The sequence below is a fragment of the Delphinapterus leucas genome, chromosome 8 (genome assembly GCF_059928025.1).
Source record: "Delphinapterus leucas isolate spDelLeu-1000000601 "Yukka" chromosome 8, BTC_Dleu_Yukka2, whole genome shotgun sequence".
Lineage (NCBI taxonomy): Eukaryota > Metazoa > Chordata > Mammalia > Artiodactyla > Monodontidae > Delphinapterus > Delphinapterus leucas.
In genome coordinates this window covers 15,621,125-15,682,072 of record NC_143136.1, presented here as the reverse complement: position 1 = coordinate 15,682,072, position 60,948 = coordinate 15,621,125, and the positions used below count along the sequence as shown (strand labels likewise).

The 60,948-nt window shown below is 41.2% G+C and overlaps 1 protein-coding gene and 2 pseudogenes across 1 annotated transcript; all 3 read left to right on the top strand.

Annotated features, from left to right (window-relative positions):
• The first annotated feature begins 14,469 nt into the window (after nucleotides 1-14,469).
• On the top strand, nucleotides 14,470-16,282 carry LOC111172100 (glycerol kinase pseudogene; annotated as a pseudogene).
• Nucleotides 16,283-17,294: 1,012 nt separating this feature from the next.
• Nucleotides 17,295-49,758, top strand: MOGAT1 (monoacylglycerol O-acyltransferase 1). The gene is made up of 6 exons (XM_022568318.2): nucleotides 17,295-17,795; nucleotides 34,431-34,609; nucleotides 34,960-35,164; nucleotides 37,380-37,554; nucleotides 38,110-38,309; nucleotides 45,720-49,758. The coding sequence occupies exons 1-6, from the start codon at nucleotides 17,450-17,452 to the stop codon at nucleotides 45,872-45,874; spliced, it is 1,260 nt and encodes a 419-aa protein (XP_022424026.1). The 5' UTR covers nucleotides 17,295-17,449; the 3' UTR covers nucleotides 45,875-49,758.
• LOC111172102 (oligosaccharyltransferase complex subunit OSTC pseudogene) lies at nucleotides 29,185-31,495 on the top strand (annotated as a pseudogene).
• Nucleotides 49,759-60,948: the final 11,190 nt, after the last annotated feature.

Genomic DNA, 60,948 nt, shown 5'->3' with positions numbered 1-60,948 from the left:
TTCTGCTTTATCTAGTATACCTTTAAGGAAGTTAAGATGAAGATTGAGGAACAAGAGATAAATGTGGCCCTCTTTTTGCGGGGTGAAGGAGACAAACGCTTGGTGGCCTATACCTGAGTAGAAACACAATCGGAACACTTCACATTTGATTTTAAGTTTGTTTTTTTCAGAAGGGGCATTTTTAAGAGTTTTATTTAAATTAGAGTCTAATTTATGATTATTTTTCTTTATAGATTCTGGGTTTTATGTTATGTTTTAATAGGTCTTTCACCACGCCAAGTTATTATTTTTTTAAATCACATATACTTCTTAGAGGACTTGAATGGATTCTTTTTTTTCTCTCCATTTAACTCTCAGATCATTCTGAAATTTGTTTTGGTTTTGAAAGATGGTGAATTAACCAGCTTTATTTTGTTTTCAAACAGCTCTCTAGTGAGCCCAACAAAATTTATAAAATAAACTTCTTTTTCCCCAGAGCTTTGAAATACCTTCTTTAGCACATATTAAATTTCCATATATATTTGGGTATATTGCTGAACTATCTATTCCATTGATAGTACAAAGCTATTTTAATTATTATAGCTTTATAATACATTTTAATATTTGAAAGTGTTCAATGCTTTTTTTCAAAAATTTCCTGACTATTCTCTCATGTTACTTTTTCTACATGAGCTTTGAATTCTGTCAAGTTCTGCAAAACATTCTTTTGATGTTTTACTAGGAATCAAATGTAATTTATGGGTTAATTTAGGAATTTTTCTATCCAAGATCCGCGGCCTCCATGCAAGTTTTTGAACATGTCAGGCAGTGGTCCACCTTAGATCCAGCAGTTTCCTCTGTTACAATGTTTTTGCCCCCAGAGTCCTGCAGGGCCAGCTCCAACAAGTCTTCTCAGAAAGAAGTATCCCTGACTATACTATTCATTATGGTTATTAGATATAAATGTCTTTCCCTGATAAAACATAAATTTCATGGAGCAGAGACTTTTGTGTACTAATATACGCCAAGAGCCTTAAACAGTGACTGGCACAGAGCAGACCCTAGATAAATATTTGAAGTTTTCTTTTAATGATAGGAATATCATATATTTATATAATTAATAATATATTATTATATATTATATCTACTGTATTATCTTTTCTTTTTTAAAATAGATACTTCAATAGAAAAAAATGGGCAAAGAATAGTAACAAACAATTCAACCAATAGAAACAAAAAACAAAAAGTGAGGAGGGGAGGAGAAATGCAAATTAAAACAACAGTGAAAGCAGGGATATTTTCTCCAAGGAGACTGGCAAAGATTAAAGAAATAAATGATCCGCCCTCGTGCTGGCAAAGATTTGGAAAGCTGCCACTCATAGGCACACCTGTCAGGAATATAAACAGTAGCTTGACAATAAGAATCAAACTTTTAGATATTTATCCTCTTTGATCCTGAAATTCCACTCTTGGGATTATTCTAAGGAAGTAATCAAGGAAGTATTCTGTTTGTAATACAGAAAATTTGGAAACAACCTAAATGTACAACAATGTGATACCTCCATACAATAGAATACCATGCCAAATTAAAAATGATACTAAAATTTTTAACATGAAGAAACGTCTACAACATATTACATGAAAATCAGTTACTAAACAATATACTTAAAATGATTTTTTAAATGCATGTATGTATGTGAGTGTGAAAAAAACTAAAACGGCTAGTATGGTATACACCAAAGTGCTAAGTGGTTATCTTTGGGTGGTGAGATAATTTTTGTCATTGTACCTTCTGTATTTTACAGAATTGTGACTAACAGGATTATTTCTATTGTGAGGAAAAACCAATCGTGTTTGGTTCTTCTCCTTGCCTAATCAAACGTTGGTAGACAACCTCACTCTTTCATCACCACATAGGTTGTGTAGACCTGTGGGATCATGTTTGCTTTTGTCTGTAAAACATGTAACACAGAGAAAGTTTCTGAAATGATTGGGCCTCTTTCCTGTAATGCTTGTGGGTTAGGCAACAGTTGAGAAAGAGATATTGTCAGATCTGAAATTCTTCCTACATAGATCCGGAAAATACAATGCTGTGTTTGATGACATCTCACACTAGAGCAACAGATAGTGGCAGCCTGGTCCATCAACAGATGAATGGATAAAGAAGATGTGAGATTGAGATACACACACACACATACACACACACACAATGGAATACTACTCAGCCATTAAAGCAATGAAATTTTGCCATTTGCAACAACACAGATGAACTTGGAAGGTATTATGCTGTCAGACAAAGACTGTATATCACTTATATGTGGAATCTAAAAATTAAAACAAGTGGGTAGACCTTCAAAATGGCGGGAGTAAGACATGTAGATCACATTCCTCCCCACAAATACATCAGAAATACATCTACATGTGGCACAACTCCTACAAAACACGTACTGAATGCTGGCAGAAGACCTCAGGCCTCCCAAAAGTCTAGAAACTCCCCACGTACCTGGGTAGGGCAAAAGAAAAAAGAAAAAAACAGAGACAAAAGAGTAGGGACGGGACTTGCACCAGTGGGAGGGAGCCGTGAAGGAGGAAAGGTTTCCACACACTAGGAGCCCCTTTGCGGGCGGAGACTGCGGGTGGCGGAGAGGGGAAAGCTTCGGAGCCACGGAGGACAGCACAGCAACAGGGGTGCGGAGGGCAAGGCGGAGAGATTCCCGCACAGAGGATCGCTGCCGACCGGCACTCACCAGCCCGAGAGGCTTGTCTGCGCACCCGGGGCTGGGGGTTGAGGCTCGGGCTTCACTCAGAGCGCAGGGAGAGAACTGGGGTTGGCGGCGTGAACACAGCCTGCAGGGGGTTAGTGCGCCACGGCTAGCCGGGAGGGAGTCCGGGAAAAGTCTCACCTGCCGAAGAGGCAAGAGACTTTGTCTTCCCTCTTTGTTTCCTGGTGCGCGAGGAGAGGGGATTAAGAGTGCTGCTTAAAGGAGCTCCAGAGACGGGCGCAAGCCGCGGCTAAAAGCGCGGACCCCAGAGACGGGCATGAGACGCTAAGGCTGCTGCTGCCGCCACCAAGAAGCCTGTGTGCGAGCACAGGTCACTATCCACACCCCCTTCCGGGGAGCCTGTGCAGCCCGCCACTGCCAGGGTCCCGGGATCCAGGGACAACTTCCCCGGGAGAACGCACGGCGCGCCTCAGGCTGGTGCAACCTCACGCTGGCCTCTGCCGCCGCTGGCTCGCCCCGCACTCCGTGCCCCGCCCTCCCCCCGGCCTGAGTGAGCCAGAGCCCCCGAATCAGCGGCTCCTTTAACCCCGTCCTGTCTGAGCGAAGAACAGACGCCCTCCGGTGACCTACACGCAGAGGCGGGGCCAAATCCAAAGCTGAGCCCCTGGGAGCTGTGAGAACAAAGAAGAGAAAGGGAAATCTCCCCCAGCAGCCTCAGGAGCAGCGGATTAAATCTCCACAATCCACTTGAGGTACCCAGCATCTCTGGAATACCTGAATAGACAACAAAGCATCCCAGAACTGAGGAGGTGGACTTTGGGAGAAAAGATATATTAATATTTTCCTTTTTCTCTTTTTGTGAGTGTATGCTTCTTTGTGAGATTTTATCTGTATAGCTTTGCTTTTTACCACTTGTCCCAGGGTCCTGTCTGTTTTTTTTGTTTTTTTGTTTTTTGGTGGTTTTGTTTTTTTGTATAGTTTGTAGCGCTTGTTATCATAGGCGGATTTGTTTGTTTTTTGGTTTGTTTACTCTCTTCTTTCTTTTTAAATAACTTTTCAATTTTTAAAAATTTATTACATATTTTTTATTTTAATAACTTTATTTTATATTATTTTATTTTACTTATTTTTTCTCCCTTTTCTTATGAGCCGTGTGGCTGACAGGGTCTTGGTGGTCCAGTCGGGTGTCAGGCCTGTGCCTCTGAGGTGGAAGAACCCAGTTCAGGACATTGGTCCACCAGAGACCACCCAGCCCCACGTAATATCAAACAGCGAAAGCTCTCCCAGAGATTGCCATCTTAACGCTAAGACCCAGCTCCACCCAATGACCAGCAAGCTACAGTGCTGGACACCCCCTGACAAACAACTAGCAAGACAGGAAGGAACACAGCCCCACCCGTTAGCAGAGAGGCTGCCTAAAATCATAATAAGGTTATAGACACCCCAAAACACACCACCGGACGTGGTCCTACCCACCAGAAACACAAGATCCAGCCTCATCCACCAGAACACAGGCACTAGTCCTCTCCACCAGGAAGCCTACACAACCCACTGAACCAACCTTAGCCACTAGGGGCAGACACCAAAAACAATGGGAACTGTGAACCTGCAGCCTGCGAAAAGGAGACCCCAAACACAGTAAGTTAAGCAAAATGAGAAGACACAGAAACACACAGCAGATGAAGGAGCAAGGTAAAAATGCACCAGACCAAACAAATGAAGAGGAAATAGGCAGTCTACCTGAAAAAGAATTCAGAGTAATGATAGTAAAGATGATCTGAAATCTTGGAAATTGAATGCAGAACATACAAGAATTGTTTAACAAGGACCTAGAAGAACTAAAGAGCAAACAAACAATGATGAACAACACAATAAATGAAATTAAAAATTCTCTAGAAGGAATCAATAGCAGAATAACTGAGACAGAAGAACGGATAAGTGACGTGGAAGATAAAAGAGTGGAAATAACTACCGCAGAGCAGAATAAAGAAAAAAGAATGAAAAGAATTGAGGACAGTCTCAAAGACCTCTGGGACAACATTAAAATTATAATTATAATTCGAATTATAGGGGTCCCAGAAGAAGAAGAGAAAAAAAAGGACTGAGAAAATATTTGAAGAGATTATAGTTGAAAACTTCCCTTACATGGGAAAGGAAAGAGTCAATCAAGTCCAGGAAGCACAGAGAGTCCCATACAGGATAAATCCAAGCAGAAACACGCCAAGACACATATTAACCAAACTATCAAAAATTAAATACAAAGAAAAAATATTAAAAGCAGCAAGGGAAAAGCAACAACTAACATACAAGGGAATCCCCATAAGGTTAACAGCTGATCATTCAGCAGAAGCTCTGCAAGCCAGAAGGGAGTGTCAGGACATATTTAAAGTAATGAAAGGGAAAAACCTACAACCACGATTACTCTACCCAGCAAGGATCTCATTCAGATTCGATGGAGAAATTAAAACTCTTACAGACAAGCAAAAGCTAAGAGAATTCAGCAGGACCAAACCAGCTTTACAACAAATGCTAAAGGAACTTCTCTAGGCAGGAAACACAAGAGAAGGAAAAGACCTACAATAACAAACCCAAAACAATTAAGAAAATGGTAAGAGGAACCTTCATATCAATAATTACCTTAAATGTAAATGGATTAAATGCTCCAACCAAAAGACATAGACTGACTGAATGGATACAAAAGCAAGACCCATATATATGCTGTCTACAAGAGACCCACTTCAGACCTAGGGACACGTACAGACTGAAAGTGAGGGAATGGAAAAAGATATTCCATGCAAATGGGAATCAAAAGAAAGCTGGAATAGCAATTCTCATATCAGATAAAATAGACTTTAAAATAAAGACTATTACAAGAGACAAAGAGGACACTACATAATGATCAAGGGATCAATCCAAGAAGAAGATATAACAATGGTAAATAATTATGCACCCAACATGGGAGCACCTAAATACATAAGGCAAATACTAACAGCCATAAAAGGGGAAATCGACAGTAACACAATCATAGTACGGGACTTTAACACTCCACTTTCACCAATGGACAGATCATCCAAAATAAAAATAAATAAGGAAACGCAAGCTTTAAATGATACATTAAGCAAGATGGACTTAATTGATATTTATAGGACATTCCATCCAAAAACAACAAAATATACTTTCTTCTCAAGTGCTCATGGAACATCCTCCAGGACAGATCATATCTTGGGTCACAAATCAACCCTTAGTAAATTTAAGAAAATTGAAATCATATCAAGTATCTTTTCCAAGCACAACACTATAAGACTAGATATAAGTTACAGGAAAATGTGTAAAAAATTCAAACACATGGAAGCTAAACAATACAATACTTAACCAAGAGATCACTGAAGAAATCAAAGAGGAAATCAAATAATATCTATAAACAAATGATAATGAAAACACAATGAACCAAAACCTATGGGATGCAGCAAAATACGTTCTAAGAGGGAAGTTTATAGCTATACAAACCTACCTCAAGAAATAAGAAACATATCCAATAAACAACCTCACCTTACACCTAAAACAATTAGAGAAAGAAGAACAAAAAAACCCCAAAGTTAGCAGAAGGAAAGAAATCATAAAGATCAGATCAGAAACAAATGAGAAAGAAATGAAGGAAACAATAGCAAAGATCAATAAAACTAAAAGCTGGTTCTTTGAGAAGATAAACAAAATTGACAAACCATTAGCCAGACTCATCAAGAGAAAAAGGGAGAAGACTCAAATCAATAGAATTAGAAATGAAAAAGGAGAAGTAACAACTGACACTGCAGAAATATAAAGGATCATGAGAGATTACTACAAGCAACTATATGCCAATAAAATGGACAACCTGGAAGAAATGGACAAATTCTTAGAAAAGCACAACCTTCTGAGAATGAACCAGGAAAAAATAGAAGATATAAACAGACGAATCACAAGCACTGAAAAGGAAGGATTAAAAACCTTCCAACAAACAAAAGCCCAGGGCCAGATGGCTTCACAGGAGAATTCTATCAAACATTTAGAGAAGAGCTAACACCTATCCTTCTCAAACTCTTCCAAAATATAGCAGAGGGAGGAACACTCCCAAACTCGTTCTGCGACACCACCATCACCCTGATACCAAAACCAGGCAAAGATGTCACAAAGAAAGAAAACTACAGGCCAATATCACTGATGAACATAGATGCAAAAATCCTCAACAAAATAGTAGCAAACAGAATCCACCAGCACATTAAAAGGATCCTACACCATGATCAAGTGGGATTTATCCCAGGAATGCAAGGATTCTTCAATATACACAAATCAATCAATGTGATACACTGTATTAACAAACTGAAGAAGAAAAACCATATGATCATCTCAAAAGATGCAGAAAAAGCTTTTGACAAATTCAGCACCCATTTATGATAAAAACCCTCCAGAAAGTAGGCATAGAGGGAACATACCTCAACATAATAAAGGCCATGTGTGACAAACCCACAGCCAACATTGTTCTCAATGGTGAAAAACTGAAACCATTTCCACTAAGATCAGGAACAAGACAAGGTTGCCCACTCTCAACACTAGTATTCAACATAGTTTTGGAAGTTTTAGCCACAGCAATCAGAGAAGAAAAAGAAATAAAAGGAATCCAAATCGGAAAAGAAGAAGTAAAGCTGTCACTGTTTGCAGATGACATGATACTATACATAGAGAATCCTAAAGATGCTACCAGAAAACTACTAGAGCTAATCAATGAATTTGGTAAAGTAGTGGGATACAAAATTAATACACAGAAATCTCTTGCATTCCTACACACTAATCATGAAAAATCTGAAAGAGTAATTAAGGAAACACTCCCATTTACCACTGCAACAAAAAGAATAAAATACCTAGGAATAAACCTACCTAAGGAGACAAAAGACCTGTATGCAGAAAACTATAGGACACTGATGAAAGAAATTAAAGATGATACAAACAGATGGATAGATATACCATGTTCTTGGATTGGAAGAATCAACATTGTGAAAACGTCTATACTACCCAAAGCAATCTACATATTCAATGCAATCCCTATCCAACTACCAATGGCATTTTTCACAGAACTAGAACAAAAAATTTCACAATTTGTATGGAAACACAAAAGACCCCGAATAGGCAAAGCAATCTTGAGAAAGAAAAACGCAGCTGGAAGAATCAGGCTCCCAGACTTCAGACTATCATACAAAGCTACAGTAATCAAGACAGTATGGTACAGGCACAAAAACAGAAATACAGATCAATGGAACAGGATAGAAAGCCCAGAGATAAACCCACTCACATATGGTCACCTTATTTATTTTTTTGTTGTTGTTGCTTGTTTTTTTGCGGTACACGGGCTGCTCACTGTTGTGGCCTCTCCCGTTGCGGAGCACAGGCTCCGGACGCGCAGGCTCAGCGGCCATGGCTCACGGGCCCAGCTGCTCCGCGGCATGTGGGATCCTCCTGGACCGGGACACGAACCCGTGTCCCCTGCATCGGCAGGCGGACTCTCAACCATTGTGCCACCAGGGAAGCCCTGGTCACCTTATTTTTGATAAAGGAAGCAAGAATATACAATGGAGAAAAGACAGCCTCTTCAATAAGTGGTGCTTGGAAAACTGGACAGCTACATGTAAAAGAATGAAATTAGAACACTCCCTAACACCGTACACAAAAATAAATTTAAACTGGATTACAGACCTAAATGTAAGGCAAGATACTTTAAAACTCTTAGAGGAAAACATAGGCAGAACAGTCTAGACAAATCACAGCAAGATCCTTCTTGACCCACATACTAGAGAAATGGAAATAAAAACAAAAGTAAACAAATGGGACCTAATGAAACTTAAAAGCTTTTGCACAACAAAGGAAACCATAAACAAGATGAAAAGACAACCCTCAGAATGGGAGAAAATATTTGCAAATGAAGCAACTGACAAAGGATTAATCTCCAAAATTTATAAGCAGCTCAATAACAAAAAAACAAACAACCCAATCCAAAAATGGTCAGAAGGCCTAAATAGATTTCTCCAAAGAAGATATACTGATTGACAACAAACACATGAAAGAATGCTCAACATCACTAATCATTAGAGAAATGCACATCAAAACTACAATGAGGTATCACCTCACGCCAGTCAGAATGGCCATCATCAAAATATCTACAAACAATAGGTGCTGGTCTAGAGGGTGTGTAGAAAAGGGAACTCTCTTGCACTGTTGGTGGGAATGTAAATTGATACAGTCACTATGGAGAATAGTATGGACGTTCCTTAGAAAACTAAAAATAGAACTACCATACGACACAGCAATCCCACTACTGGGCATATACCCTGAGAAAACCATAATTCAAAAAGAGTCATGTACCACAATGTTCATTGCAGCACTATTTACAATCGCCAGGACATGGAAGCAACCTAAGTGTCCATCGACAGAAGAATGGATAAAGAAGATGTAGCATGTATATACAATGGAATATTACTCAGTCATAAAATAAACGAAATTGAGTTATTTGTAGTGAGGTGGATGGACCCAGAGACTGTCATACAGAGTGAAGTAAGTCAGAAAGAGCAAAACAGATACCATATGCTAACACATATATATGGAATCTAAAAAAAAAAAGTTATAAAGAATCTAGGGGCAGGACAGGAATAAAGACGTAGACATAGAGAATGGGCTTGAGGACATGGGGAGGGGGAAGGGTAAGCTGGTACGAAGTGAGAGAGTGGCATGGACTTATGTATACTACGAAATGTAGAATAGATACCTAGTGGGAAGCAGCCTCATAGCACAGGGAGATCAGCTCGGTGCTTTGTAACCACCTAGAGGGGTGAGATAGGGAGGGTGGGAGGGAGGTGCAAGAGGGAGGAGATATGGGAACATATGTATATGTATAACTGATTCACTTTGTTATAAAGCAGAAACTAACACACCATTGTAAAACAATTATACTCCAATAAAGCTGTTAAATAAATAAATAAAATAAAATGAGTGACTATAACAAAAAAGAGACAAACTCACAGACATAGAAAACAAATTAGCGGTTACCAGTGGGGAAGAGGGAACGGGGGGGCAACATAGGGGTAGGGAGTTAAGAGGTACAAACTATTATGTATAAAATAAATAAGCTACAAAGATATATTGTACAGCACAAGGAATATAGCCAATATTTTATAATAACTATAAATGGAGTATAACCTTTAAAAATTGTGAATCGCTATGTTGTACATTGGAAACTTATATAACATTGTACATCAACTATACCTCGATAAAAATAGAAACATATGGGCTTCCCTGGTGGTGCAGTGGTTGAGAGTCCGCCTGCCGATGCAGGGGACACAGGTTCGTGCCCCGGTCCGGGAAGATCCCACATGCCGTGGAGTGGCTGGGCCCGTGAGCCATGGCCGCTGAGCCTGCGCGTCTGGAGCCTGTGCTCCGCAACGGGAGAGGCCACAACAGTGAGAGGCCCGCATACTGCAAAAAAAAAAAAAAAAAGAAACATATGCAAAAATTCTGATTAGGGAAAAACTAATAAAGTGGTAAGCTTTTATGTCTGTAATTTCTTCTCCTAAAACAAACATTGTCCACTTCCTCATCCACAAAGTGAGGGTAGGACCTCTCCAGATGGTTTGGGGATAAAGTATGTGGAAACAATTTGAAACACGCTAAGTACTTTTGAATATTAGACATTTATATTCCAGGTAACAATCCAAGTGATCGGAGACTATTAATTCGCTCTGGTATTAAGCTTAGTAAAAGTGGGGTTGCTGTTGCAAACTGAGGTGATAGATGGTACAATTTACAATAACTGACTTTTTTGTAATTGCTATGTATCCAAAACGAGTTCTGTTCTGGCTGAAATCTTTTATGCGTTTCCTGTAAGTCTCCTGGGGCATTCTAATCCCTTTGTAGATTACTCTGAAATTTTTAGGACTACATTAGAGTTTGGACTTTATCTTAAAAAAGATTTTAAGCAGAGAAATGACATGATTGATTTGGTATTTTGGAAAGGTCACTTTGGGTACATTGTGGAGAAGGGATTAGGGGTGGTAGTTCAAGGGGCAAAACTCAAGGCACAGAAATCACTTAGGAGGTTGCAATAATCCAGAGGAGAAATGATAGCAGCCAGGCTGGGGCAATGGCATGTGTTGGGGAAAAAAGTAATAATAATAGATCCGAGGAATCAACAGGTCATATACCAAGTAACCATAAACAACCAGAAAGATACAAACATGAGTGAAAGCCCATCCATTGGATTGGACCTTCTTGGAAACTGGAAGTAAATGATGGAGCCTGCTTTGCCATGCCTCCAAGGACACTGCTGTTTGAGTTGCTGAGTGCTTCATTCAAGAGCCTGTCCTGGACCCAGGTTGGTTGCAGTAGGCATTCCCAGTCACTTTCTCCTAGTTTTTCCCTTGTTTGGGTGGCTGGGGCCCCAGGTAGGTCCCCAGGCTGGGTGCAAACAAAAGGGGAGAGAGGTTCATGGGAAGAGAAAGGACATTTCATAAATATTAGTGATTACCGTAATAATTTCTCAGAGTAATTGTTCATAGTATTATAATTGTTTAAAAGAGCAGCTATGGAAGCACCTGTTTTGTAGAGTAAATAACAAATATTAACATTAACTAATGGAAAGGTAAAAATTGAACCTATATCAGTGGAGCTTTCAAAGAAGAATGTGAAAAGAAAGCATAGTATATAGAGTCTGAGAACTTGTATGTGCCTATAGCAACAAGAAAACACAGAGGAAAGGTAAACTTCGGACCATTATCATGGTGGCTACAAAGTCTCACCCTCTTGGGAAAGACTCCTGAAACTTTGCCCAGAACAAACATACTCCAGCCCTGTCAGATTGATAACATAGTTCATTGAGAAGAAAGTAAGAAAACAGAGGGGCCTGGGCAAATTTCTTGAACTTTGTTCAGAAGAGCCTTGAGAACAGAATTTCGTGAAGGACATTCCATCAAAATTACCATAGTGATGGTCCTCTATTTGACTTTAACCCGAGCCAGTCACTCTCAATGAATTATGGTAACTGTGATGGTTGGGTTCACAGTTTATGTGGTGTGTGTGTGAATGAGAGAGAAATATTATCTTTATGACTAATGCATCTTATGAAAACCAGAACAGTGACCTTTGTCCTAAACTGTCCCCTTTAAGGCCTCTCAATCTAGAGAGAATGCTGTTTCCTTTTAAACTTAACGATAGGAACATTTTAACTTAAACTACAGTAAAATAGAAAAACGTCATCTTCTTGTTAGTAGAAGTTAGCTATGGTAAAATGCACAGGAAACAAAATAAAAAGAGGAAGTGATTTTTAGTTATTCATTTCCAAGGATAGGCTTTTGTAATCTATAAGGCAATCTAAACTATCACCTTCTCATTCCTTAATTAGAGCTGAGAAGTGGAAAGAGGAACCACACTCGATCGCCGGAATCTCAGATCTTCAAGCCGGACAGTGTTGATTTCCTATCACCATGGCCACTTCAGGACTTAACCACGGCAGAGGTGATTTATAAATTTTTGTTGAATTATTGAAAAGTTATGCATGTTTTATTCACTCATATGTACCCAAAGCCAAGCACATAGTATATGACTGGTAAATATCAATATTTGTTGACTGAATGAATAACTAACCCCAACGCAAACCATGACAAAGTTGGTCCTCTGCATTCTTCTACCAGAGGTTCAGTGACCGGTTCCTCTGTTTCAACATCCCCTTCCTCCCTCGTGGTATCATTTGAGGAAGAGCTTAGTACGGCAGTTACTTGCTCAGGGTCTAGAAACAGACAAGCCCATTTTTAAAAAACAGAAACTTAGTTTTACTACCTACTAGGTGAACAATTAACTTGACCTCTAGCCTCACTATCTTTACTGGTAAAGGAATAATAGTACCTACCCTGGAGAGTTGCTGTAAGGCTTAAATCAAACACAGCACAGAAAGCATGTAGCCCAGTACCTGGTAGATGGTAAGCACTGAGTAAAGCGTATATATCACATATAGTTTTTTAACTGCAACCCTGTTTAAACTTTGTATTTCTCCAAATATTAGCCTACCCACCACCACCAAAAAAAAAAAAAAAAAAAGTGGTTTCCAACCTGGGTTTTGCTGATCCCTCAGAGGTTCTGTAACTGTTTGATATCAGTTTCACTTTGCTAAAGATACACCTTGGGAAGGAGGAAGATACTGAGAAGGTGGGAGTCAGGATCCCCATTCATTTCCAACAAGAGCAGTTTCACTTTGATTTCTTTTATAAATTGGAGTTATTTGAAGATTTAAAAAAAATCCCCCCGCTAAAGTCAAAGTTTGAAACCATGATCCTACACGACATTGCTTCTGCTCATCTGTTTTAGTAGAGTTGTAAAGAGATCTAGGTCTACTCCTTGCCAGTAACTGGCTGGGGTACCTTGGACAAATCCCTCATCTTCTCTGCTGTAAGCTCCCTATTCCACAAAATGTGTAGTTTGGAAAGAAAACGTGTAAGGTTCATGTTTTCCTATTAGTTTTATTTCTAGAGATCAACAAAACTCCTACAGAAAAGTTGTTTTGAATAGCTTGTTGAATTAAAATTTTCTCACCATTTAACTCCAATAACCTGGTATACAAGTAAACATATGTTGACTGTTAAACAAATGAGTGAATGATTTAGTTGTTCATTAAAATGGTGATGGACCCTCATGGGTCCCTGCTTTGCTTAAAGGAGCTATGATGGGGTATGACAGGTCTTTTCTACCTGCTGAGGGCCCGGGGAAGATGACAAGAGCATGAATCAGACGAGTTAGCTCCAAGTGACTAGGAGAAGGAGCTCCGGGTATGCTGCTCTTCTTATCTCCTAATAGATTGTGAACCCAATTAATCAATCAGTCCTGCCATTCACATCTCCCAGGCTTATGTCAAATCCATCTCTATTCTCCTTTGCTAACACAGTAGACCAAGCCACCATCCTCTACTCTCACCCTACAACAGCCTCCTTAGGGTCTCCCCACTTCCACTCTTGTTACCTCCAATGTCTTCTAATTAGGTGCTCATTCTCTATCACTGGAACTTGCATGTTTCTTTCGGGGCACTAGCACACATTTGGTTTATTTTCTGTTTCTCTCACTAGACCGTGAACCCCATGAGGACAGAGACCTTTCTTACTCATCCCATCTTATTCAGCCCATCTCCACTCCTCACCTAGTGCTTAGCACATACCAGCCTTTCCATAAATAATCAATGAATGAATGCGTGGGAATTCTCAAAGGCTCAGAGACCCCGTCTTAATTCACCTTTGTGCTATCGGCACGCAGGGCAATGCCCGGTGCAAAGCAGGCATTCCCTACATACTTGTTCCACGTGTGGGTCAACTGATGAAGGGATGACTCCTTTCCAGGTTTTAGACGACAAAACCGTATTTGAATCTTCACTCTGCCAGCTGTGTGACTTTGAGCCTGGCCTTCATTAACTGCCGAATGAGCTAACAGTTATTTCGCGGGGTTGCTCCAGGATAAGCTCAGGCTGGTGAAGGGCTCTGCACAATGTCTGACACGGTGTGTACTCAACGCATCCCCACTACCAGTGGGGTAAGGTGCAGGGAAGAAATCTAGAAGAATCTAGAAGAGAAGAGGGAGGGGCGGGGCGAGAAGCTCCTTGCCGATACTGCGTTCTACGGCCGCGCGCTGGCTGGCCCTCCCGGCTCGCCGTCCGCCCCTCCCCCTCCCGCCGCCGTCACCCGGGAAACGGGACGCTATCGCCCGCCCGCCGACCTAAGCGAGTTTCATGGCAGCCACGAAGAAAGCAGTTTTGGGGCAGTTGGTGGGAGCAGTGGACCAGGGCACAAGCTCGACGCGCTTTTTGGTTTTCAATCCCAAAACAGCCGAACTACTTAGTCATCATCAAGTGGAAATAAAACAAGAGTTTCCAAAAGAAGGATGGGTAGAACAAGACCCTAAGGAAATCCTGCAGTCCGTCTGTGAGTGTATAGAGAAAACGTGTGAGAAACTTGGACAGCTCAATATTTCCAACATAAAAGCTATTGGTATCAGTAACCAGAGGGAGACCACTGTGGTCTGGGACAAGTTAACTGGAGACCCTCTTTACAATGCTGTGGTGTGGCTTGATCTAAGAACCCAATCTACCGTTGAGAGTCTTCGTAAAAGCATTCCAGTAAATAATAACTTTGTCAAGACCAAGACAGGCCTTCCACTTAGCACTTACTTCAGTGCAGTGAAACTTCGTTGGCTCCTTGCCAACGTGAGAAAAGTTCAAAAGGCAGTTGAAGAAGATAGAGCCCTTTTTGGGACCATTGATTCATGGCTTATTTGGAGCTTGACAGGAGGAGCCAGTGGAGGCGTCCATTGTACGGATGTAACAAATGCAAGCAGGACGATGCTTTTCAACATTCATTCTTTGGAATGGGATAAAGAGCTCTGTGAATTTTTTCAAGTTCCAATGAAAATTCTTCCAAATGTCCGGAGTTCTTCTGAGATCTATGGCCTAATGAAAGCTGGGGCCTTGGAAGGTGTGCCAATATCTGGGTGTTTGGGGGACCAATCTGCTGCATTGGTGGGACAACTGTGCTTCCAGGATGGACAAGCCAAAAACACGTATGGAACAGGCTGTTTCTTACTATGTAATACAGGCCATAAGTGTATATTTTCTGAACATGGCCTTCTGACCACAGTGGCTTACAAACTCGGAAGAGACAAACCAGTACATTATGCATTAGAAGGTTCGGTAGCTATAGCCGGTGCTGCTGTTCGCTGGCTCAGAGACAATCTTGGAATTATAAAGACCTCAGAGGAAATTGAAAAACTTGCTAAAGAAGTAGGTTCCTCTTATGGCTGCTATTTTGTCCCAGCCTTTTCAGGGCTATATGCACCTTATTGGGAGCCCAGTGCCAGAGGGATCATCTGTGGGCTCACCCAATTCACCAATAAATGCCATATTGCTTTTGCTTCATTAGAAGCTGTTTGTTTCCAAACCCGAGAGATTTTGGATGCCATGAACCAAGACTGTGGAATTGCACTCAGCCATTTGCAGGTAGACGGAGGAATGACCAACAACAAAATTCTTATGCAGCTACAAGCAGACATTCTGTATATCCCAGTAGTGAAGCCCTTGATACCTGAAACAACTGCCCTGGGAGCTGCCATGGCAGCCGGGGCTGCAGAAGGGGTTGGCGTTTGGAGTCTCGAGCCTGAGGATTTGTCAGCTGTCACGATGGAGCGGTTTGAACCTCAGATCAACGCCAAGGAAAGTGAAATTCGTTATTCTACATGGAAGAAAGCTGTGATGAAGTCCATGGGTTGGGTTAGCACTCAGTCTTCGGAAAATGGTGACCCTAGCATCTTCAGTAGTTTACCCTTGGGCTTTTTTATAGTGAGTAGCATGGTAATGTTAATCGGAGCAAGGTACCTCTCAGGTGTGCCATAAATAATACCAAGTCATGGATTCCAAAGATGTGAGCTCTTTACCTAACAAGAAAATTCAGTGATTCTGTCTTTTAATGTGCTGACACTATTCATAGACTCTGATTTTATTTATAAGCCACTTGCTGCATGACCCTCCAAGTAGACCTGTGGCTTGAAATAAAGAAAATGCGGCACACACAAAAAAGTGATTTCTCAATTAGGAACCAAAAAAAAACAACCGCAAGTTTTGCATACAAAAAGTCACAAACAACTCCCCTGAACTACCCAGTGGTTGTTATTTTTATCTAACTTTCTATTAAAACGTTGAAGGAGAAAGGGGCATGGTGGGGGGATGGGTAGTCAACTCCCATCTAGCAATGACTTGACAGCTACCTGCCACTTGGTGTTGGTCAACTATACAGGAAGATTTACAAAGAAAATGTAGTGGGCACTCACAGCATGAGGCACAATTTAGAATCCATCCATTTATTTAACACATAATTGAAACCCTTCACTGGCAAATCTTAGGGTAAAAACTTGAACCCTAAACACAGCCTGCAAGGATCTGGTCCTTGGCTACCATTTTTGACTCATTTCACTCCATTCTCCTCCTTGTTCCCTGAGCTCCCACTATTTTGGTCTTCTTTGACTTTCAGCCACAGGACCTTTGCACATGTGCTTCCCTTTGCTTGAATTAGATTCACCGTTATAATTAAAGTCAAGGTCACTTCTTCCGAGACTGACCTTCCAGTCTAAGTCCTAGAACCTTCTCATTCACTCATAGTAGCATTTCACTTTGCAATTACCCAACTGTGTGGTTGTTTTCCTTATGTTCCCCCCCCCCATAATTTGTACCCTCTGGGAATCGATGAATGACTTGGTTACTGAGTGTATCCCCAGCGCCCAGAATGGTTCCCGGCACGTGGGAGGTATTCAATAAATGTCCTTTGAATGAATAAGCGAAAGTTTTCCAGGATTCGTATAGGAATCTGAGACACAAAGATGAGGAGGCCCCAGAGTTTGGGGGTGGTGTGGGGAACACAGACCAACAAACAGATGGGTACCAAGCTCCAGAGAACCTAACACCTGCGCCTTCCTCCAGCTGGTGGGAGATCCTAACCCTTTCCCAGCTGCAGACACCCTCGGAGGAAGAGGTGGGTTTAAAGGCGGATGCTGAAGCCTAGCGCACAGTAATCCACCAGTTAAATCAACCAGCCCGGTGGAGATCCCAGGTCTTGGGCGAAGTTGCAGGAGCCCGCGTCGCCGAGCTCTGGCAGGCTGCCAGGTGACCCCTCTCGTCCACCCTTGTGCCCAATGCGGCGCGCCAGCCAATGCGCCCCGGGCGCCAAAGCTGCTCCCGAGCCCGGGCGCGTGATTGGCAGCCGGCAGCCTCCAGCCTCAGCCCCGGCGCGCCCTCCCACCCAAGACTAAGTCCAGTCCGCGCCCACTCCGGGGCGGTCGCCGCCTCCTCTGCGCCGGGGTGCCGGGCGCTGGGCCGGCAGGCAGCGCACACCCGGCAGGCGCCGCGGAGCAGCGAGGTCCCAGGCGGCAGCGCTCGGCGCAGTCCTCGCTCCGGCCGGGCCATGAAGGTCGAGTTTGCGCCGCTCAACATCCCGCTGGCGCGGCGGCTGCAGACGGCGGCGGTGCTGCAGTGGGTCCTGTCCTTCCTTCTGCTCGGTAAGGACTCCCGGCCGCGCAAGATCCGGGCGAAACACCGCGGTGCCTGGGGCTCCGTCTCCCCCACTCCCGGACATCACTACTTCCCTTATAAGCCAGAGCAGGCAGGTCACAGAGGGCATTTGTAGCTAATTTAGGACTCCCCTCTTTGATTCATCTTTCCACGTGAACCTTGTAGCAAGCCACTGATTGGCAACTTTATTTTCCCCTGTGCTGTTTTTAAAACTCGAGGTGTACTTTACCCACAGTAAAAGGCACAGATTTTAACTCGGTGAGTTTTGACAAATGTATACAGCCAAGTGTAACCACGACCCAATCGAGCTATCGGACATTGCACTTAAGCCCCTCAAAAGTAGATAAACTCGTTTCTTGAATTATCGATTCATAAATGGAAAAACAATGCCCAAGGATTTGAAACCTGATTTCTTCCTTATTCCCCCCCCCCCCCCCCCCCCCCGCATAACAGATATCTGCGTTAGCTTTCCCGTGTTTAAGATTTTCCGGATGCAGAAAGCTACCTTGCTGCAAAGAAGACTGCACCACACGTTAGGTTGGGTTGGATGGCCTCTCTCTGTAAATAATTCGACCCAGGAGAGTGTGTTCTAGCCAGTTCCCAAATTAAGCCCAGGTAGAAATGCGCTGGAGCCAGTCACTAGATGGGGCGGGGGGCTTATCTGGGAGCTTTTTCTCTGGATGTTTGTTCTGCTCTTGAGGGGGGTGGGAGCATGGGGAGGGTCAGGGAAAAGGAGGGGGTGTAAGAGGACAGGAATTACTGGGAACTTAAACTCTTCAGAAGGCTCAAGTCATTTGTGTGCTGTAAGATCATGGGTTGTACACTGTCCAGGCCACAGTAATAATAAATTCATTACACTGTAGAGGTTTACAATTTTGAAACCATTTTGCGTTTTGAATGCCTGGATCAGTGGTTCTCAACCCTGGCTTCACATTAAGATCACTGGAGGAATTTCTAAAAAATAAGATGCCCAGGCTCTATCCCTAGAATTTTGAATTCATTTGTTTCAGAAAGGAACCTGCACATCAGGATTTTTTTTTTTTAAATAAACTCTCCAAGTACAGCTAGAGTTTACTAAAAAAGGAAATTCAAATAATTAACTCATTAAGTCCTCCTAGGCCAAACTGTTGAGACAGCATTACACTTTGTTTTGCTCTAGGCCAAAGTACCATTGAGGTAACAGCTACACTTAGCGCGGGCCTTGTGTGTTCTGCCAGCTACAGCTTGGCACTTGCCATCTACCTCTACAGTTCTAAGCACCATACACTATTAACCATGTAATCTTCACAACAGCCCTGTGAGGTAAGGACTGTGTCTTCCTGTGCTCTTTGTACGGCTGAGGGAACTAAGAGGTGAAGTGAACTGTTCAAGGTCACACAGTTAGTAGGAGGTGGAGGGGCTGGGTGCAAACCCAAATATTCTACCCAGAGTTCCTGCTTTAACCACTGTGCTGTCCAATTTAATGCCTTGAAACTGGAGACTGACTTTCTTGCTCATCAGCCAGCACATCTCTGATAGCCCACTGTCTTTTCCTTCCATGGCCCTTATCATTGCTTGTATTTGTGTATGTCTGTGGTTACTTGAGAAAGGTCTCTATGGCCATCTGTAGGAGAGCAGAATTTGCCAGCCCCAAGTATGTTTCTTTGGTATATTAATTATTTTAAGCTGGTTATTTTCTAAGAAGCAGCAGACATGGGAAAAACTCTGAAAACCTAGTGGGAGTTACCCTTTTGTAAGAAACATTTACATTTATAAGGGAAATCTCCATTTGTAAGGGTGTCTCCCTTGCTGTACCAGGAAGAGCGTGATGACCAAATCTCTAGAAACCTACCAATGAAGAAGGCAGGGACTTAAATCTGCATAAAACCTTACCCTTCCTTACTGTGCTTTTCCTCATAACCTCCCATAACTGACTTAACCCACCTTCAATATCCTTTTTTGTCTTTAGGTGAGGATGGTTTTTTTTTTTTTTTGCGGTACGCGGGCCTCTCCCATTGCAGAGCACGGGCTCCAGACGCGCAGGCTCAGTGGCCATGGGTCACAGGCCCAGCCGCTCCGCGGCATGTGGGATCTTCCCGGACTGGGGCATGAACCGGCGTCCCACGCATCGGCAGGCGGACTCCCAACCACTGCGCCACTAGGGAAGCCCTGAGGATGGTATTTAAGGGGAGGGTTTTGGCCATTTTGGCAAGTTACTCAGTTTTCCTGGGTCTCCCCCAGGCATACATATTATTAAAATTTTGTTTGATTTTCTCCCATTAATCTGTCTCACGTCAATTTAATTCTTAGATCAGCCAGAGGAACGTAGGAGGGTAGAGGAAAATTTCTTCCTCCCTGATACATCCTAGTTCACAGTCTCAGTGAGGGAGTACCCAGCCCGTGCCTGGCCCATGGGAGGCACACAATAAGTACTGGTTGAATGTCTTCACTCTGTCACCCAAAAGGGAAGTGGTCCACCCCACATGTTGCTATTTGTATCAACTCATGTATGTAAATCCCCACAGTGACCCTAGAGGTAGGGGCTAACCCCTGTACTCATTTTCCAAAGATAGAGCTTGGAGGTGTAGTAACTGCTCAAGGTCACAAGGTGGGTGGTAGAGCCTTATGTGTCACATGTGAATGTACTAATAACTTAGACATGGCCCACCAGTCCTAATTTGAATCAAACTACAGTGGCTTGACAGACAATTCATTTAAATGCTCTTATTGCATACATTTGACATTCGTGTTACTAGGAGCATATTATTTTGTATTATCATATATTTTGGAAATTTTATTATGAAAAATTCCAAACATACAGAAAAGTAGAGAAGGGTATAAACTCCCATATACCCATTACTTGGATTTATAATTATTTTAACAATTTGCTATATTAGTTTTACCTATTTTGCAAAAACATTTTAAAGCAAATCACATTGCATTTTAATCCCAAGTACTTTAGTATGCCTATTATAAAATTGTTTTACAAAATTATGGTAACATTGTCCCATGTAGCATAATTAACATTAATTGCTTAAAATCATCTAAACCAAGTCAATATTCATATTTCCTAAAATTGAGCCCCAAATACACTTTTATGTGTGACTTACTTGAATCAGGATCCAAAAAAGCCCCCTGGGTTGCATTTAGTTTTTAATTTAGAACAGTTTTTCCCCCCATTTGTTTTCTTGTCAATGAAGCATTGAAGAAGCCGGGTTATCTGTCCTGCAAGATGTGTCTTCAGAAGTTCTCTGATTGCTATTTTGTAGGGTTAACATGTTCCTCAATTCCCTGTATTTCTTCTAAAATGGAAGTTGGAGCTAAAGGTTTGATTAGATTTAGGTGAAACCTTTTTGCAAGTCCTTTGCCGAGGTGCTGCTGTGTGCTCATGTTGCCTTATGTCAGAATGCACAGTGCCTAGCTGTCCCTTATGAGAGTGGTCAGTGGGTACAGGTAGGAAGTAATGTGAGGGGTGGTAATTGACATGCTGCAAATAAAAGTTCCCTATTGACCGTTGACCTTTCACCTAGTCTCCGTTAATGATCCTTGACCAAATTAACTTTTATTTGGGACTACAAAATGGTAATTTTCATATTCGATCATTCATTCTTCACATATTAACTAGAATTTATGCCAGGAATAATTTTTCCTCATCATCTAGGGCCATTGATTACCCTACAATTCAATTCTTACGGTAAAGGCAGTATAAACGCTTACCTATTTCTTTCCATTTTAATTATTTTAAAGTAAGGAGTTCATGTAGTATCTCCTTCCAATGGTGATAAGAGAAGTTTTATTAACTATGTATTTTAAAGTCTCTAAATCAAAATCTTGGAATGCATTTTTCTTTCCACCATCAGGAAATGAGTTTAAGCTATTAGCACTTGGGATATATTTTTTTTTTTTAAAAAAAAGCAAAATGTTTCATTTAGTCATGAAATCAAATACTGTTTCCTTGAGATAAATGTTAAGTGCCAGTCTTCCAGTCTTATAACATTGTATTATTTTTAGGTGTGCAACATAATAATTTGATATATGTCTATTGCAAAATGAGTTCCACAGTAAGTTTAGTTAAAATCCATTACCACACATTTTTTTTCTCTTATGTTGAGATCTTTAAGATTTACTCTCAGCAACTTTCAAATATGCAATACAGTATTGTTAACTGTAGTCACCATGCTGTACATTACATGCCCAGGACTTATTTATCTTATAAGTGAAAGTTTTTACGTTTTGATCAATTTTACTCATTTTACCTCCACCGGCCCCCCGCATACCTCCACCTTTGGCAACCACCAATCTGTTCTCTGTATCTATGAGCTTGTTCTTTTGTTTTGTTTGTTTGTCCACACATGTAAGATTATGTATTTGTCCTTCTCTGCCTCACTGATTCCACTTAGCATAAAGGTCTATCCATGTTGTCACTAATGGCAGGATTTCCTTTCCATGGCTGAATAATATTCTATTTCATATATGTAGTATATATCACATTTTCTGTATCCATTCGTCTGTTGATGGACACTAGTTGTTTCCACATCTTGACTATTGTAAATAATGCTGCTGTGAACATGACGGGGTGCAGATATCTTTTCCAGATAGTGATTTCATTTCCTTCAGTAAATGCTGGGAAGTGGAATTGCTGGATCACCTATCTTCCAATCTTAATATTCAAGAAACTGAAACATTACTTACTAGCTTGTGTGCTACCAACCTGCTAACTGAAAAGTGGAAAACTGAAAAAGAGAGAGCCAACATTTATTGACCATCTTCTATCTACAACTCCTTGTGGCAGGGATTATTAGATTTATTTTTTTTAGGTGAGAAAACTGAAGCTCAAGAGGTATGTATCTTACCTAAGACCATGTGGTGAGACTGTGATCTTTTACTGAATGGGTCTATTTATTTACTTATTTATTTAAGCAGCCTTATTGTGACACTGTCAAACAGTTAACTGCACGTATTTATTTTATTTTATTTTTTGACTGTGCCGTGCAGCCTGTGGGATCTTAGACCCCCAACCAGGGATTGAACAAGGGCCTTTGGCAGTGAAAGCTCAGAGTCCTAACCACTGGGCTGTCAGGGAATTCCCACTGCACATATTTAATGTGTACAGTTTAAGTTGTCACATATGCACACCTGAAAAAAATATTGCCACAATTAAGATAGTAAATATAGCCATCATCCCCAAAGGTTTCTCGTATCCATTTTGTAACCCCTCCTTCTCCCATCTACAAGCATCCACTTAATGTGGTTGCTGTCATTCATAATACTAGTTTGCATTTTCTAGTGTTTTATATAAATGGAGACACAGCATATGTACTCTTCTTTTTTTTTTTTGGTCTGGCTTCTTTCACTGAATATAATTATTTTGAGATTCATTCTTTTTGTATGTTATTAAGTAGTTCATAGCTTTTTTGTTTCAGAGTGGTATTCTAGTGAGTGAATATGTTGCAATTTGTTTGTTCATTCATGTATTCATGAATATTTGGGTTGTAGCTATTATCAGTAATACTGCCGTGAACTTCTACCTACAAGTCTTTTTTTTTTCTTTTTTTTTTGCGGTACGCGGACCTCTCACTGTTGTGGCCTCTCCCTTGGCGGAGCACAGGCTCCGGACGCGCAGGCTCAGCGGCCATGGCTCACGGGCCCAGCCACTCCGCGGCATGTGGGATCTTCCCGGACCGGGGCACGAACCCGCGTCCCCTCATCAGCAGGCGGACTGTCAACCACTGCGCCACCAGGGAAGCCCTACCTACAAGTCTTAACGAATGTATACTTTATTTATTCTTGGGTAAACCTAGGAATGGAATGGTTGATCATGTTATGGTAGGAGCAGGTTTAACTTTTTAAGAAATCGCCAAACTTTCTTCCCGAGTTGTTGTACCAGTTTACATTCCCACCAGCACCGTATGAGAGTTCCAGTTGCTCCATATCCTTGCCATCATTTGATATAGGCAGTCCTTTTAATCTTTGCAACTTTAACAGGTGTGTAGTGGTGTCTCTCATTGTAGCTTTCGTTCACATTTCCCTGATGTCTAATGATGTTGAACATCTTTTCATGTGCTTGTTTGCCATTTGTATGTTTTCTTTTTTTAAATAATCTTTTAATTTAGTCTTATTTCATTTTTTTAATATAAATTTATTTGTTTTATTTATTTATTTTTGGCTGTGTTGGGTCTTCGTTGCTGCGCACGGCATTTCTCTAGTTGTGGTGAACGGGGGCTACTCTTTGTTGTGGTGTGCAGGCTTCTCATTGCGGTGGCTTCTCTTGTTGCGGAGCATGGCCTCTAGGCAGGCAGGCTTCAGTAGTTGTGGCACACGGGCTCAGGAGTTGTGGCTCATGGGCTTAGTTGCTCTGCAGCATGTAGGATCTTGCCAGACCAGGGCTCGAACCCGTGTCCCCTGCATTGGCAGGCAGATTCCTAACCACTGTGCCACCAGGGAAGTCCCTGTATGTTTTCTTGGTTGAAGTACCTGTTTAAATCTTTTGCGCATTTTTGATTGGGTTGCTTGCTTTCCTATTATTGAGTTTCGAGAGTTTGTGTTCTTCGGGATACACGTCCTTTATCAGGCATACACTTTGCATGGATTTTTTTTCTTCCAGTCTATGGGTTATCTTTTGTGTATCTGAAGAGCAGAAATTTTAAATTTTGGTGAAGTCTAACGTATCCATATTTTCTCTATGGATTGTGTTTTTGGTGTTATATCTAAGAAATCTTTGCTTAATCCCAGTTCACAAAGATTTTCTATGTTTTCTTCAAGTTTTATAGTTTTAGGTTTTACATATAGATCTATGATCCATTTTGGGTTCATTTTTGTATATAGTACAAGGTCCAAGTTCATTTTTTTGGCATATGTTTAATTGTTGCAGCTCTGTTGTTCAAAAGAAAAAAATAAGCTGTTTTTTCTTTACTGCATTGGGCTTGTGCTTTTGTCAAAAATCAGTTGTCCATATATGTGTGGATTTATTTCTGGATTATTCTGTACTATTAATCTGTTTATCTATCTTGATGCCATTACCATGTTGTTTTGATTACTGTGACTTTATAATAATTCATGAAATCAGGTAGTGTTAGCCCTCGAGCTTTGTTCTTTTCTTCAGAGTTGTTTTGACTCTTATAGGTTCTTTACATTTTCATATGCATTTTAGAATTGGTTTGTCAGTTTATACGAAAAAGCCTGCTGGGGTTTTCATTGGAATTGCTTTTTGATTGAGATTAGTTTATAGTTTAATTTGGAGAAAATTGACGTCAAAAAATGCTGTCTTCCACTGTTGACTTTATTTATATCAGAAGTTTTCAACTTTAGAGTATATCTAAGAATCACCTGGGGACTTGTTAAAATGCAAATTCCCCAGAGATTTTGGTTCTGTAGGTGTCAGGGAGGGCCCTTAAAATTGTTTTCACTTTTTATTTTGAAGTAACTTCAAAAATAATAACTGTAAATTTTTTGGTAATTTTCTATATTTCTTCATCAAATTCCCCGAATGTTAACATTTTACCATGTTTCCTTTATCTTTCTCTCTCACCCACGTATATCATCACCATCATCATCTGAACTCTTGAAGAGTAAGTTGCAGACATGGTCTGCCTTTATCCTTAAGCACTTCCGCACATATTTCCTAATATATATCTCTTACATAACCACAGTACAATTATCCACATCAGAAAAATAACAGTGTTGCTGAACTATGACCTAATCCAGAGGCCCTATTCATATTTCAGCGATTGTCCCGCTGATGTCCTTTATAGCAAAGGAATCCACATGTTGTATGTAGTTACGTCTTTTTAGTCTCCCTTAATCTGGAAAATTTTGAGGGAGCACATTGTAACATTCACTCTGGTGATTCATACTAGATTCCTGGACTTGCATAAACACTACTGTACCTCTTTAATCATGGATTATTTATGTGGTTTTCAGTTTGTAGGTCTACAAAGTAGCTGTGCTTCTTTTGTCCTTCAGCTTGTAAAGCTTTCTGAAATAGTATGAAAATGGGACTGGTTTCAACTGGATCCTTGTTATAATTTATTTGACTTCATTAGGCAAAGAAATAGGTCCAATAATGAATTCACTTTTAAACAAGAAAAATGAAGATCCTTGTATGGCAATAATTTTTAAAGGCGATATGGAGCAGACCCACATATGAGGGATACTAGGCTGAAAAATTCTGCGAAGTGTTCTGAGATTTGTCTTTTAGCCCCATCCTCATCCTGAGAAACTCTGGAAGGCAAGTTTTCTTAAAGCAGGAATTTTAAAACTTAGAGGAATGTTAGACTTACATTCTCATACTCAGCAGAGGACACCGATTGATGTTTTGAAATACAATGCCTCAGGAATAAAAAGGAAAAGAATGTGACGTGCTAAAGGATTTTGCTTGCCTCTCAGTTGTTTTCTTTCTCCATACTATGTTAAATGGCTAAAATAAGTATAGAAACAGTTTTCCTAGGGGGAAAAATGAAAACTTCTTGGATACAAGTGGAAAGGATACACATACAAGTTAAATATTTTAAATTATGTCTTAATTGGTCACTGGTCGCTACTTAACGCAAGTAAGTAAACTTCCACTAGTTTTCACAATGTTTTTCTGATGGAGTTTGCTCATCAGATTTAATAGAATCATGTTAAAGATGAGAATATTCTTACATAAGTAGATTTGTTCTGCAGTGTTTAGTTTCTTTTTTTTCTCTTTAGTGGAACCATTTTATTTATCTTTTTAAAATAAATTTTGATTATAAGGTAGTTCATGCTAGTTATTAGAAAAGTTGGAAACTGTAGAAGAGCTTTTAGCAGAGACTAGAAAAAAGTCCATATTCCCATCCAGAGATAACTATTGTAAATGTTTTGGCATATTCCTTTCCTCTTGTTTACCTATTTAAAAAAATTATTAAAATAATATATGCGCTAGAAAATAATACATTGGGTTGAGCCATATGAAACTGGTGTTTTCAAAGGTCTCAAGCAGTCAGTGGTGGCTGATAGCTAACATTTATTGAGAGTTTCCTGTATGCCATTGTTACCAAACCGAGGTTCAGCTGCTCGCTGCTCATAAGCCAATAATTCAAGAGGCAAGTGTCAGTAGAAAGGAAAGGTGTTTTTATCAGAAAAGCCGGCAATCTGGGGAGAAGGTGGACTCATGTCCAGAGACCAGCTCTGAAGATTCTGCTCAGCCATTATAGTCTTTAAAAGGAAAAATGGGGGGGGGAGGGAGGAGGAATCTCAGTGAATCATCAAGGCAGGAGGTTGGGTTCTGCATCATTCTCCATTGAGTGCAGATGGGCTGACTCTCTTCAGATGTTATCTTGCCTGTGTGATCTGTCTGCAGGATTGCTTAGGGGGGCTGTTGGGGGTAGAGAGCTAGTCATTTTTTAACTGCTTAATTCTTCATTTTTACTTCTTTTTATCTAGGAAAACAATCAGCAGGTTGGGCAAAGCATGGTATGCATTCAGGAGAGCAAAAGTCAGGAGTTAGTTTCAATTGCTTAGTGATCTCATTCCTATAATTAGGTTCTTGTAAGGTTAGAAGGGAACAGAAATGGGCAAACAGGAAACGAGCAGAAGAGCTGCTTCCACCGTCATACCATCATTGTTTTTGTTTTTGTTTTTAAGTGTTCTCCTTTTATTTATTTATTTGGCCACACTGCGTGGCTGGCGGGATCGAACTTGAGCCCTCGGCAGTGAAAGCGTGGAGTCCCAACCACTGGACTGCCAGGGAATTCCTGCACCATCATTGTTCTAATGGCTTTCTGTGTGTTATTTTATTTAAGTTTCACTAACCAATTATTTTTCCATATTATAAATAATACTTTATTAAATTAAAAAAACTGATAAAGAAGGGAAGCTAAAACCTAGAACTTAAAAGAAAATTTCAACTTATATACATCAGGTCTTTGAAGAAATGCCAAAGGCAAAGTGTGTTGTTAGGATTCATTTACTTTTCAAATTCTGCTATCATCTATGGAGCATTTGCCATGGGTCAAACACTACAATACATTTTCATTTGTATTCTCTTGTATTTTAAGTATCCAGGTTGAATCCCTTGAAGCCAGAACGGATGGAGGCAGCAGAGGTAGGAAAAGTCCACGTAAGCACTGAAGGACTTTCCACCACCCAAAAGCTGTCGACCTGGCCACCACTCCTTGCCAAGAGTCTTTAGTTCATGAAAAAAGGAAATGTATATTCCTGATTTTGCTGGAACACTTCTTTCTATAAAGCTAGGGATACCTGAACACAGCTTTGAAGCTAAAAGTGGGTCATTGGATCGATCATTTCCTCTGTATGTATGAGATTGGAGATGAAGACTTTGCTGCAGATGTAGGGCTCTCTGTGAGGTCCCAACTTGTTCCCAGTCAAATAGCAGTGCTTCACTTATTATGCATTATTATCAATTACATGTATAATTCATACACTTACCCATCTTTTTTTTCTTTATTTTATTTTTTAAAATATATTTAATTTATTTTTTGGCTGCATTGGGTCTTCGTTCCTGCGCATGGGCTTTCTCTAGTTGCAGCGAGCGGGGGCTACTCTTCGTTACAGTGCACGGGCTTCTCATTGCGGTGGCTTCTCTTGTTGTGGAGCATGGGCTCTAGGCGCGTGGGCTTCAGTAGTTGTGGCACGCAGGCTCTACAGCGCAGGCTCAGTAGTTGTGGCACGTGGGCTTAGTAGTTGCGGTGCACGGGCTTAGTTGCTCCACGGCATGTGGGATCTTCCCGGACCAGGGATCGTACCCATGTCCCCTGCATTGGCAGGGGGATTCTTAACCACTGGGCCACCAGGGAAGCCCCCTCCCCTGTCTTTTAATTTTGGAAATTTAGAAGTATTTAAAGAATAGCTCAGTATACATTCTTTTTACCTCGATTCACCAACTCTTAGGATTTTTCAGTGTTTGTTTTCTCTGTTTCTGTAGACACACACACAGTTTGTTGTTACTGTTGTTTTTTTTTTTTTTGCAGTACGCGGGCCTCTCATTGTTGTGGCCTCTCCCGTTGCGGAGCACAGGCTCCGGACGCGCAGGCCCAGTGGCCATGGCTCACGGGCCCAGCCGCTCTGCGGCATGTGGGATCTTCCCGGACCGGGGCACGAACCCGTGTCCCCTGCATCGGCAGGCGGACTCTCAACCACTGCACCACCAGGGAAGCCCTGTTACTGTTGCTTTTGAACCATTTGAAAGTAAGAAATTAAGTTGTAAAAATCATTGCACTTCATTCCTCAATACTGTAGAATGTGTTTCCTGAAAACAAGGATTTTGTGCATAATTGCAATTCCATTATCACACCCAAGAAATGTATCATTGAAACAATAATCTTATTTAACACATGGCTCATATTCAAATTTCCCTAATTGTCTTCAAATTTTCCTTTAAAACTAGACCTGTTCCTATACTTTTTATTTGTTTTTTTATCTTTTATGACACTGATATTTTTAAAACAGCCCCAGCTAATTATCTTGTAGGATGTCCCCTAGTCTGGACTTGCCTAAATATGTTCTCATGATTAGAGTCAGGATAGACATTTTTGACAACAAGGTCACAAAGGTGATGGGGTGTATTTCCCATTTGATCATAAGAAGAGGCAAATGTCACTTTGTCCCTTTACTGTTGATGGTAAACTTAGTGACGGTGCATAAACTTTAGCTGAGCCTTTCTGGCTTTCAGTACTGTTAAAGCAGTGGGGCATTGCTGCGCTATTCACAGTAGCCAAAAGGTGGAGACAACCCACATGTGCATCAACAGATAAACAAATGGATAAACAAGTTGTGATCTATCCATACATGGGAATATTGTTCAGCCATAAAAAGGCATGAAGTACTGATACATGTTACAGCATGGCTGAATCTCAAAAACTTGATGGTGAGTGAAAGCCTACAAGAGGTTACATATTGAATCATTGCATTTATATGAAATATCTAGACTAGGTAAATCCGTCAAAAAAGAATGCAGATTGGTGCTTGCCAGGGACAGGGGAAAGGGAAATAGGGAGTAACTGTTTAATGCGTTCAGAGTTTTATTTCAGAATGATCCAAGTGTTTAGGACCTAGATAAAAGTGGGAGTTGCACAACGATGTCAATGTACTAAATGCAACTGGATTGTTTTCTTTAAAATGGCTAATTTATGTTATGTGAATTTCACCTCAAAAAAAAAAAATAGCGGGAGGCAGCTTCCTCAGTGATGTAGAGGAAGTAGAATCTATGGCAGTTAAGTAAAAATAGAGTATAAGTGATTGGGGGCTGACTTGTGGTTTCTTATCCAGAATGTACCCAAGTCAAGGAAGCTGAAATTTAGGGGAATTCCCTGGCGGTCCAGTGGCGAGGACTCTGCGCTTCCACTGCAGGGGGCGCAGTTCCATCCCCAGTCGGGGAACTAAGATTCCCACATGCTGTGATGCAGCCAAAGAAAGAAAAAAAAGGAGAGCTGTTCCTGGGTGGTGCGTGGGGCCGGCGGCCGACAGCTGCCCCTGCCGCCACCAACATGGAGAGTTTGTACCGCGTCGTGTTCTTAGTGCTCGAATGTCCCAACCTGAAGCTGAAGAAGCCGCCCTGGGTGCACATGCCGTCGGCCATGACGATGTGCGCTCTGGTGGTGGTGTCTTACTTCCTCATCGCCGGAGGAATCGTTTATGATGTTACTGTCGGACCTCCAAGTGTGGGCTCCTTGATTGATGAACGTGGGCATCAGAGAACGTGGCCTACAGAGTAAATGGACAAGATATTATGGAAGGACTCCCATCCAGCTTCTTGTTTACAATGGGAGGTTTAGGTTTCATAATCCTGGACCGATCCAATGCATCAAACATTCCCAGACTCAGTAGATTTCTCCTTCTATTCATTGGATTCGTCTGTGTCCTATTGAGTTTTTTCATGGCTAGAGTATTCATGAGAATGGAACTGCCGGGCTATCTGATGGGTTAGAGTGCCTTTTGAGAAGAAATCGGTGGATACTGAATTTGCTCCTGTTAATGAAGTTTTCAAGGCTGTACCAGTCCTCTGATATGAAATATGGAAAAGGATGAAAAGCAGCAGAAAAGAAACATCTAGTGAAAATACAGGAAGCGTATTATAGCTTGGACTAGAATGCGTTCTTGGTATCAAAGAGACAAGCTTATCAGCATTTTTTCCTGCTGGCCTGTACTGACACACCAACGATGTTAAGTGGCATTTTCTTCTTTTTTTAATTTCTTAAAGAAAATATACTTCATTTCTACAACTATAATATTGAATAAAATGATTATTTTTTACAAACCCCTTGACATTTTTTGGAGATGACATTTCTGACCTTCAGAAATTAATGTAAAATCAGGAAGTGAGATCCCATAAACTGAGAACTCTGGACAGCTGATCAGCTTTACCTGTGGTGCTTTGCCTTTAAACAGAGTGTGTGACAGTACATCATTTCAGATATGTATGTAAGACTGTTTCCTGAACAATAAGATGTATGAAAGGAAAAGAAAGAAATAATTTTTCTAATAAAAGAAAAAAGGCAGCTGAAATTTCGACCTTCAGTGCAACTTGGTTTGTGAATCTAAACAATTTTTTTTAAAGTATCAACATTAGTTTTGAGAGCTGTACAATGTTTTGGAGTAAATCTTTTTAACTTTCTCTTCTGTTTGACCTCCAGTTTAGGAGAATCGTGTTACCTTGGATTGCCTAGTGGGATAAAAATAGAAAGTAGAGGTGATCTAGTCACCTAGTTTTTATAGTGTTTTCTGCTTTCAATCCAATTTAGGATTAAGGGATTAAAAAACTATTTTGGTGCTGTTTATGATATGAAATAGAATCTCTATGCAAGATTATGTTATTAGAGAAAAGTTGTTAGAAGCCCAAATATTCAAAAACAAAAGAATTTGAATTAGTACTGACAACCAATGGAATGTTGCGCAGTCATTAAAAATAACACTTATGGAGAGGTTTTAATGCCAAATTTATAATACCGAGCAGCTAAGATGAGATAATCGTAAGTGATCAAATACAGAATAAAAAATATGTGCGATCAACTGTGTTAAAAAAACATAACCTGTTTGACGGAGAAAAAAAAAAAGACGGGAAAATTTAACAGTAGTTTTTGTTGGGTGACAGGAATATGAGTTATCTTGTCTGCTTCTACTTTTTGCATTCTCCAAATGTATCCTAGTAAACACAGTTATTATAAAAATGGCTTCCATTTGTCAAGCGCTTCCTCTGTGCCAGGCAGTGTAACATCTCTCTGTTTATTCCCCCAACAGTCCTTGGAGAGTGGTGCTGTTATTAGCCCAATTTCACAGGTTAAGGAATCGAGGCTTAAGAAGTAAAAGACCTCACCCCAGGTCAGGAAGCTGGTTGGTGGCACATTCCAACATAAGGAGTCCAATTTCCCATCCATGTCTTAACCACTGTACGTGCAAAACACATAATGAATGTTAGAGATATGCAGTGTGTATTCATCTAGAGGAATGCGGTTGGGTGAGTGGACCATTGAATTAGTAGCCGGGGGACTTTGTTTCTGGACCTACTCTTGACTCACTCTGTGATTGAAATTAAGTCAATTTGCTTTTGCTCTTAGTTTCTCCACCTTTATAGTAAAGAAAATAAAACCTTTCATGTGCCTGATTCTTTATGCTTATGAACCTGCTTATGTACTTGTAATAAACACATGTTTATGGTGTTATGACCATTAGCTGGGGATAGTTTGGTTTTCTTAAAAAAAATAAAAATAAAAAGTGCCTGGGTTTAAGGATTATGCAGATCCAGGTTCAAGTCCTTTGGACACTCAAACTCCCTGAGCCTCAGTTTCCACAACTGCAAAATGGGGACAGAACTCTGTACCTTGAGGGTTGCAAGGAGGTGTAAATAAGGTTGCCCGTGCGAGACAGTTACTACTCAGTACCTATGCCCTCCCTCCTTTGCTCCATCATAGCTCACCTGATCCAGCTTGGGGTAGAGAATAATGAGACCTATTTATGTTTCTTGTAAATGTTTTGCACATTTTAATACAATGAAATTAACAGGGGTACATTGTCAGCACACAGACCTGGGTAGAGGGAAGCAGGTAAACCAAAATAGAGTGATCTTGGTAGGAATGAGGGCAGAGGACACTCTTTTGGTCTCACTTCTAGACTCGTGGAAACTTCCAGAATGCAAGAAAACACCCCGCTGAACGGTGGAGGGCACATGCTTCCTTAACCTTTCACACACTTTTAACCTTTAACCCACCCTGGAGAGAGCAAGTCAGTCCTCTGATGGGTTCAATTCAGTATTTGGGTGAAATCTGTACTGGGAAATTTATTGATTTATATATTTCTAGAAATATAAACATGTGTTCTGTTTTTGCCAAAAAAACCCCAAATCTATACCTACATCTATAACTATAAAACAATAATAGATCAAAGGTGCTCATGTCAGATACCGTGACGGATTGTTTGGGGACAAAGCTCTTTTTAGTAAAGTTGAGAATGGATAGGAGCTTGGGGGACCAAAGTTAGTTCTAGATTAGAGACTGTAGCACATAATAAAGAAGAAAGAGGTAATGGCACTCCTTAAACCAACAGCAATAGCTGGCATTTGTTGAGCACTTACTCTGTGCCAGGCTTTAAGTCTTTTTTTTTTTTTTGCGGTACGCGGGCCTCTCACTGTTGCGGTCTCTCCCGTTGCGGAGCACAGGCTCCGGACGCGCAGGCTCAGTGGCCATGGCTCACGGGCCCAGCCGCTCCGCGGCATGTGGGATCTTTCCGGACCGGGGCACGAACCCGCGTCCCCTGCATCGGCAGGCGGACTCTCAACCACTGCGCCACCGGGGAAGCCGCAGGCTTTAAGTCTTTGTGCTCCTCCCCATTGATATATTTTTCTTTTCATAAATATTTTTTAGTGTAACCGTAGCACAGACATACAAAGAAAATGTCTAGCTTAGCTTAATGCATTACTTTAAGGCAAATATTCTTGTCCCTACTGCCCAGGTCAAGTTTTATCAATTCCTGCTTCATCTATTTGAAGCTACAGCATTAGGTGCACAAACAATTAGGATTGCTCTGTCGTTATGAAATGTCAAGAGAAGTGGTAGGTGAGCTAAGGCGTAGAGTCCCTCCTGTGCCATATCTATCTCTGGCAATAGACTTCCGGGAAATGAAGTTTGTCATTGGAATGTGCCCTCTTCATGGGCACATGCGTAATGGCTGCTCAATCAAGGTGAACACTTGTAGTAGGAATTCCTCTGCATTCCTCCTGTCAGCATCAGTTCCTCCATGTATCATGTCGGGGAGATGGTGTAGGGCCATGGGCTTTGAGAATGGACCTTGAATTTAGACAGGTCAGCCACTTACGTCTCCGTGTAGTTTGGGCAATTCACTTAACCTCCCTAAGCTGCTATCTTCCCTCTTATAAAAAGAATGTTAGGAGTGCTAGGGCTGCATCACTGATGCTGTGGCTATACGAGGATTAAATTTAAAAATATTTCGGTGGAATCCACAATACAGTACTTGGTATATACTAAACATCCAAGAAATGTTAGGTAATACTGTACCATTGCTGTCTTGTTAACATCACCTCACTTGAACCAAGGTTCAGTTGAACACACTTTGTATATATTAGATCCCCCCTACCTTGGGCCAATGATTGTACAGTACAGTGAGTAGATGCTAATTGACCCTGATTCCTGAGGTCTTCCCCTTTCTTACAGCACAGGTGTGCCTTGGAGTCATTGTGTTCCTGATCATATACAACTACTGGTTCCTCTACATCCCTTATTTGACATGGCTTTACTTTGACTGGCAAACCCCAGAGCAAGGAGGCAGGAGATCCGACTGGGTCAGAAGCTGGACCATTTGGAGGTACTTTAAGGACTATTTTCCAATTCATGTGAGTAGAATTGTTTTATATAGTATGGTTTTAAGCTGGGAAAAAAATTCAAATGTGTTTTTATCACATATTTTTCAAGCTTTTCCCTTTTTAGAGGGAGAGAGCCTGCAGTTCAGCCCAAGTTACTAAACGGAGTCTAACCTAAATTGACAAAAGTTAGAAGGCTGTGTATGAGGGGCTCTGGGTTCAGGAAACAGTTTAAAAATTTGGAAATAGCTCTACCCCAGGAAACGAAAATGAGTCGTGTTCTTCATTTCCTCTTGAACATAGAACTAATTCTGAGTCCTTCTGTTTCTTATTGGAAACTAATCATGGAACATTTTATTTATGTCAATATAAATGCACTGTAGCTCATCAAAACTTGGGATTTGAATCCAAGTCACAACTACATATTTGGGTTTCACCCCCATGGAGTGCTTGTTGCTGGAGCCTTTGGAAACTTTTGTACAAATTATTCAAACTTCAAGGAGCTGTTTCCTGGCCTTACTGCGTATCTTCACGTGCTTCCATTTTGGTTCCGGTGTCCGCTCTTCCGAGAATATCTGATGAGTAGTGGTAAGTGAAGGCAGATCACTGTTTCTCTAGGGTTCTGGGTGGGCAGGACCACATAGAATGTCCCCTCCCAAACCAGCTGTGTTTACAATTTCTTAGAGTAAAACTCTAAGGAGATGGATTTGGGAGAACTCAGCACACATAAGTGGGGTTTGAATCCATGCGCCACGTGTAGAGATAAGGTTAAAGACAACAGGGACGAAAAAGGAGCCTGTCTTAGTTCAGCTGCTATAAGAGAATACCATAGACTGGGTAGCTTGAACAATAGAAATTTATTTCTCACAGTCTGAAGGCTGGGAAGATCTGGTGTCTGGTGATGGCCCACTTGCTGGCTTGCAGATGGCCATCTTCTCATTGTATCTTCACATGGTGGAAAGAGAGAACATGCTAGCTCTGTCCCTTTTCCTATAAGAACATTCACCCCGTTCCTGGGGGCTCCACTCTCATGACCTAATTACCTCCCAAAGGCCCCACCTCCTAATACCATCCTATTGGGGGTTAGGTTTCAACATATGAATTTTGGAGGAACATAAACATTTAGTCCCTAACAGCCCTGAGAAATAGCAGCATTTAAGCATGGCCTGAAGAAGGGAAGCCTCAGGAGGAAACTGAGAAGTGTCCAGAGGCAAGTGAGGACTGCCAGGTGTCTGGAAATCCATGAGGCCCTCTTTCCAGTGGAAGCAATGCCTCCAGCTCTGACTCAGGGCACGCAGAGCAGAATGGCCGTGGCTTTGAACTCAGTGAAAGCTCACACCTATTTGGGCTCAGGTTCTCTACCCTCTAACCTACCCCCCTCTGCCTCTTCTCTTCAGAGAGTCGCTGATCATTCAGAATCCTGTCCTAATTTTATTCTCCCCCAGTAACAGGAATCCACAGTAAAATGAGCATGTAATTTCCTTCAAGAGACGAAGGGCCGTGTCCTGATAAAACTAACACATTCTTTTTTTTTTTTTTTTTGACATACAGGATAGCCCATTCTCAAGGCTCTGACCTTTATTTATTTATTTAATAAAATATTTATTTATTTTTGGCTGCACTGGGTCTTTGTTGCTGTGCACGGGCTTCCTATAGCTGCGGCGAGCGGGGGCTATTCTTCGTTGCGGTGCGTGGGCTTCTCATTGCGGTGGCTTCTCTTGTACGGAGCATGGGCTCTAGGTGCGCGGGCTTCAGTAGTTGTGGCACGCAGGCTCAGTAGTTGTGGTGCTTGGGCTCTAAAGCACAGGCTCAGTAGTTGTGGCGCACAGGCTTAGTTGCTCCATGGCATGTGGGATCTTCCTGGACCAGGGCTCGAACCCGTGTTCCCTGCATTGGCAGGCGGATTCTTAACCACTGTGCCACCAGGGAAGCCCCACATTCTTTTATGACTAAAAAAAAGGAAACGGATAAAATCAAGAATGGAAGGAAACCATAAGACATTAAAAAGTGGTTGTCTCTGAAATATGGGTCACAAGTTGTTTGTGTTTTCATTGTTATTGTTTTCCCCCAAGAGTTCATAGTATTTTCTTCCAAGAGTACGTAGTCCATTTAAAATCTGAAAAGGAGTCTTTAAAGTTATGTTTACATGGGAAAGGCTGATATAAAGGCTGAACAATTATGTTAACTTTCGTCTTAAATAAACAGTTTACCAAAGTCAAACTAGACATTTGGGAATCATGCACAGATTTAGCAATTGATGTAGGTTATTTGTCAGATGTCTGAATTTTTGAAACCATTTACATTATAAATCCATGTCTGAGAAATAAGAATCCGTAAAGAATACCTGAAAACAGACCATTGTGTGTTCAAAAGATCCAGGGCAACCTCTTGGAGGTTATGCTGTTTGGTTCTGAGCAAGGGTCTGCCAGGATAACGGTCAAGATGACCACATACAGCTGTGCAGGTTTGCGCACTGAACAACTCCAGGGGGCACCCTTTACTTATAATGCAATATGAATGGAATCTGTAGAAATGAGCAGTATACTACCTACCTGAACAAGTGATAGACCTAGTAATAAGCAAGTGACATTTTAAAGACCTAACCCTGTCCCCTGCCAGAATGTTAGATCTTATTAATGGAATCTGTTACCAAAGAGTCAGCTATGAAAAAATTATAAACCTGCAAACTGCTCCAAATGTAAGCAGTCTAGGAAATTCTGTGAAGTATTTGCTGGTGCCATAGACTATTATGATAAGAGTATAAAAGGGCAATTAGTTAACACCTTTTGTTTTATTCACTAAGGGCCAGTCTCAGTTTCCAGGAGAAGTGTGTCTCACGTGCTAAGCAAGGAAGGAGGTGGAAACATCTCAGTCATTGTGCTTGGGGGTGCAGAGGAATCACTGGATGCCCATCCTGGAAAGTTCACTCTGTTCATCCGCCAGCGGAAGGGATTTGTGAAAATTGCTCTGACCCATGGGTAAGTGGCTTTTCATTTCAGGCAACTGGGTCAGGGAAGTTAACACATTATTAAATGAACACAAAGAAGTAAAGTAATTTTTCTGGCCCTTAAAGACGGAGCTCCTAATCGGCTTCCCAATGAAAGCAGATGTGATGTTTATGGGGAATGAAATACAACCTTCCCACTAAGGTAACTCAATGTCATGGCATCCAGCAATTCAACTTGTCTATAAGAGGAAAACCAAAAAACACAAAATTTTATATGCACAGTATAAACCCCCAGCCAAATGAACAAATGAACCATGGCCAAAACCACAGATGACAAAGAAGCTTCCTGGAACCTTGATTTTCTATAGAATAAAATTCCACAAACCACTAAGACTGCTGAGGTACCTCCCCAAAGGACCTCAAGTATAAGTCAGTTTCAATGTATGGAACAGGAACTTAGCGCTATAGGGAGGCTTGGGAACATTAAAGAATTGTTAGGACTCTGTTGCAAAAGTCAGCTGGGCTAAATGAAATATTTAAATCCTTTTCATTGAAAATGCTTATTCTTCCTCCTTGTTATTTGCAGTGCTTATTTGGTGCCAGTGTTTTCTTTTGGTGAAAATGAACTATTTAAACAAGTTAGCAACCCTGAAGGCTCATGGCTTCGAGCTGTGCAGGAGAAACTACAGAAGATCATGGGATTTGCTTTGCCACTGTTCCACGCCAGAGGAATTTTTCAATACAATTTTGGCCTAATGCCCTATAGGAAGCCCATCCACACTGTTGGTATGTACATCAAAGACTCGAGGCTTGTTAAACTGAGTAAAAAGGATTACCTTACTTTGAGCTATGTTTATTGTTACTGAAATAGCTTTGAGTAAGAACTTCCTAAAATAATAATCCTATAGGTGTTATTTGAGCTTCATTTACAGTCTGCCTTTTATTTACGAAATGACTATGTTTTCCATTTGAATGGGAATCAATTATTTTAAAAATATTGCTATTGAACTACAAATAGAATTCAATTTTAGAAATAGAATTTCTAATACTCTAGGATGAATCTATTTCTCTGTACTAGCAGATTACAACATAGCAGTTCTTTGAACATGTTACATCAGAGTCTATTAATATGTGGACATTTCTGTGTAATAGATGTCTTCATCATGTTCAGTTCACATAGGCATCAGTTCATACGGCAAAAGCATTTTTTCCCCAACTAGATACATGTGTCCTAATATAGACTGATTTTATCTTTAAAAATGGCACATGTGGGAGGATTAAAATGGGGGAGGATGATGACGACGACATTAACCCCAAACACCTCATTTATCCCTCCCCCCGTCCTTTACCCTTTGGTAACCATAAGTCTGTGGGTCTATTTCTGTTTTGTAAAGAAGTTCATTTGTATCTTTTTTTTTTTTAGATTCCACATATGAGCAATATCGTATGGTATTTGTCTGTCTCTGTCTGGCTCACCTCACTTAGTATGATCATCTCTAGGTCCTTCCATGTTTATAGCTCTGGTTTTTACTTAATGCCTGTCAAGCATGCATCTCTCTCTCTTTTTTTTTTTTTTTTTTTTTTGTGGTACGCAGGCCTCTCACTGTTGTGGCCTCTCCCGTTGCGGAGCACAGGCTCCGGACGTGCAGGCTCAGTGGCCACGGCTCACGGGCCCAGCCGCTCCGTGGCATGTGGGATCCTTCCGGACCGGGGCACGAACCCGTGTCCCCTGCATCGGCAGGCGGACTCTCAACCACTGCGCCACCAGGGAAGCCCAAGCATGCATCTCTTAAAGACTCAGAACAAAAGAAAATTGCTTCAGTGCATCCTTCCACTTACCCCCCAAACGATTACATCAGAAACACCAATTCTAGTCTCTAGCATCCTCAGAATCCTGCTATTATGTGAAGCCTTTTAAAAACCAAGCTAAGGATATGCATGTTTCATAAAGACTCAGCTGCATGCTCTTATGGTGGTCAGGTGGGAGCCAGATGGCTGAGAGCAGCCTGGTTTGTGTGAACCAGACCCTCAGACAATGTGTATTTAAAGACTTTTATTTACTTGGAGAAACACAAGTTAGGGCTAAGTTATTTACCGTTCCATAAACAAAAGCAAAAGCTATGTATCATTCACTTGCGCCAGAGAATAAAACACAATATGATATTGAAACCATGATCTAAGTTGCTATGCTCATTTCTGTTTTAAATCAGTGCACTTCAAACCCAGAGCTGTTTCTCTGCTGACTCCCTGACACACCCCAAGCAGAATTCAGGCAGCGTCCAGAGTGGCAAGTTACTTTGGGGTCCTTCTGCTCCCCCTTCTACTTAATTAAGAGTTTGTTAACTCTACCTTGCATCACAAGGACTCATTAAATATTAGTTGAATTCACCCTAAATCATTACTGCATCTATAATCCTCTCACTCCCAGGTGTCCAGAGATGCTCTGATTTTCCATCCTGTAAATAGTTTTCCCCCATGTCTCTCAGACCCCACTTCATCAGCAACTTCAACCAGAGCATTCATTTTTTAAAAATAGATTTATTTATTTTAGGCTGCGTTGGGTCTTTGTTGCTGTGCCCGGGCTTTCTCTAGTTTAGGCGAGTGGGGGCCCCTCTTCATTGCAGTGTGCGGGCTTCTCACTGCGGTGGCTTCTCTTGTTGCAGAACGTGGGCTCTAGAGCGCGGGCTTCAGTAGTTGTGGTATACGGGCTTAGCTGCTCCGCGGCATGTGGGATTTTCCTGGACCAGGGCTCGAACCCGTGTCCCCTGCATTGGCAGGCGGATTCTTAACCGCTGCGCCACCAGGGAAGTCCCCAGAGCATTCATTGTAGTGTGAGCAAGATTCACTAAGATTCACTAGGACTGTAATGGTTTTGTCTGTTAATGTCCTGTTAGTTAAAATCCCTTTAAAAATGTGCTCTGGCTAATTCTAAGGTGCCATCACCAGTCTCTGCATATTTCTTACACCAAACTTTGCTAAACCATCAGGTTTCTCTGCATCCTCCATCAAGACCTTCTTTCCTCTTTCCTGAGGGTCATTCTCAATGGACATAATTTATAAAGAAGCTACCATATATTTTCTTTATGTGTCACAAATAGTATGTCATTTATATATTTTCTCTGGGTTATTATCAGTTTATCCAAGTACAATAAAATGTTCACATAGATTATATTTTATTACATAATAATGGAGAGAAACTGATTTCAATGTCACATCCATCATGACAACTGGGAGAGAAAAAGGAAATGAGTTTAGACTTTAAGAACAGTGTGTACAGGGTCCAGTTCCTTGCAAGAATGTTGCAAGGAACTAACTAAAGACTAATTTGTTGATTCACAAATGTGTCTTGAGCTCCTACCCTGTGGGCACTGAGAATATAGCAGAGAACAAATAAGGCAAAATCCCTGCCCTCCTGGAGGTCTGTGATGCAGAAACAAACAAACAAAAGCAACATTCTTGCAAGGAACTGTGACTCTTTACACACTGTTCTTAAAGTCTAGTCTTTAGTTAGGCCTGTCTGATTATAATTCTTAAGTTTTCAGAAATAGAACAAGTACATATTAAAATTTTTTAAGATGAATTTACTATTAAGTTCAAGTCGTAGAGCCAGTACAGGTGGTATGACAGAAAGTTGTTTGGGTAAGAAAGTAAAATACAAGGGAAACTTGTTATTTAAAGGAGGAAATTTCACGTGTCCTAGTATGTGTTGGATTTAAGTTTTAAAATGTCATGTTGAAAAATTTCAAATGTTCAGAAAAGTCTCACGAGTAGTAAAACGAACTCCTGTGTGCCTTTCTCCTAGACTCACCGGTTAACGTTTTTGCTACGGTTTTTCTCTCTCTCTAATGGTATCATAAATACACCTTTTACTATTGTTGTTGCTGAACTGTTTAAGTGCAAACAACATGACCATTTGTTCCTAATTACTTTTATGTCTATTTTTTAAGAACAAGATTATTCTCTTTTATGTCAGTACAATTCAGGAAATTGAACATCGATTAAATGCTATTAACTAGTGTACATGACATACTCAAATTTCGTCAGTTGCCACAATAACATTCTGTTTAGCTATGTGTTTTGGTGGGGGGCAGTTTTTTTTCCCATAGCAGGATCATACATTGCATTTAATTTTCACTTTCTTTAGCCTACTTTAAGCTGGAATAGGTTTTCGACTTTTCTTTGTCTTTATAGCATGAGCAGTTTTAAGGCGGATAGCGTGATCGAATCAATGATGTCTACAACTTACTCTCAAATGGTTCTACAAAAATAAAAATAATAATACATGTGTATATACATATCGTGTGTGTGTGCACAAAATGTTTACAGCTGGTGAGTCTAGAGGAAGAGCATGCAAGTGCTCTTTGTATTATTTTTTTCTATAGGTTTGAATTTTTTTGTTTGTTTGTTTGATAAAAAGTTAGGGAAGGGAATGTACCTTATTTAAATAAAACTGGTTTGGAACCACTTGAGGACAAAAGTAGTCCATTTTGTTTCAAGTCATTATTCTATCCTAATGGGAAAAAAAGCAGGCTAATGGATTTTCTGAAATAGAAAGGAAGGAAGGGGAACCTAATTTAAATTTTAATTGTAAAGTAGGAATTAAAGGAGGTAATAATAAAGGAATTAGTATGGTGCCCAGTACAATGTACTAAGTGCTCCGTAAATGTTCATGAGTGTGTGTGTGTGCATATGTATACACACTTATATACACATATACTTACATTGGGCGTCTTCTGAGACTCCATCCTAAGCCAGAGGTTTACTTGAACCCAGGTTTTGACTCTTCCCAAATCCCACTCTGCCCAGCTCTCTGCCTGGTCTCTCTCTTGTGTATGGCTATGTAGCATCTAAAGAAAGAGCAATTCCTATGTGAGACCATTAGAGAGAGAGAAAACTGCAAAATGTTCACAATTACAGAGAAATAGAAAAAAGACTCCTTATTGTGAAATACCTACTCTTTGCCTCAGTGAGAAGAAAATAACTCGCATCTCCAAGCTCTTCTCCAGCTGCGAATACAACAGCTCGTGAAGCTGCTTATTCTTCATCTAGGTAAATGCAGCACAGCGTCACAGGAGTTAGAGCAAGCCTGCTGTGTAAGGCAATAAAGACATAACTAATCCTGAATTGTTGGATGGAATTGAAAAGGGAACAAAGGAGCATGCCAGCTATAAAAAGCACCGAAACATAAACAAGAGCTAAGATTCCTGACTCTGCCACAAGTAGATGTTAGCTGACTTTTCCAGGGCAAGGAGTTCTACCCCCAGAGCAACCTGATGAAGCTGGTTTTTCCTTTGTGTTATAAAAAGGGAGTCAGGCAGCAGTCTGCAACTAACCCAGTCTTATGTGGAAAACAGCTTTCTTCTCCTTGATAGTAAAAAAATCTCCTTTTTGTGGAGAGAGGGAACTCTGGTCTTCTAGGGCTCTGGGGACCCTTCTCAGATTTGCAAGTTTTTGTTTTGTTACCTCTGTCTGTATCCCTAAAAAGTAATTGAGAAAGGTTCTTACTCTCTAATCCAATTTTGGGTTAGTTTAGTAACGAGGGGCAGAAGTGCTGGGTTTAAATCTTCATTTCCTTTGGTTTTTGTTTGTTTTTGTGTATGTGTATATATAGTTTAGAAACTTTCAGCATCTCAGTTTCTTTGTGGGTAAATAAGAGAAAGACAAGTATGACTGTGTTTGTCTCACAGTTTAAAGGGAAAAATCTAATGATGCTAAATTCAATTTGTATGAGCATGTTTGAGCTCTCTGGAAGAACTATCTGAAATATAATAAAACCATTAATAGGAAAAGAATAGGATTGGAATTAACTGTAGGATATCTCAGGAAATAAGACTCAATAATTCAGAATTCACAAGCCCTATTGAAGTAAGCTGGGAACAACGCTCTTCATCTTCTTAGACCTTTATCTCTTCTTAGACCTTCTTATCTCTTTATAAATCCCCCTTCCCACCCAGAATAGTTGCACTTAACCTGTCTCCTTGGGATAATTTCACTAAGAAAACAGAAGCTATTTCTATAACACCACAAATTGGCTAGTAGATTTGCAGGTAGAGTTCTCAATGAGCACGTAAATTTCTCAGTTTCTTTCCTCAGACAACAACAAAGATCAGAGCTGGATGGAAGCTTCAAGGTTGCCTACTCTTTTATTCCATACATGTGAAAATTAAGGCCAGAGAAGAAGTTACTTACTAGCTCCGTGTACCTGCTGGTGAGCTAGCACTGGATCTGGTTTAGCCTGGTGCTTCTTGTGCAACACCAGCCCCCAATTCCACCCCATCATTTCAGCCTCTCCTAGTCTGTATTTCAACCACAAATGACATGAGAGTTCCCTGGCCATTCCGTGGTTAGAACTCAGTGCTTTCACTGCCTTGGGCCTGGGTTCAATCCCTGGTTGGGGAACTGAGATCCTGCAAGCTGTGTGGCAAAAAAAAAAAAAAGTCAACCACACTGACAGCGAGATAGTTATGTTAAATTACAAAGGACTGACGTCTACTATGTATGTTTGACATCCAAACTTTCAAGGAAAACTGTATAGGAGCTTCTTGAGGCTATATATGGTTAAAAACTTAGCAATTTGAGAATACTAATGTTGTGATAAGGAGATTATATATCTATACATAGGATATATAGATTATGTGTAACATTGTATATAAATATAGATAGATATAGATAGATATCTTCTTAATATATAATATATTATAATATATGTGTGTGTGTTTGTGTGTATACATTCCCTTCTCTGTGCTCCCTTACCTCCCATACTATTGTCACACTTCCTTCTACTGTTATTTATCACTTCCTTCTTTCTCTGGTACCTTCTTAACTAATCACCTTTTGTTACTAACATGGATCGAACCTTGGATGTAGCGTGGGGAGACTCCGGGTGGGCAAAGGAGGCCCTGCGAGTGCCATTCTGTTACATACAGCCCCATTTGACCTCATGCCCAAGCTAATCAAATGTAGTAAGCAGTTTGCCGTTCATTGAACATCCTGTACATTTTCAACTCTTGGCATCGGTAGCAGCATCAGGCCAGCAGAGGTCGCAATGAGTAGCAGAGAGGACTGAGGGCAGCAGGAGGTGGAGCCACGTATATCTAGTCTCTCAAAATCTGACACAAGTGAGATAAAAGTTATTTATTATATAAATGCCTTAAAATACATGTAGAAATTGCTAGGTTTTAAAAAATTAATTAGTTCATTTTTAATTATACAGATAACACCAGTGCCTTCTCATTGTAGAAAATTCATACAATACAGATAAAATATAAATTCCCCCAGCTCTACCTTCCTCCCTCCAGGTAAGGGCTATCAGTGTACCTTGTAGATTTGCTTAGTGCACTAAAGGCTTATAATGCACCTAGATAGAGAAATTTTTAATAAATAGGATCATACTATGTTATTTTACAACTTTTCCCCACCTACAACATTTTAGACGTCTCTGTGTGTGTACACACATATTTCATTTTTTAAATTGAGATATAATTGCAAATAACAGTTAGCTTCAAGTGTTGATTTGATATTTGTATATATTGTAAAATGATCAGCACAATGAGTCAGCATAAACAGTTACAAAAATATTATTTAGTTTTAAAAAAAATTGCTGCCTAGGATTCCACTGAATGAATGGTCGTGGTTTATTTAATGTTTTTTTCTATTAAGACTTTTGGTTGGTTTTGTTTTCCACCATTACAGACAGTGGAATCCTTGTGATTATGTATGTTTTCTGGTACAGATACTTAGCAGTGAAGATATATATTCTTTTCATTTTTTTAGGATGACATTAAACAGAGCCAGAATAGAGGGCTGTTGCCTCATGAGTTAAGATTTCCCAGGCAGTGATAATAGAGCACTGTGGTCTGGCTGTCAGCTGTACCAGAGGAGCGAGCTGCTGACGTGCACACACAGCAATGTCCTCTTATCTCCCAGCTGCAGCCAGCACAGTAGTTCATTTGACTCAAAGTCAAAACCACAAGCGTCCTGACAATCCAGCGTCTGCTGAGAAGGAAAGCTCTTTATTTGCTACCAAAAGAGATGGTGTGACTACGGCAGGCAGCCAGTAAAATGAAAAAGGGATGGGAGCTGGCAGGCCTGACAGATTCTGATTGGGAGATCTTTCTAGGGCTGTCCATTAGAGGTGGTAGTTTGTGGTGGAGTGGTTTTGATTTCTTATGTATGATGTATTCTCTGTTTTTGCAGTTGGCCGCCCAATCCCTGTTCGTCAGACCCTGCACCCAACCCCAGAGCAGATTGAGGAGTTGCATCAGACCTATATGGACGAGCTAAGGAAATTATTTGAGGAGCACAAAGGGAAGTATGGTATTCCAGAAAATGAAACTCTCATTTTTAGATAACTCTCCTCCTCGAAGGCATGCAAGAGGGTGAGAGAATATCCCATTGAAAGAACAAATATTTTAAATAAATTAAATTTTTTCTTTGGTGAAGGAATCAGATTTGCAACTGAGAAGTATTATGTATGGTGACAGATGTTGACGTTTATCTATGGTAACTAAAAATCCAGTGGGTGACTATAGGGTAAGGTTGGAGATGATTATCAGCCTTTTAATCGTCTTCCTCATTTAGGAAGGTAAAAATTATTTTACAGGTTAAGAAAAGGTTTAGAATTATTCACGTGCGGGACTTCCCTGGTGGCGCAGTGGTTAGGGATCCACCTGCCAATGCAGGGGACTCGAGTTCCAGCCCTGGCCTGGGAAGATCCCAGATGCCGCAGAGCGACTAAACCTGTGCGCCACAACTACTGAGCCTGTGCTCTAGAGCCCATGAGCCACAACTACTGAGCCCGTGAGCCACAACTACTAAAGCTTGCGTGCCTAGATCCCATGCTCCGCAACAAGAGAAGCCACTGCAATGAGAAGCCCACGCACCACAGCAAAGAGTAGCCCCTGCTCGCCACAACTAGAGAAGGCCTGTGCGCAGCAATGAAGACCCAACGCAGCCCAAAAAAACCCCAAAATTATTCATGTGCTTAAAAAAAATGACAGCTTCAAAAAAAATAATTAGACACCTTTACTAAATATTACAATAACTTAATGTGGCATTTTCACTGAATATGACAGCTGTTGTTCAGCACAACTGGAACATTTATGAGACAGTGTGTAAAATAACTTGCCATGTAGAACTGGAGGACATCATTTTTTTTTCTGCTTGAACAGACCATTTATTAGTGAATAATGTTACTTTTAAGACTTAGATAATTTGATCCTTTAGGTCATATCAACCAACGCATTTTTATACAATATTGCAGAATTTTAATGCCGTTTTGGAAACAGGATGAATCTACCATATGGAAACGCATGTGGATGAGAGCATGTCTTCTCTTTTCTAATTATGCTTAGAAATATTCATTGTTGCCATTTGCTTAGAAATATGTTCATTTGCTACAGGTAAGGAGGTCTTTTGGAAGACATGCTTTGGACGGGTTTTAAGACATTGAAATTCCAAAAGGTTTTCACAGTAAAAGGAGGGGTTTTAATTGTCTTCCAATATGGCCTCTTCGAGTAAGATGAGCTCTGAGAGACAGCGCCCTCTGGAGAGATGTGACCAGTTCACCGTTGACTCGGGTTATATGATTCTCCCTAAACCAGAATGTCAGGTCCGGGAGGGCGGGATCCTTGTCCTTCCTGTTCATGGATGTCTCCTTAGCGCCTGGGTCAGCTCATGATACATAGTAGGCATGAAATAAGTACTTGCTGAATGGGCGTATTTCTAGGTGAACACACAAACCTTGCCATAGGTAAAGAATTTTTTTAAGCTGTACCATAGTATGAAACCTATTCTAAGAAAAGAGGTACTTTCCGACGGAGGTAATTTATGTGTGATTGTCCCATGCCAGTAATTGACAGTATCGCAGGCTTGGTTTGTAAAGTATCTCAGGCTTGGTTTGTAAAGAGCAAGTTGAGGAGTGTTTCTGAGGATTAGTCACTAAGCATTAAGTAATTATCCAATAAGTAAGAAGAATATCTAGTTTTCAAGTGATCTCCACTGCCACATGTCTTTCTATACCTCCTCCACTCTCAGTATTTGGGGGCAACTTTATTGAGTTGTTCTAACTTACTGTTAATACGTGTTAAAACCCCTAATTTTTAAAACATCAGGCCCTGGGCTAGAGCCTGGATTGGGTGTAGCAACAGCAAAACACAGTCATGCTGGGTAATGCCGTGAGTAGAAAAGCATTTCACACACGAAAAAGGGAACCTTCTCAATTGTTCTATAGAAGACTTTTAGGCCAGCATCCCTTTGGCTTCATATGGTTGAGCAGTCCAGGAGGCCACTGACCCAAGGCCTTAAAATTAGATCAGTTCTTTTCTCAAAGCAGGGAATAGGGCACATCCTATTTTATTCTCTCTCTCTCTCTTTTTTTTTTTTCTGGCCTCTCCTTGTGGCTTGCGGGATCTTAGCTCCCCGACCAGGGGTTGAACCTGGCCTCTGGCAGTGAAAATGCCGAGTCCTAACCGCTGGACCTCCAGGGAATTCCCAGGACACATCCTATTTTAGTAGATGCGGATAATTTGACGATAAATCCTTTTTGGTATTATTCAATACCAAACAAATGTAAAAGGAGCACCATTTACATAAAACTATGCCCTAGCCGGTCAGGGGTAAGTCTTTCTGACAGAGCTGTGAGGCCCAAGTAACCACAACAACTAAAGGCCTTTAAGTATTATAAAATCCATGAACTTCATTCCTTTAGAGAAATTTATGAAAATCTCATGACACAGTCTTTTGTGATCTCACAAGGTATGAATTTTAATCTCACACTCAGTAGTGAGGGGGCCAAGATGACCACCAACCTCCACTGGTTTGTCTAGGAAGCAGTTAAAGCCCATGTGTGGAAAGCAGAGGCCCTGAAAACTGGGAAAAGTTCTGCTCTGATGAATTTATTTAGAATTATGCCATTTAAAAAATCTAGACATCAGCAACTTTAATTTTGGCATACATAAAATCTTATTTTCAGGTACGTATTAGGGAGTTGATCTCCAGAGGTCCTAATCCAGCAAAGCCAGAAGTCCTTTCATAAACTCAAAGCATAGTTGTAAGTTCCATACAGTCCTACAGACTGCAAATGAATATATGTGTATTTTTAAAATAAATTTATTTATTTATTTATTTTTGGCTGTGTTGGGTCCTTGTTGCTGCGTGGGCTTTCTCTAATTGCGGTGAGCGGGGGCTACTCTTCATGGCGGTGCGCAGGATTCTCATTGCGGTGGCTTCTCTTGTTGCGGAGCACGGGCTCTAGGCGCGTGGGCTCAGTAGTTGTGGCTCCCGGGCTTAGTTGCTCCGCGACATGTGGGATCTTCTCGGGCCAGGGCTCGAACCCGTGTCCCCTGCATTGGCAGGCGGATTCTTAACCACTGCGCCACCAGGGAAGCCCGCAGATGAATATTTTTATAGGAATTTTTGCTACAACACAAACGTGAGCCATATATTGTATTCACTAGTATGGTTAGATGGAGATCTCCTCAACTGTAAAGCTTCTCATCTAATATATAATTGCATGTAAAATTTAAACAGCAAAACAAAATAACAAGAACAACAGCAACAACAGAAATAACCCCAGAACACCGGAAGAGAAACTGGGCAGATTGCCTTAAGAAAATGTGCATTTATGCTATTTGATTTGGACATCTCTTTCTCCTGTTTCCTTTGCACACCAGGTGCAGGCTGAGTCATTTCCTTTGTCTTGCAGCTAGAAGTATTGAAATTGTCCCTACCCAGCTAGGTCTGTGACGTTCACAATGAGGTTTGCAGCTTTGGTGCTTATGAAAGCCAACCAGTTTTGCTCTGTCTCAAGGGGAACCAGGGCAAGGGATGCTGTGTGATTTATGCAAACCCTTCACCATGACTGTGAAAACAGTCAAAGTCCGTATAAATCAGGGGTGATGAGTGAGCCTTTATTATTTGTGTAGGGTTAAAAGTAAAATCCCTACTTCCAGTAGAAGGTACATTTCTGTCAAGGGAAGCACAGGAGGTGGAATCTAGATTCAGTGCCCTTACTTCTGTAACTTTGCGTCTCTTCCAAACTACCTCGCTGGTGCAGACTGCCAAATTGGTGATAAATCTGAAAACATGTTTGTGGTGCATTATCTTTGTCTTCTTTTCCTCTGAAACAGGAGAAAATGTTGATGGGATCTGTCAGTTGGTTGCTTTTCTCCAATAGCCCAAGTTTTCTAGTTCTCATATATATATATATATATATATATATATATATATATTTTTTTTTTTTTTTTTTTCTAAGCTAGGTGATAACATGTCTATTTGTGGGGCTGGGAGAGTTCCTTCTAGTAGAATTTGTATATCTTTTTACAGGGGAAAAACAAGGCAGTGTCGAAATAACCAAGTAGTTGCTGCTGTTTCTCTAGGATGGTAAACACAGAAGCAGTTCTTTATATTTAAAACAGAGGGATTTCTCTAATGCCTTGTATTGGGTTGACCAAAAAGTTTGTTCCAGATTTCAATGTTACGAAAACCCGAATGAACTTTTTGGCCAGCCCAATATTTTAGTTATTTTAATTACTCCTTCCCAAACACCATCAGCTTAGTGCCTTAATAATCTTCTATGAGAAGAAGAAATTTTATCTCAATCCATAGATAACCCATGGGGTGATGAGTTCCTCGGTGGTAGAAACTGTGCCTTGCGTGTGTTTCCATCCTGGCCCAAAGAGAGCAGACTTCTGCCATCTCTCCGTGAATGCTTGAGGCATTGACCAGGAAGTTTGATGGATGGTGCCGTGGAAGCCCAGTTTTAGAGCTAGAAGGGACTTCATAGTCTGTCACATATTTCTTCTGCAGATGAAGCAGTTGAACCCCAGTGAGGTTTAATACGCATTGGAACTGACCCCATGTTCCAGATTGAACAGGAGGTACTGCTATTCTGTGACTGTCGATTAATAAACCCAGGAATCCTCCTATAAAGCAAAAGTGTCAAAGAAGTAGAGTACGATGAAAAATACACTTAAGGCAAGGAACTTAACAACTCTGCAGCAAGCTCTGTCTTATTGGTATTAAGAACGTTTTCCTTTCTTGAGATCAGCACACCGCATTGTTGACTTTTCCTTTTTGCAAGAGCTATTTTGGTGATGTGTCCTGGGCAAAGCCCAAGTTTCACAACAGGCTTAGCCACTGGAGCCTTATATAGTGGTGCAGCAGGATGGGGCAAGCTGCCTCAGGCCCGGGGCGGGTGACAGAACCTCAGACAGGGGAGCAAGCAGAGCTTCTACCACCTCACAGTCTGCTCCAAGCCCCAGTCCATTTTGGTGTCAGCCTCCTCCAGCTGGCTTGTCACAGCTGCTTTTTTTTTTTTTTTTTTAATAGCTCTTAGATTCTGGTTACGAATTATCTTAGGCTCTCTTGAGAATAAAGATAAATCCGACCTTCCTTGTATTCCCAAAGGCATTGGGAATTGGCGTGATTCTCTCCTATTCCATTTCCAAACCAGCTTGGAGCTTAAGGTCTTGCTGGTTGGATTTCAATCCCTCTTTTATGGGGATGCAGTCATGTTGAGACAACCAGAGAAAGTAACTATCCCATTCTTTTCTGCTCTCCGGGCTTCTATGTTCAAATCGTCCTTTAGCCTCTGGCCTTCCACTAATTGGCTGTGTGACGTGGGCTCGGTGGCTTCCTATGTAAATAGAGTTAGGAGTGAATGATCTCCTAGGTTCCTTCTGGCTCTATCTCTGTGGTCTCTCCCTGGCCTTTTTTCTGTCATTGTGATGACATGTAGTTGGAGATGCAGATTTACGTGATGACTTTTCCTTTTCCTGTACCATCCTCATTTGGTTGTGTTCCTCCAAGACATGTAGTGAGTTCAAACGATTGTCTCACTTTCTTGTTATTTATGAAACACAGATTGCTACTGAAATTTCTTCACAGTGACCTTTCATCATGGTGTTTTTAAGAAATAATTTAAATCTCTAAGTAAAAATCAGAGAAATTTATCTATGAGGCTTCCTCCTTTATATCATTCAAAACTAGGGCATAACAGTTTATTACTTGTTAAACTCTTTATAGGAGATGGTGAATTTTTATATTTTCATTATTGGGTGTGTGGCTGTGTGCTTTTTAAAAGCTCTCGGTTTGTAAAGTTTTGACCAATAAATGGGTTTTCTGCCCAAGTTATGATTGTGTGGGTGTGGTGTTTCACTTGGATGGAATGCTTTTCCTTTTCTCACACCTTGACAAGGCTGAATTAACTTGGACTTGGGGATGAATACAAGCAAGGGAAATGCAGTGAAAAGGTGAGCATTGCAAATTCTCCTACTGAAGGGTCAGTCCTTTAAATTCACGTGATGGGATAAACGTCAAGACAGAAAGCAGGGGCAGGGCTAACGAAAAAGTGCAGGTGTGCAGGGTGAAGCATGAGCAGAGGGCAGTGAGAGGAAACAAGTCAGGAAATTGCTGTGGTCTCATGTGGTTGGAATAAGTGTGAAACCTCTCAGATCCAGAAATATTAAAAAGCCGGTCCAAAAATTTACAGGTTCCCAATCAAGTGAATCACTTCCAGTGGGCACTGGGTTTCTTTTCGGGTGATGAAAGTGTTCTAAAATCAGCTTGTGGTGACGGTTGCACAACTCTGTGAATATTCTAAAAACCCCTAAACTCTGCACTTTAAATGGGTGAATTTTATAGTATGTGAATTATGTCTCAATAAGGACGTTTTATAAACTCAAGTCAATCAGACACTTGCCGAAATAAAGGAAGAAGTTGAAAAATTCTTTTGTTTAATGTGTCAAAAATGAAATGGCCTCCCTTTGATGCCAGCGCTTTGAATGATAAAGTTTATACCTTGATTTTTGAGACCTGTTGGTGTTTCTGCTGTTCCTTTTCAAAATAGGTGTTTTCAGTACTCTTTTAAAGTATTTTATTGGATAAAGAACACGCCGTTTTATTATGGTGTAAAATACTGTTTGACTTTCATTTTTCCCAGTATTTTATTAATACTGTAGCTGAAGACTAAGTAAATATTATCATGTAAAGATAACCATCAACATTTATGGACTACCTACAATGTGCCAGATTCAGGGCTAAGTACTTTGAGTTATGGCATTTAGCTCTTAAAATAGCCCTATGGATTGGTACTATTTTTATCCTATAGGAAACCGGGGCTCAGAGCAGCTAAGAGCTCTAGTGGAAGCAACCCTGATGGCGGGTGGTGGAGCTCAGACATGATGCCTGGTCCTCTGGCCAGGGCCAATGCTTTGGGTGTAGGGCTCAGGAGCCCTGGGGTGTGTGCCATCTCTTTCAGTAACTGGCTGCGTGACTCTGGGTAAGTGACCTTGTATTGTTTACCTATCAAATGAGAAGGTGGGACGTGATTGTGAAGATTCCTTATAGGTCCACCTAGACGTGATTCTATTCTAAAACTGTCTACATTTCCAGGCCACTCCCCAAACCCAGTGGGCATGGCAGCCATTCTCAGCGCTGAGAACAACTCTGGGGACCCATTGTGAGATGGAAAAATGTTGTGTTTGCCATTAGAAGGACAGAGTGAGGAAGTTTCATCAGTGGACTAATATTTGTTGTCAAAGTTTAAAATGTTATATGAAGAATACTTGTTTAATTAAAAGTCTTGATTTTGGGGGGAAACTGTTACTACATAGAGCATTAGCGGGGGAAAGATCATTTTTTCAAACTGTATTTTATTTTTTAATTTTTTTAAATTGAAGTATAGTTGATTTATAGTATGTTAGTTTCAGGTGTACAGCAAAGTGATTCAGTCATATATATATTCTTTTTCAGATTCTTTCTTTCTTTCTTTTTTTGCGGTACGCGGGCCTCTCACTGTTGTGGCCTCTCCCGTTGCGGAGCACAGGCTCCGGACGCGCAGGCTCAGCGGCCATGGCTCACGGGCCCAGCCGCTCCGCGGCATGTGGGATCTTCCCGGACCGGGGCACGAACCCGTGTCCCCCGCATTGGCAGGCGGACTCTCAACCACTGCGCCACCAGGGAAGCCCCAGATTCTTTTCCCTTATAGGTTATTACAAACTATTGAGTATAGTTCCCTGTGCTATACAGTAGGTCCTTGTTGGTTATCTATTTTATACGTAATAGTATGTGTATGTTAAGCCCAAACTCCTAATTTAACCCTTCCCCCCTTCCAAACTGTATTTTAAAATTCATTTTCTTTATCACATGTGTGTATGTATACGTGTGTTCCTAAGTACCTTGTAAAATTTTTCTCCATACAATTGCCGCATGTTCCACATTTAAGAAGAAACGTCTCCTGTTTGACGTCTCCTTCCCTGTCTTCTCCAGCTCACCACAACATCTTTAAAAATTCAAGATGGAGGGCTTCCCTGGTGGCGCAGTGCTTGAGAGTCCGCCTGCCGATGCAGGGGACGCGGGTTCGTGCCCCGGTCTGGGAAGATCCCACATGCCGCGGAGCGGCTGGGCCCGTGAACCATGGCCGCTGAGCCTGCACGTCCGGAGCCTGTGCTCTGCAAAGGGAGAGGCCACAACAGTGAGAGGCCCGTGTACCGCAAAAAAAAAAAAAAAAAAAAAAAAATTCAAGATGGAGAGGAAGTTTGATCTTTAGTTTGACCTGATACTGGCATTTTACATGTGATGCTGAAATAAAGGAATGCTGTGATCTATCTTAGATTGGTTGACTCTATAAAAGCAGGATCACATAATTTGTAATTTCAAATTCGCTTAAGTTTAAAATAACATTGAATCCATGCATATGGAATGTAAGTCATATTAAATAATTTTAGTGAGATTTGCAGAAGGGCTTATATATTCTATAGCTATAGATACAGGCATTGATGTATAGCTATATATATATATTCATTACTGTTACTGAAATAATATCCAGACAAAGGAAATTTTAAATCACTCAGAAGAAAAGTAAATGTGATTCATTTGGGAACTAGCTCTGCTTTTAAAGGTGGATTTGATTTATGGTATTTTGAATAATATATAGTTGATTGAACTTAGTGCAGTTATTATTACCAGTAAACATAGGAGATATGGCATAGTGACACTACAGTGTTTCCAGAAGTTGCAACATAGTGTACTGTTTCAAACCAGGACACAAGCGTATTTGCACCTGAAAAGCACTGCAGCTCCAGAGGGAGGGGTGACCTTCCCAACCAGGGAAGACCTTGATCAGACATCCCACCCACACTCCTCCCCTTTTCTATCTTCTTCTGTTATTCAGGTTTTTTTCAAAACATTGGCTTCTACTTTGTCTATAATCCAGGAAAAAGAAAAATAAGAGGAAGTGAAGGGGTAAGTTAAATTGCAAGAAGTAGGGCTTCCCTGGTAGCGCAGTGGTTGAGAGTCCGCCTGCCAATGCAGGGGACGTGGGTTCGTGCCCCAGTCCGGGAAGATCCCACATGCCGCGGAGCGGCTGGGCCCATGAGCCATGGCCGCTGAGCCTGCGCGTCCGGAAAAACAAACAAACAAACAAAAAAATTGCAAGAAGCAACCAAGAAACTTACTTTTTGCCAGTGGTCAGGTCAAGGACCATGAAAGTAAGGAAGAGTTAATAAGAAAGCAATGGGGCTGCACGAGGAGGAGGCCGTCTCACGATTCTACGTTTTACGTTAAAGGACTGTTCACATTCCATTCCATGGTGTGTCCTTGTCCTGGAGGACTTTCATTTCAGTAACAGGTGACAGGAACACATCTGGTGCTGCCTGAGTGAAATGGCATCTCAGAAATGGTGCCCCAGTGAAGGAAGGTCTATCTTTTTCTTGGCCCTTTCCTGGTAACGTGAAGGAGTGATTCCTACGTTAGTAGTTCACATTTTCTTAGCTCTACCAGACCACTATGATAAGGATCTTTGCTATTTACCTGATGACTGTTAGGAATCCACTATCTCTTACCTAGACGTCTGGACAGTTGAAAATCTTAGCTGAAAGTATTTTTTTCCCCCAATACTGTGCCAGGCTGACAGATGATATTAGCAACTAGCCCAAAGATCCAATAGTCAAGTGAAAACAGAATAGTAAAATGGTGTTTAAATCTGCCTAGGCAATGTGACCATTAGAGCTATGTATTTGCATGGTTACTGTTAAGAGTTCGGTGAAACAAACCATCAGGATATTTTGGCTAAGGGTAATTTGCTGAGTTTAGATGTTTAGATGACAGAGCTATGCAAAGCAGTGTGCCTGAGTGGTCATTTGTGGCCAGAGAAACCCCTTTTCATAAGGAACTATTGGTACTGAACTTTTGAATTGGTCTGAAGCTGTTACCACATCATTTTGGCCTGACTTTATTGCAGGTATTATTTTCCTTTCCACATCTTGATAGGCTTAGAAACTGCCCCAGGGCCATTATTTCAAAGGAGAAATTTCTCTTCCATCCTGTCTGTGATGTCTCTTTGCTCAGGGCTCTAGTTTTTGTGAAACAGAGGCATGCAGTAACTTCAGTCTGATCCTCTCTCTGAGGTATATAATGTGTTTTCTGCTAATTCACTGAGTTCCATCAGGGTTGTTTCCTGCCAGAATTATTTGGCAAGAATCCGCTGAAGAATTATTTTCAGATTTGTTTGTAGTTACTAGATTCAATCGGAATTTCCTGCATCTCCTGGCAAATCAAAGATTTTCTTGGAGGGGCCAAGGCCCGAGCTGCAAGGTGTATTTCTACGAGTAAATGCAAGAAGTCTGGGCACAGCATGGAGGAAGATGCTTGGGGTCCAGTTCTGAACATCTTCCCAGTCAATTTGACAATTTTGATCCAGCACTGACTCAGTGAAAAGAACCAAGGCACAAGACATGTGTTCTGCCCTCTACGGGGCCATGATTAGAAAGTGTGTTACAGGAGAGAGAGGGAAGCAGCTGTCACAGGATCAGCACCAGCCCAGAGCTTTGGCCATGTAGAGAGATGAGTTATGGCTGGGGGATCCGGGAGGAGTCATGGAGGGAATGGAATCGACTTGGGCTTGCAAAGCTGAGGAAGACCTAGGTGAGCACAAAGGAGAATCTCAGCAGAGGAGTCAGGATAGGGTGGCCAACTTGTCACAGCTTTCCTAGCACTTTCCCAGTTTTAGCAGTGAAAGCTCCCATCCTAGGAACCCCTCAATCCCAAGCAAAGTGGGATGGTCAGCCACCCTAGGCAGGAAGGCAGAGCGAGTGGCTACCTCAACCTGTAGGAGGGATGGCAGGGAGGCTTTTTTTTTTTTTTTTAATGTATTAACAGCTTTTAAACCAATCTTTGGAAAATGAATAATTCCAGCTTAGCTATATAGCCTATAATACTCTGAAATTTCCCATCTACTGGGAATTCAGTGTGAATGATGGGCTTAAGGCTCTGGAAGGTCACCATACATTTGAGTGAGATTTTGTCATGAGTTCCCCTTAATGCCCTCTTTTGTCCAAGTGGCCTCAAAATTAATGACAGTGAGTATTCCCCAAGAGTCTGGGTCCTGTGGAGAGAGTTATTCTGTGACTGTGACCATCTTTTCTGAGCTTCATTTTCTCTCTCTACAAGGAGAAATTATTTTCTCCTATAATGGATTTCTAAAATATTTTAAATGAATGGGTGCCTAGACCCTGGGACTTTTGAAACTCCAGGTATACTTAGAGGTCTGAAATATTAGAAAATGCCCTAATCTTTATATAGCATTAACTCCAAGTTTTTATTTTGTTTTGTTCTGCCTTGTACATGTTAAATATATAAATCTATTATTTATAAATTTATATTTATTTTAACAGTATATTTCATTTAAAATAAATATATATATATCATTTAAATAAATCTTTTTTTTAAGATTTTGATGTGGACCACTTTTTTTTTTTTTTTGTGATACGCGGGCCTCTCACCGTTGTGGCCCCTCCCGTTGTGGAGCACAGGCTCCGGACGCGCAGGCTCAGCGGCCATGGCTCACGGGCCCAGCCACTCCGCGGCATGTGGGATCTTCCCGGACCGGGGCACGAACCCGCGTCCACTGCATCGGCAAGCAGACTCTCAACCACTGCGCCACCAGGAAAGCCCCTTGCATTAATCTTTACTCTTTCATGAAACCCTACTGACATGAGAATAAAGAGATAAAAATAGTGAAAAGTTGAAAAGTCAAAGAGAACAGGGGAGGAATAAGAGGAGAAAGTGATGTCAACCCTATTTTGCAAAGTGGAAAACAGGTGAACAAGTGGTAACTGACTAGGCAGAACAGAAAAAACAGAAACTTAATGCCACACAGAGTTGAGGGGGAATGTCCAGTGAGAAGAAAGCTGATTCCCATTGCAGATTCTCGGAAAGGCCAAACCATGGAAGACATCACCTATCAAAATTTGGGTGAGGGGAATTCCCTGGAGGGCCAGTGGCTAGGACTCGGCACTTTCACCACCGTGGCCCAGGTTCAGTCCCTGGTCAGGGAACTAAGATCCTGCAAGCCACACGGCACAGCCAAAAACCAACCAAACAAACAAAAAACAACAAAAAAAGTTGGCTGTGGAGGGGACCAAAAACAGAGAGTAGTCGAAGTTCTCTTGAAGAAGCAGACTCCCAGATCCCCTGCCTTAGCTTATGCAGCCCGTCCATCGCCTACCTGAATATAGCATAAGAGCTTTGCTCTTGGAAATTCCAGAGAAACTCTGAGCTGTGGGGCACCAAGCTCAGTGGAGGGGAATGGGGTGGTGAGGCGCCTTTAAAGCAGATTGAGTGACAATCTTCATATTGAACGGTAATTCCCACAGCCTCTTTCTCACACTAGGTTCCCATGATCCCGGGCAGCCGGTTTTCTATTACCCCCAAAGGGAGACTGGAGAATTCCTCTTTGGGGAAGGCAACCAACCCAAGAGAGAAGACATATAGATTCCAGTCCTTGTGGGTCCCCATCTGCCGCAATATACTGCCACAATATAATGATGCCGACCAATGAATAAACTCTATTTACACAGAGCTGCTGGTCAGCTTTTTAGTGGCAGTAATGGACATCCAAGAGTCAACCGACATTTCAAGAAAGGCTTCAACGGGAGCAAATATAACAGATGAGGAACATGGGAGAGATGGAGACAGCAGAAGAAAACTTACGATAATTTATATCTTTAGAGAGATAAGAGAAAATTTTGCAACAATAAAACAAGAACAGAATACTATGTAAAAAAGAGGATTAAGAATAAAGATAGTGACATAACCATACAGGGATGATGGGAGGAGGAGAAAAATAGGTGCGGGAATGTATGTATGAGGAAGTCAAATTCTCCTATTGCGTAGAATAGAGCCAACAGATGGAGTCTAAATTAAAAGTCAAGAAATAGCAATTTAAGCATGTAATTTAGAATATAGATATAAACACATAAAGAAAGCTAAATGAGTAGAAAATTATTGACTGGAAGTGGGAACTGAGGGTGGTGAAGGTGAGACAGGAGACTGCAGCTTTTTATTATAAGCCAATACTTACTTGATTTACAAAACCGTGCATGTAACATTAAAATGTGTTTTAACATTTTTATTAGTTTCAATATTATTCTAAAATATTTTATATATACTTTAAAATAGCAAAAATGTTAATATCTCATTTCTTGAAGACTGCTTCCAGGCTTCCCTGGTGGCGCAGTGGTTGAGAGTTGGCCTGCCGATGCAGGGGACACGGGTTCGTGCCCTGGTCTGGGAAGATCCCACATGCCGCGGAGCGGTTGGGCCCGTGAGCCATGGCTGCTGAGCCTGCGCGTCCGGAGCCTGTGCGCCGCAACGGGAAAGGCCACAAGAGTGAGAGGCCCGCCTACTGCAAAAAAAAAAAGACTGCTTCCCAATAAGATGTTGAGCTATAAATGTACCTGAAGTCTCTGTGTGAAGTAATTAGTGAGAAGAGCAGCACGATGGACCAGGGAGAAGAAGCAGTTTACAAGGGAGCTCACGGGCTTAAGATCTGAAGGCATTTGAAGGAATCCTGAAACTTTCAGGAGGAAAAGTGGGAATTCCTGTTTTAAGAAATCTGAGCAAATCATTATGGACCAAGCTGCCGAATATCAACAGGGTTGGCAGATGCTGTAGAAACTACAGACGCTCTGTTACTAAACCTTTTCGTTTGTATATTTTAATAGTGGGAAGTCTGTTCAGATAATATTGGGAAATGAAGACTTGCTTTTCCCTTTGAGTTACAACCAGAAGTGCTTTGCATAGCAACAAGCCAGATGCTACTGATTGGCCTCTCAAAACCCCCTCTCCCTGACTGGCATCCCAGTAAACAGGTCAGATACTTGCTTTCTCAGTCTTAGTCTCAGCTAAGAGTGCCCACGTGGCCCACTTCTGGTCAATGACATATAAGGGAGTCTGCTTAGGGGCCTCTGGGAAGTGTTGTCCTTCCTGATGGGGAGACAGGGCACTGGGAAAGAGATTCTGCAGGCTGGCTTGGAACAGGGTGATGATGTCATTTTCTAGCTCTCTGTGGACGTCTTCCAGCCACAAGGGCATGACCAAGGGAATTTTCGAAGACACCAGTCCAAAGCCTGGGCATCAACAAATCCCAAACCAATATCAGTAACTGTGTAACTCAAGTCTTCCCAAGCCAAAGTGAATCTGTCTTGCCTGTTTTTTTTTTTTGGGGGGGGGGGACCAAAAACATTTCTGCTTTCACCATTGGTCCAAATATGTCATTGTATTACTTTCATAAATAATATTATGATCTTGGCGATTAGGCAGTTTCCCCTGTGGCAACTGAGTGAAGGAAGACAAAATGATCCACTCACATCAATAGGATCATTCATTACATTTGTCCATTTGTATGAAAGTTCAAAACAGCTTTTCAAGAAGTGGACCTTGGGACACAGATGTTGTAGGTGTGATGAACTAATGATTCCCTCATCCCTGGGGGTTGCTTCGAGGGGACTTGAGTAGCAAGAATCTTTAGGGCTGCTGGAGCCCCTGGGGCAGTGATAGATCCCTCTGGTTGCCTTGTCCATTTACCCTCAATGCACTGTACAAACATCATCCTTTACTCTGAGTAGCGTCAAGTAAAATGTGCCAGGAAGCCATGCGTTGGGACTCACTCATGGCCTTTACGTGCATTATCTCTCTTGGTCTTTACAGGAGCCTTCTGAAGTCATTATTAATCTCTTCCAAGTGTAGAAACTGAGTCCCGGATAAGTTAGATATTTGAGGATTAAAAAATAATCAGACATTCTACCACTAAGAAAAGAATTTTATCCTATAAAATAAGGTTTTTGAAATCCCCACTCTAGGGTTGGGTCATTTTCATCTTTATCTGTTGATTCCCATGACAGACAATCAGCAAGCGTTTGCTGAGCACCTGCTGTGTCCTTAAAGGCCTCAGAGAAGACTCAGTGACCTGAAGTTCCCTGAAAAGCAAGCCAGAAACAGGCAAAAATGAGAAAAGGGTTCAGCCTATTAGGTTGGTGCATGGTGTGATACTGTTTTGTTTTACATAGATAAAGGCTGCTTTAGGGGACTACCTGGCAGTCCAGTGGTTAGGACTCAGTGCTTGCATTGCAGGGGACCCAGGTTT

Coding starts and splice junctions, on each gene's coding strand:
- MOGAT1 (XM_022568318.2), top strand. CDS start 17,450: ATGCGCCCCGGGCGCCAAAGCTGCTCCCGAGCCCGGGCGCGTGATTGG. Junction 17,796..34,430: donor CCTGTCCTTCCTTCTGCTCG/GTAAGGACTCCC, acceptor CCTTTCTTACAG/CACAGGTGTGCCTTGGAGTC. Junction 34,610..34,959: donor AGGACTATTTTCCAATTCAT/GTGAGTAGAATT, acceptor AATGCACTGTAG/CTCATCAAAACTTGGGATTT.